This window comes from Hordeum vulgare, chromosome 6H (genome assembly GCF_904849725.1).
Source record: "Hordeum vulgare subsp. vulgare chromosome 6H, MorexV3_pseudomolecules_assembly, whole genome shotgun sequence".
Lineage (NCBI taxonomy): Eukaryota > Viridiplantae > Streptophyta > Magnoliopsida > Poales > Poaceae > Hordeum > Hordeum vulgare.
Genome location: NC_058523.1, coordinates 58,678,447 through 58,750,535, shown reverse-complemented (window position 1 = coordinate 58,750,535; position 72,089 = coordinate 58,678,447). Strand labels below are relative to the sequence as shown.

Below are 72,089 nucleotides of genomic sequence, written 5' to 3'. Positions count from 1 at the left end.
TTCACCAGAAATGATGAGGTAAAATACTCAAATAATTCTGAAATTTTTACCACTGATGAATAAGATAACTAGTGATCAGTAGCAAAAAGAATTAATTCAAAATCTATTTTTAAACTCCTAGAATAAGCAAAACAAGATTTAACTAAATCTTATCTAATTCAAATTTGAAAATTTCAAACATAGACAAATTATATGTTTTTAAAAACTACAGAAAAATTTTGATCTACTGGAAAAATAATCAACCCCATTGGATCCCTAGATCAAAAGTTATGATCAAAACAAGATTGGAACTTTCTCTGTTTTGGAATTAAAACTAAAATTAGAGAAATCTAGTTTGTGAACAGGGGGTCCACGTGGCGCGTTGGGGTTGGCTCTGGGGTGTGAGCTGCGTAGCTAATCCAACAAACGGCCGCAATGTAACTAAATCGCTTCGGCTAAAACTTAAGTGAAAGAAAAACCGATCGGTTTTATCTAAAAGACCGAAGGGGTAACTTAGATCTAATCTAGCGCGTTGAAAGCAGATCGGATGGCTTAGGAGAGATGGGGTGGACTCACAGAGGGTGGCGGTGCTCCGGCGAGCTTCTCCGGCGAACCGAGGCGGAGGGTGGTTGGGGACGCGGCTCCGGTGACCTCCGGCGGCGGCTGAGAGGTCGGGGAGATGGCGGCGGGGCTCCCGAGTTCGGTGGTGTCGGCGGCGAGGCGAAACGGGGGCCGGGGAGGCAACAATGGCAGCGGCGAGCTTTGGCTGGAGCTCCTGCTCCGGCGAGCCCGGGCAGGCGGCGAGGCGGAGCTTGGGCAGGGCGGCGACGGGGTGGAACGGGGCGAGGAGGGGGCGAGGGCCTCGGGTTTTATAGGGGAGAGGAGGGCGCCGAGGAGGGAAGGAGATCGGGGAGGTCCGGCAAACTAGGAAGGGCTCGGGCCAGAGAAAGGAAAGAAGGGAGAGAAGAAGGAAGGAGGAAGAAGAAAGGGGGGGCGCGCGGGTGGGGCGGAGCTGCGGATGGGGCCGGCGCGGGCGGGGCCCACGGGTCAGTGGGTGAGGATAGGGGCGCCGTGGGTGCGATTGGGCACAGGGAAAATCCCGGGCCAGCGGGATTGGTGGGCCGGCTAAGATGCGCTCGGGTGGGTTTCCCCTTTTAAAAAAAACCTTTCCCGTTTTTAGATTTTTAATAAAACAGAAACTAAAACGAATAAAACGGAAACAAAATAAAATAATAAATATAGAGTATTATATACCAAAAATTTCAGAAAAAAAAATCTCTACACGTTTAACATTTTTCCAAGGCCAAAATAAAAACTTTTAAAAAATGTTTTTTTTCAGAAAAACCCTAAAAGCTTCATTTTCTGTTTGCAATTATTTTCTCAAAAAAAATATGGTTTTCTTGGCTCAAAATATTTCAAAAATGCCCCTGATTTTGGGAGGGTCATTTTCCTCCGCTCTTTCTTGCTTGCAAGAATTTATTGTTGGGGTATTTTCTCGGAGAAGAAAAATAGAAATGGAGAAGCAAAATTTGAAAGAATTCAAATGCAAACTCCATTCAAATTCTTTATAGTTGAAGAAATCATGTCATCTTCCCTCGTTGCTTTTTTTTAAATGGATGAATTTGAATTTACCGGAGAAGGGGAAAGTCATTTTATTCCCTCTCATTCAAAAGTTTTGAAAAGTTTCAAATTTCACTCAAGTTTCAATCACTCAAACAAACAATCAATCTAATAATTTTACTAACATTCCAAAATTTGGGATGTTAGAACAACAATGAACCTACGAGCTATGGAGAAGCAATGGTGGGCCCGGATTTCGACAAATGGCTGGAGGCCATGAAATCCGAGAGAGGATCCATGTATAAAACAAAGTGTAGACTTTGGAAGTGGTAGTAAGACTATTAAGTAAAGATGGATCTTTAAAAGGAAGACACACGATGATGGTGATAAGTCACTATTAAGAAAAGCTCGACTTGTCGCAAAGATGTTTTCGACAAGATCAAAGAGTTGACTATGATGTGACTTTCTCACTTGTAGCGATGCTAAAAGTCTGTTGGAATTATGTTAGTAGTTGCTGCATTATTTGTGAAATATTGCACATAGGAAGTCAAAACGTTGTTTCCTCGACGGTATCCTTGAGGAAAGATTGTATGTGATACAATCAGAAGGTTTTGTCGATCCTAAAGATACTAACAAGTATGCAAGCTCCATCGATCCTTTTATGGACTGGTGCAAGCATCTCGGAGTTAGAATATACACTTTGATGTGTTGATCAAAGCTTTTGGGTTTGTGCAAGGTTTATGAGAAACTTGTATTTCCAAATAAGTGAGTGGGAGCACTATAGAATTTCTCATAAGTATATGTGGTTGACATATTGTTGATCAGAAGTAATGTAGAATTTCTGTGAAGCATAAAAGGTTGTTTGAAAGGAGTTTTTCAAAGGAAGACCTGGATAGAGCTATTTGAACATTGAGCATCAAGATCTATAGAGATAGATCAATACGCTTAATAGAACTTTCAAATTAAATGCTTGCCTTGACAAGTTTTTGAAGGAGTTCAAAATAGATCGGCAAAGAAGGAGTTCTTGGTTGTATTGTAAGGTGTGAATTTGAGTAAGACTCAAAAGCCCGACCATGGCAGAAGAAAGAGAAAGGACGAAGGTCGTCCCCTATGCCTTAGCCATAGACTCCAAAGTATGCCAAGCTGTGTACCGCACGTGATGTGTGCCTTGCCGCTTGTAGCGACCCGACTCAAGACGAGTCAAGCCTCTGTGTTTCTGTGCCATCCCTGGATCAGTATGCTGGCACACACAGTACATCAATGTATATATCAAAGTGCAATCACATGTAAATAGCGTAAAACTGATATATACCTTAATTATTTCAGCGGAAGCGGTCAAGGGAGTGGAGTCCCAATAAACACCAACGGCAAGTTGAGTGTAGACCGTAACCCTGAATCGTACTCTTACTCGTCGAAGAAAAATATCTGCAACATAAGACGTTGCAGCCGTGTAGGTCAGCATATTGAATATGCCGGCAAGCCACATAAGAGAGGGGTGAAAAGTAATCATCTATACTATATGCATATATGGCAGGTGGTGTTGTAAGTTTTTAGCATAAAGCAAATTTTCTCCTACAGCAAGAGGGGCTAAAAGCGAAATATTACTACAAGGTTGGTTGTTAACGAGATGGTTCCGCCAACCAGTTCTCGTACCCGAGTTGTCAATAATTACCCTCATCAAATATATATTTAATGGTGTTGAGAAATCCAGATAACTTCAGTTCCTTTGGCTCAAGTTGTCCATGACCGTGGACACGGCTAATCGATTAGGTTTGAGTACTCTGCAGAGTTTTGCACACGTTCCCCACAAGATTTGATCGCCTCCGAGTATGTCCTCGCACTTCAGGGTGTTTGAAGACCGGGTGATCAAAACATGGTCTTTCAACGGGTCCCTCTGAATCCCTGTCGGTGCCCATCCATTCCTACCGTTCTTCTACATCTGCTAGCACCGCCTGTCCAGAGTCGCCGCGTTGTCCAACCAAGCCAGAGCCCATAATGACTTGTGGCTGTGCAGGTAAGCCTTGGGTCTTGAAAATATTCGTCCGTCTCTTTGAGCCTGGGTGAAGCTTTCCGCAGGATGTCATGGCCGTCCCCAGCATCCCGGGTCATCCACTGGGTTCTCCAGGGAGCCGATCAACCGTCCTTCACCCAGAGTTGCATTGCGTCCGAGGTCTTGAAAATCTTATCTTAACCGGTCTTGATTATTTAATCAACCTCGCATCACTCGTGTTATGCACTCAACCGAAATCCCGTCTACTCAAGCATAGCAATATGAAATTTGTCATCCCGGGGCCAAGTATCGGGGTTGTTGTGTGCCTACCACATGATACTACAATCTATACTAAAATTTCCAAGTACCTAAGCAGCATGCAATTGGGCATAGGATGGTAGAACTACGATGCATAAAACATAGGTGATGGTATGATCAAAGTGACTTGCCTGGTGATGTTGGCGAAGAAGAATTTTCGTTCTCGGGAAATACGTGATAGAACTATTCATCACTCTCCGATGGAATCTATATAATCAAACATAGTATTCACATAAGCACTCACACTAGCAATCCTTCTAGCAATCAATTAACAAACAGCAATAAAAGTTGATGCAATCAAAAATCAATAAGAGAGAGCGGATAAAAATCCAAAGGAAACTTCAAAGAAGCTAGGAAGCCTTCTACTACATCAAACACTATATAGTTTTTGTTCTAACTGAAAATAAAACACTAAAATAGAAAAAATAACAGAAAACAAAATATAAAATAACTAAGATAACAGAAGTAAAATTTACAAAACAATATTTTTATAAGTATTTTCAAAATAGGAAATCAAACTAGCAATGCAATCAATTCGCAAGTTAGTATAGAACTAGAATTGATTCCATGCAAAAAATAAGAATAAATAAAATAAAATTATGTTGTTGTTGAAAAGTTACTAGTAAATATCAAAAAACAAAATATAACTTGTCACAATTACAAAAAAACAAATTAAGAACAATTAATACAAAAGAAATAGCAAGAAAACAAAAAAGGCTAAAACAGAATCTGTTTTGCTTAAAACCCTAAGTAAAAATATTTAAAAAAAATTGAAACTTAAACTACTGAATGATATGATCAATACGAAGCAGCAGCAAAAAATCAAATTAAAAGCTATTTTTAAACACCCGGAATAAGCAAAACAGGCTTTAATTCAAATCTGATCTAACTCAATTTTGTTAAATCCAAACATAGACAAATTATATATCTGCAGAAACTACATAAAATTTTTGATCCAACACAAAAAGAGTCACCTAATTCGGAGTTATAGACTAATAGATATGAATTTTCTAAGATTGCAATTTTCTGAAAAAACTGCAATACGGGATTTCGTGAATCTCACCATGGGTGACAGAGAGGAAGAACTCTGGCGAGGTAGCTGCTCCGGCGAGGTGGGGAGGTCGCTGGCGGGGTGGGGAATCGGCGGAGGAGGGGTGGGGCGCTGGAGAGGCTCGGCAGGGGTGATGGGGAAGCGCCACGAGACCTACTGTACTCCGTTCTTGACAGGAAGATGAGGATGGTGGCGCCGTGGCTACGAGCATGGGAACAGGGCGTTTCTCGAGGGGAATGGAACGAGGAGGACGAGGGGATCCTTTATAGGTGGCGAGGAGGTGCTGCGAGGAAGGAGATTCGCGAATTCCGGAAGGGGAGGATCTCTTGGTTCCTGCCATGGAAGTTCATGGTAACGTGAATGACTAGAAGAAGGAGAAGATACTAAACGGGCCAGATTTGGAAACTCCTTAATGGGCCAGCTCTTTATTTCCTATTAAACGCGATTTCTTTCCTTTTTTCAAAATTAGGAAACTAAAACAATAAAAGGGAAATCAAATCAATTCGTAATATAGAGTTTCTATACACTAAAATTTTCAGAAAAATAAAATCTAAATGATGGGCATTTTTCCATGGCCAAAATAAAAACTTAAAAAAAATGTTTTTCCAAAAAAATCCCTAAAAGCATTATTTCTTTTTGCAATTATTTTCTCAAATTAAATTTTGGTTTTTTTCTTGGCTCAAAATATTTCAATGAATGCCCCTGGTTTTTGGAGGGTCATTTTCCTCCGCTCTTTCTTGCGTGCAAGAATTTTGTCGGGGCATTTTCTCGGGGAAGAAAAATATAGAAGCAAGGGCAAATATTTTGAAAGGATTCAAATGCAAACTCCATTCAAATTCTTTATAGTTGAAGAAGTCATGTCATCTTCTCTCTTTGCTTTTAAAAGGTTGAATTTGAATTCATCGGAGATGGGGAAAGTCATTTTATTCCCTCTCATTCAAAAGTTTTGAAAAGTTTCAAATTTCACACAAGTTTCAATCACTCAAGCAAACAAACAAACAATCTAATACTTATTTTAACATTCCAAAATTTGGGATGTTACACCGCTAGTCTGTTAAGGGGTACAAAGAGTGATCCAGGATTGAATCACTGAAACAGCGGTCAAAGTTATCCTTAGTAACTAGTGGACTAAGGAATTTTTCTCGATTATAGAGGTGGTTAAAGATTTCATCGTAAAGGGTTACGTTGATGCAAGCTTTGACACTAATCCGAATAACTATGAGTAGTGAAACGGATTCGTATGGTAGAGTAGATATTTGGAGTATTTCCGAATAGCACGTAGTAGCAACATCTATAAGATGACATAAAGATTTGTAAAGCACACACGGATCTGAAAGTTTCAGAAATGTTGACTAAAACCTCTCTCACGAGCAAGACGTGATCAGACCCCAGAACTATATGGGTGTTGGATTCGTTGAAATCACATGGTGATGTGAACTAGATTATTGACTCTAGTGCAAGTGGGAGACTATTGAAAATATGCCCTAGAGGCAATAATAAATTAGTTATTATTATATTTCCTTGTTCATAATAATCGTTTATTATCCATGCTAGAATTTTATTGATTGGAAACTCAAATACATGTGTGGATACATAGACAACACACTGTCCCTACTGAGCCTCTAGTTGACTAGTTCGTTGATCAAAGATGGTCATGGTTTCCTGGCCATAGGCAAGTGTTGTCACTTGATAACGGGATCACATCATTAGGAGAATCATGTGATGGACAAGACCCAAATTATATACGTAGCATATTGATCGTGTCATTTTATTGCTATTATTTTATGCGTGTCAAGTATTTGTTCCTATGACCATGAGACCATATAACTCACTGGCACCCGAGGAATACCTTGTGTGTATCAAACGTCACAACGTAACTGGGTGAGTATAAAGGTGCTCTACAGGTATCTCCGAAGGTGTTGGTTGAGTTAGTATGGATCAAGACTGGGATTTGTCACTCCATGTGACGGAGAGGTATCTCGGGGCCCTCTCGGTAATACAACATCACACACAAGCCTTGCAAGCAATGTGACTAAGTGTATGTTGGAAATATGCCCTAGAGGCAATAATAAATTAGTTATTATTATATTTTTTAGTTCATGATAATCGTTTATTATCCATGCTATAATTGTATTGATTGGAAACACAATACTTGTGTGGATACATAGACAAAACACTGTCCCTAGTAAGCCTCTAGTTGACTAGCTCATTGATCAAAGATGGTCAAGGTTTCCTGGCCATAGGCAAGTGTTGTCACTTGATAACGGGATCACATCATTAGGAGAATCATGTGATGGACTAGACCCAAACTAATAGACGTAGCATGTTGATCGTGTCATTTTGTTGCTACTGTTTTCTGCGTGTCAAGTATTTATTCCTATGACCATGAGATCATATAACTCACTGACACCGGAGGAATGCTTTGTGTGTATCAAACGTCGCAACGTAACTGGGTGACTATAAAGATGCTCTACAGGTATCTCCGAAGGTGTTAGTTGAGTTAGTATGGATCAAGACTGGGATTTGTCACTCCGTGTGACGGAGAGGTATCTCGGGGCCCACTCGGTAATACAACATCACACACAAGCCTTGCAAGCAATGTAACTTAGTGTAAGTTGCGGGATCTTGTATTACGGAACGAGTAAAGAGACTTGCCGGTAAACGAGATTGAAATAGGTATGCGGATACTGACGATCGAATCTCGGGCAAGTAACATACCGAAGGACAAAGGGAATGACATACGGGATTATACGAATCCTTGGCACTGAGGTTCAAACGATAAGATCTTCGTAGAATATGTAGGATCCAATATGGGCATCCAGGTCCCGCTATTGGATATTGACCGAGGAGTCTCTCGGGTCATGTCTACATGGTTCTCGAACCCGCAGGGTCTGCACACGTAAGGTTCGACGTTGTTTTATGCGTATTTGAGTTATATGGTTGGTTACCGAATGTTGTTTGGAGTCCCGGATGAGATCACGGACGTCACGAGGGTTTCCGGAATGGTCCGGAAACGAAGATTGATATATAGGATGACCTCATTTGATTACCAGAAGGTTTTCGGAGTTACCGGGAATGTACCGGGAATGACGAATGGGTTCCGGGAGTTCACCGGGGGGGCAACCCACCCCGGGGAAGCCCATAGTCTTTGGGGAGACACACCAGCCCTTAGTGGGCTGGTGGGACAGCCCCAAAGGGGCCTATGCGCCAAAAAAATAAAATCAAAGGAAAAGAAAAAAAAAAGAGGGAGGAAGTGGGAACGGAGGGGGACTCCTCCCACCAAACCAAGTCCAACTCGGTTTGGGGGGGAGTCCTCCCCCCCTTGGCTCGGCCGACCCCTTGAGGGTCCCTTGGACCCCAAGGCAAGGTCCCCCTCCCTCCTCCTATATATACGGAGGTTTTAGGGCAGATTTGAGACGACTTTCTCACGGCTGCCCGACCACATACCTCCACGGTTTTTCCTCTAGATCGCGTTTCTGCGGAGCTCGGGCGGAGCCCTGCTGAGACGAGATCATCACCAACCTCCGGAGCGCCGTCACGCTGCCGGAGAACTCTTCTACCTCTCCGTCTCTCTTGCTGGATCAAGAAGGCCGAGATCATCGTCGAGCTGTACGTGTGCTGAACGCGGAGGTGCCGTCCGTTCGGTACTAGATCGTGGGACTGATCGCGGGATTGTTCGCGGGGTGGATCGAGGGACGTGAGGACGTTCCACTACATCAACCGCGTTCTCTAACGCTTCTGCTGTACGATCTACAAGGGTATGTAGATCACTCATCCCCTCTCGTAGATGGACATCACCATGATAGGTCTTCGTGCGCGTAGGAAAATTTTTGTTTCCCATGCGACGTTCCCCAACAGTGGTATCAGAGCTAGGTTCATGCGTAGATGTCTTCTCGAGTAGAACACAAAAGGTTTTGTGGGTGGTGATGTGCGTTTTGCTGCCCTCCTTAGTCTTTTCTTGATTCCGCGGTATTGATGGATTGAAGCGGCTTGGACCGACATTACTCGTACGCTTACGAGAGACTGGTTTCATCGTTACGAGTAACCCCCTTTGCTCAAAGATGACTGGCAAGTGACAGTTTCTCCAACTTTAGTTGAATCGGATTTGACCGAGGAGGTCCTTGGATGAGGTTAAATAGCAACTCATATATCTCCGTTGTGGTGTTTGCGTAAGTAAGATGCGATCCTACTAGATACCCTTGGTCACCACGTAAAACATGCAACAACAAAATTAGAGGACGTCTAACTTGTTTTTGCAGGGTATGATTGTGATGTGATATGGCCAACGATGTGATGTGATATATTGGATGTATGAGATGATCATGTTGTAATAGAAATATCGACTTGCACGTCGATGGTACGGCAACCGGCAGGAGCCATAGGGTTGTCTTTATACTAACGTTTGTGCTTGCAGATGCGTTTACTATTTTGCTAGGATGTAGCTTTAGTAGTAATAGCATAAGTAGCACGACAACCCCGATGGCAACACGTTGATGGATGATCATGGTGTGGCGCCGGTGACAAGAAGATCGTGCCGGTGTTTTGGTGATGGAGATCAAGAAGCACGTGATGATGGCCATATCATATCACTTATGAATTGCATGTGATGTTAATCCTTTTATGCACCTTATTTTGCTTAGAACGACGGTAGCATTATGAGGTGATCTCTCACTAAAATTTCAAGACGAAATTGTGTTCTCCCCGACTGTGCACCGTTGCTACAGTTCGTCGTTTCGAGACACCACGTGATGATCGGGTGTGATAGACTCCACGTTCACATACAACGGGTGCAAAACAGTTGCGCCCGCGGAACACTCGGGTTAAGCTTGACGAGCCTAGCATGTGCAAACGTGGCCTCGGAACACATGAGACCGAAAGGTCGATCATGAATCATATAGTTGATATGATTAGCATAGGGATGCTTACCACTGAAACTATACTCAACTCACGTGATGATCGGACTTGAGCTAGTGTAAGTGGATCATGAACCACTCAAATGACTAGAGAGATGTACTTTTTGAGTGGGAGTTTAGCATATAATTTGATTAAGTTGAACTCTAATTATCTTGAACATAGTCTAAGTCCACTTTGAATATATTTGTGTTGTAGATCATGGCTCACGCGACAGTCATGCTGAATTTTAATACATTCCTAGAGAAAGCTAAGTTGAAAGATGATGGAAGCAACTTTGTAGACTGGGCTCGTAATCTTAAGCTAATCTTACAAGCTGGGAAGAAGGATTATGTCCTTAATGCTGCGCTAGGAGATGAACCACCCGCTACGGCTGATCAGGATGTTAAGAACGCTTGGTTAGCACGTAAGGAGGACTACTCAATAGTTCAATGTGCAGTCTTGTATGGCTTAGAACCGGGACTTCAACGTCGCTTTGAGCGTCATGGAGCATTTGAGATGTTCCAGGAGTTGGAGTTTATCTTTCAGAAGAACGCCCGGATCGAGAGGTATGAGACCTCCGATAAATTCTATGCTTGCAAGATGGAGGAAAACTCGTCTGTCAGTGAACATGTGCTCAAAATGTCTGGGTACTCAAACCGTCTAGCTGAGCTGGGGATTGAACTCCCGCAAGAAGCTATCACTGACAGAATCCTTCAATCACTGCCGCCAAGCTATAAAGGCTTTGTGTTGAACTACAACATGCAAGGGATGAACAAGTCTCCCGGCGAGTTGTTTGCGATGCTGAAAGTCGCAGAGTCTGAACTCCATAAAGAGCATCAAGTGTTGATGGTGAGCAAGACCACTAGTTTCAAGAGAAACGGCAAAGGCAAGAAGGGCAATTCAAAGAAGAGTGGCAAGCCTGTTGCCAATCCGCCGAAGAAACCCAAGGCTGGACCTAAGCCTGAAACAGAGTGCTTCTATTGCAAGGGTATGGGTCACTGGAAGCGCAATTGCCCCAAGTATCTGGCAGATAAGAAGGCGGGCAAAGAAAAATCAGGTATATTTGATATACATGTTATTGATGTGTACTTAACCGGCTCTCGTAGTAGTGCCTGGGTATTCGATACCGGTTCTGTTGCTCATATTTGCAACTCGAAGCAGGAACTGCGGAATAGACGAAGGCTGGCGAAAGACGAAGTGACGATGGGCGTAGGAAACGGTTCCAAGGTTGATGCAATCGCCGTCGGCACAGTGTCACTTCAGCCACCATCGGGATTAGTGATGAACTTAAATCATTGTTATTTAGTGCCTGCGTTGAGCATGAACATTATATCTGGATCTTGTTTATTGCAGACGGTTACTCTTTTAAGTCAGAGAATAATGGTTGTTCTATTTCTATGAGTAACATCTTTTATGGTCATGCACCCAATGTGAGAGGATTGTTCATATTGAATCTTGATAGCGATACACACATACATAACATTGAGACCAAAAGAGTTAGAGTTAACAATGATAGCGCCATATTTTTGTGGCACTGCCGCTTAGGTCATATTGGTGTAAAGCGCATGAAGAAACTCCATGCTGATGGACTTTTGGAGTCACTTGACTTTGATTCACTTGACACGTGCGAACCATGCCTCATGGGCAAGATGACTAAGACTCCGTTCTCCGGAACAATGGAGCGTGCAAGTGACTTATTGGAAATCATACATACCGATGTGTGTGGTCCAATGAGCGTGGAGGCATGCGGCGGATATCATTATTTTCTCACCTTCACTGACGATTTGAGTAGGTATGGTTATGTCTACTTGATGAAGCACAAGTCTGAAACATTTGAAAAGTTCAAGCAATTTCAGAGTGAAGTGGAAAATCATCGTAACAAGAAGATCAAGTTCCTACGGTCTGATCGTGGGGGTGAATATCTGAGTTTCGAGTTTGGTGATCACTTAAGAAAATGTGGAATTGTTTCACAGTTGACACCGCCTGGAACTCCACAGCGTAATGGTGTGTCCGAACGTCGTAATCGTACTTTGTTAGAGATGGTGCGATCTATGATGTCTCTTACTGATTTGCCGTTATCATTTTGGGGTTATGCATTAGAAACAGCTGCATTCACTTTAAATAGGGCACCATCAAAATCCGTTGAGACGACACCATACGAACTGTGGTATGGCAAAAGGCCAAAGTTGTCGTTTCTTAAAGTTTGGGGATGTGATGCTTATGTCAAAAAGCTTCAGCCTGAAAAGCTGGAACCCAAAGCGGAAAAATGCGTCTTCATAGGTTACCCAAAAGAGACAGTTGGGTACACCTTCTATCTCAAATCCGAGGGCAAAGTGTTTGTTGCTAAGAATGGAACTTTTCTCGAGAAGGAGTTTCTCTCGAGAGAATTGAGTGGGAGGAAGATAGAACTTGACGAGGTTGTCGAACCTCTCATCCCTCTGGATGGTGGCGCAGGGCAAGGGGAAACCTCTGTCGTTGCGACGCCGGTTGAGGAGGAAGTTAATGATGATGATCATGAAACTCCAGTTCAAGTTTCTGTTGAACCACGCAGGTCGACGAGATCACGCGCTGCTCCAGAGTGGTACGGTAATCCGTCTTATCAATCATGTTGTTAGACAACAATGAACCTGCAAATTATGAAGAAGCAATGGTGGGCCCAGATTCCAACAAATGGCTAGAAGCCATGAAATCCGAGATAGGATCCATGTATGAGAACAAAGTGTGGACTTTGGAGATACTACCTGAGGGCCGCAAGGCTATTCAGAACAAATGGATCTTTAAGAAGAAGACGGACGCTGACGGTAATGTGACCGTTTATAAAGCTCGACTTGTGGCAAAGGGTTTTTCACAAGTTCCAGGAGTTGACTACGATGAGACTTTCTCACCCGTAGCGATGCTTAAGTCCGTCAGAATCATGTTAGCAATAGCTGCATTTTTCGATTATGAAATCTGGCAGATGGATGTCAAAACGGCGTTCCTTAACGGTTTTCTTAAGGAAGAGTTGTATATGATGCAACCCGAAGGTTTTGTCGATCCTAAAAATGCTGACAAGGTGTGCAAGCTCCAGCGATCCATTTATGGACTGGTGCAAGCATCTCGGAGTTGGAACAAACGCTTTGATGAGGTGATCAAAGAATTTGGGTTTATACAAGTGGTTGGAGAATCCTGTATTTACAAGAAAGTGAGTGGGAGCTCTGTGGCATTTCTAATATTATATGTGGATGACATATTACTGATTGGAAACGACGTAGAGCTTTTGGAGAGCATAAAAGGTTACTTGAATAAAAGTTTCTCTATGAAGGACCTAGGAGAAGCTGCTTACATTCTAGGCATTAAGATCTATAGGGATAGATCAAAACGCCTTATAGGACTTTCACAAAGCACATACCTTGATAAAGTTTTGAAGAGGTTCAAAATGGAACAGTCCAAGAAAGGGTTCTTGCTAGTTTTACAAGGTACGAGATTGAGTAAGACTCAGTGCCCAGCAACTGATGAAGATAAGAGAGCATATGCGCTCCGTCCCCTATGCTTCAGCCATAGGTTCTATCATGTATGCGATGTTGTGCACTAGACCGGATGTTAGCCTGGCCATAAGTATGGCAGGTAGGTTCCAGAGTAATCCAGGAGTGGATCACTGGACAGCGGTCAAGAATATCCTGAAGTACCTGAAAAGGACTAAGGAGATGTTTCTCGTATATGGAGGTGACGAAGAGCTCGCCGTAAAAGGTTACGTCGATGCAAGCTTTGACACAGATCCGGACGACTCTAAGTCGCAGACCGGATACGTATTTATTCTTAATGGGGGTGCAGTAAGCTGGTGCAGTTCCAAGCAAAGCGTCGTAGCAGATTCTACATGTGAAGCAGAGTACATGGCTGCCTCGGAGGCGGCTAAGCAGTTCATGATGGATCTTGGAGTGGTGCCAAGCGCACTGAATCCAATAACCTCGTTCTATGACAACACTGGTGCCATTGCCTTAGCAAAGGAACCACGGTTTCACAAGAAGACCAGACACATCAAACGACGCTTCAACCTCATCCGCGACTACGTCGAGGAAGAGGACGTAAATATATGCAAAGTGCACACGGATCTGAATGTACCAGACCCGCTGACTAAACCTCTTCCACGGCCAAAACATGATCGACACCAGAACTGTATGGGTGTTAGATTTATTACAATGTAATTCACATGGTGATGTGAGAGCTGGATTATTGACTCTAGTGCAAGTGGGAGACTGTTGGAATTATGCCCTAGAGGCAATAATAAATATAGTTATTATTATAATTCCTGTATCAAGATAATAGTTTATTATCCATGCTATAATTGTATTGAATGAAGACTCATTTACATGTGTGGATACATAGACAAAACACCGTCCCTAGCATGCCTCTAGTTGGCTAGCCAGTTGATCAATGATAGTCGGTGTCTTCTGATTATGAACAAGGTGTTGTTGCTTGATAACTGGATCACGTCATTGGGAGAATCACGTGATGGACTAGACCCAAACTAATAGACGTAGCATGTTAATCGTGTCATTTTGTTGCTACTGTTTTCTGCGTGTCAAGTATTTATCCTATGACCATGAGATCATATAACTCACTGACACCGGAAGAATGCTTTGTGTGTATCAAACGTCGCAACGTAACTGGGTGACTATAAAGATGCTCTACAAGTATCTCCGGAGGTGTTGGTTGAGTTAGTATGGATCAAGACTGGGATTTGTCACTCCGTGTGACGGAGAGGTATCTCGGGGCCCACTCGGTAATACAACATCACACACAAGCCTTGCAAGCAATGTAACTTAGTGTAAGTTGCGGGATCTTGTATAACGGAACGAGTAAAGAGACTTGCCGGTAAACGAGATTGAAATAGGTATGCGGATACTGACGATCGAATCTCGGGCAAGTAACATACCGAAGGACAAAGGGAATGACATACGGGATTATACGAATCCTTGGCACTGAGGTTCAAACGATAAGATCTTCGTAGAATACGTAGGATCCAATATTGGCATCCAGGTCCCGCTATTGGATATTGACCGAGGAGTCTCTCGGGTCATGTCTACATAGTTCTCGAACCCGCAGGGTCTGCACACTTAAGGTTCGACGTTGTTTTATGTGTATTTGAGTTATATGGTTGGTTACCGAATGTTGTTCGGAGTCCCGGATGAGATCACGGACGTCACGAGGGTTTCCAGAATGGTCAGGAAACGAAGATTGATATATAGGATGACCTCATTTGATTACCGGAAGGTTTTCGGAGTTACCGGGAATGTACCGGGAATGACGAATGGGTTCCGGGAGTTCACCGGGGGGGCAACCCACCCCGGGGAAGCCCATATGCCTTGGGGGAGACACACCAGCCCTTAGTGGGCTGGTGGGACAGCCCACAAGTGGTCTATGCGCCAAGAGAAGAAAAATCAAGAGGAAAAGAAAAAAAAAAGGGAGGAGGTGGGAAGGGAGGAGGACTCCCTCCCACCAAACCTAGTCCAACTCGGTTTGGGGGGGGAGAGTCCTCCCCCTTGGCTCGGCCGACCCCCTTGAGGGTCCTTGGACCCCAAGGCAAGGCCCCCTCCCTCCCACCTATATATACGGAGGTTTTAGGGCTGATTTGAGACGACTTTTCCACAGCAGCCCGACCACATACCTCCACGGTTTTTCCTCTAGATCGCGTTTCTGCGGAGCTCGGGCGGAGCCCTGCTGAGACAAGGTCATCACCAACCTCCGGAGCACCGTCACGCTGCCGGAGAACTGTTCTACCTCTCTGTCTCTCTTGCTGGATCAAGAAGGCCGAGATCATCGTTGAGCTGTACGTGTGCTGAACGCGGAGGTGCCGTCCGTTCGGTACTAGATCGTGGGACTGATCGCGGGATTGTTCGTGGGGCGGATCGAGGGACGTGAGGACATTACACTACATCAACCGCGTTCTCTAACGCTTCTGCTGTACGGTCTACAAGGGTATGTAGATCACTCATCCCCTCTCGTAGATGGACATCACCATGATAGGTCTTCGTGCGCGTAGGAAAATTTTTGTTTCCCATGCGACGTTCCCCAACAAGAACATCATTGATCCTTCCCATGGGCTTCTTAACAGTAGAATCCGCAAGATGCAACTTAAGAGAGCACTCATCAATCTCATTAAAGCCTAGAACATCACATAAAGACTTTGGAATCGCGGAAACACTAGCACCCAAATCACACAAAGCATTGCATTCATAGTTTTTTATCTTGATTTTGATAGTAGGTTCCCACTCATCATGAAGTTTTCTAGGAATAGAAACTTCCAATTCAAGTTTCTCTTCAAGAGATTTTATCATAGCATCGACAATATGATCGGTAAAGGCCTTGTTTTGGCTATAAGCATGTGGAGAGTTTAGCATGGATTGCATCAAGGAAATACATTCAATCAAAGAGAAACTATCATAATTGAATTCCTTGAAATCCAAAGTAGTAGTTTCATTACTACTCAAAGTTTTGATATCCTCTTCTCCACTTTCAATGCTTTTAGCATCAAGATAGATAGACTCCGAATCATTGGGGTGTTTTTCAACCAAGGTGGATTCATATCCAACCCCATCATCATTAGGTTTGACACTAGAAAACAAGGATTCAATGGGAGTCACACCAAGCACTTTAATATCTTCATGATTCTCATCACGAGAACACGCCTTTTTAAGCCATTCATGTCTAGCACGAATTTGGGCGGTTATTTCTTTGCTCTCATTCATGGAAACACGCATAGATTTCACAGTTTCATCCATATTGATCTTGGGAGGAGCAAATCTAACTTTCAAAGCATCAATATCAATAGACATTCTATCAACGCTCCTAGCCAAATCATCAATTTTGAGTAGTTTTTCTCTTATGCACGCATTGAAAATCTTTTGCGAGTTGATAAAGTCTTTAATATTACTCTCTAGATCAGAGGGTAATTTATTGTAATTTTCATGAGCATTGTTGTAGGAGTTACCAAAGTTATTAGAGGGATTACTAGGAAAAGGCCTAGGAATATAGTTTCCTTTAAAAGCATTGTTGTTGCCAAAATTATTCCTACCAACAAAATTAACGTCCAAGCTCTCATTGCTACTCTCAATCAAGGAAGACAAGGGCATATCATTTGGATCTAAAGGAGCACCTTTACTAGCAAACAATTTCATTAACTCATCCATCTTAGCACTCAACGAGTTAATTTCTTCTATAGCGTGTACCTTTTTACTAGTAGGCGACCTTTCAGTGTTCCACTGAGAATATTTTTTCATGATATTGTCTAGGAGTTTTGTGGCTTCTCCTAATGTGATTTCCATGAAGGTTCCACCAGAGGCGGAGTCCAAGATATTTCTAGAAGCAAAGCGTAGAAGATTTGTATAATCATCCAAAGACTCAAGCCATGAGTGTGACAATTTCTAATCATCAATTTCATTCTCTCCCAAGATTGTGCAACATGTTCATGATCAAGTTGCTTAAAATTCATGATATCATTACGGAGAGAGATAATCTTAGCCAGCGGAAAATACTTGGATATATAAGCATCTTTGCACTTGTTCCAAGAATCAATACTATTTTTGGGCAAAGATGAAAACCAAGTTTTTGCTCGATCTCGCAATGAGAACGGAAATAGCTTCATTTTAATCACATAATTATCCACATCTTTCTTATTTTGCATATCACAAAGCTCAATGAATGTATTAAGATGGGATGCGGCATCTTCACTAGGAAGGCCGGAGAATTGCTCTTTCATAACAAGATTCAGCAAAGCAGCTTTGATTTCATATGATTCCGCACTAGTGGCGGGAGCAATCGGAGTACTAATAAAATCATTATTATTAGTATTCGAGAAATCACAAAGTTTGGTGTTTTCAGTCATGGTAACTTCAGCAAGCAGACAAGCACACAAGCGAACAGAAAGCAAGCGAAAGAAAAGGGCAAACGAAAAAGGCAAATATTTTTGTAAATTTTTGTTTTTCAGAAGTGGGGGAGAGGAAAATGAGAGGTAAAACAATAAATGCAAGAGATGAGTTTGCGACACTTACTTGGATAAGCTTCAGTTAGAATAATCCCCGGTGCCAGAAATTGACACGTTGATGGGAGACTATTCTTGACTTGATCCTCCCCCGCAATGGCGCCAGAAATTCTTCTTGCTACCTCTTGAGCTTGCGTTGGTTTTTCCCTTGAAGAGGAAAGGGTGATGCAGCATAGTAGCAATAAGTATTTCCCTCAGTTTTGAGAACCAAGGTATGAATCCAGTAGGAGTATCAAGACAAGTTTCCAAAGTACCTGCGCAAAAACAACAAACTTGAACCCAACACTACAAAGGGGTTGTCAATCCCTTCACGATTAATTGCAAGGTGAGATCTGAAGGCGGAAAGTGCAACGAAGTAAAAGTGTAAGGCGGAAAATATGATGTGAAGTAGACCCGGGGGCCATAGTGTTCACTAGAGGCTTCTCTCAAAATAGCAAATATTACGGTGGGTGAACGAATTACTGTCGGGCAATTGATAGAACCGCACAAAGTCATGACGATATCTAAGGCAATGATCATACATATAGGCATCACGTCCGAGACAAGTAGATCGATACTGTCTGCATCTACTACTATTACTCCACACATCAACCGCTATCCAGCATGCATCTAGTGTATTGAGTTCATGACGAACAGAGTAACGCCTTAAGCAAGATGACATGATGTAGAGGGATAAATTCATGCAATAGATATAAACCCCATCTTTTTACCCTTGATGGCAACAACACGATGCGTGCCTCGCTACCCCTTCTGTCACTGGGTGAGGTCGTCGCACAGTATGAACCCAAAACCAAGCACTTCTCCCATTGCAAGAATCATAGATCAAGTTGGCCAAACAAAACCCACAACTCGAAGAGAATTACAAGGATATGAAATCATGCATATAAGAGATCAGAAGAAACTCAAATAAGATTCACAGATAATATGATCATAAATCCACAATTCATCAGATTCGACAAACACACCGGAAAAGAAGATTACATCGATAGATCTCCATGAAGATCATGGAGAACTTTGTATTGAAGATCCAAGAGAGAGAAGAAGCCATCTATCTACTAGCTATGGACCCAAAGGTCTATGGTGAACTACTCACGCATCATCAGAGAGGCAATGGTGTTGATGAGGAAGACCTACGTATCCGAATCCCCCCTCCAGCAGGGCACCAGAATGTGCTCCAGATGGGATCTTGCGGAGACAGAAGCTTGCGGCGGCGGAAAAGTATTTTCGTGGATCTCTCTCGTGGTTTTGGATTTTTCGGGGATTTATAGGCGGAAGAGGTAGGGCAGACAAGCCACAGGGGTCCCACAAGCCTGCTAGGCGCCCCCCTGGCCGCGCCTAGGGGGCTTGTGGCCTCCCCTGGTAGCCTCTGCCTTGGTTCTCACGCCCCCTGTGTATCTTCTGTTCCGGAAAAAATCTTTTCGGAGGTTTTATTCCGTTTGGACTCCGTTTAATATTCTCCTCTGAAAAGGGTCAAAAACACGGAAAAATAGGAACTGGCACTTGGCACTGAGTTAATAAGTTAGTCCCAAAAAAGATATAAAAGGCATACAAAACATCCAAAGTTTGACAAGATAATAGGATGGAACCATAAAAAATTATAGATATGTTGGAGACGTATCATTCATCCCTTGCATGTTATAGTTCAACACAAATCTCTTGTAGCTTGGTGGCAGTGATTGAAGAATTACGTCAGTGATAGCCTCTTGCGGGAGTTCAATCCCCAGCTCAGCTAGACGGTTTGAGTACCCAGACATTTTGAGCACATGTTCACTGACAGATGAATTCTCCTCCATCTTGCAAGCATAGAATTTATCAGAGGTCTCATACCTCTCGATCCGGGCGTTCTTCTGAAAGATAAACTTCAACTCCTGGAACATCTCAAATGCTCCATGACGCTCAAAGCGACGTTGAAGTCCCGGCTCTAAGCCATACAAGAATGCACATTGAACTACTTAGTAGTCCTCCTTACGTGTTAACCAAGCGTTCTTAACATCTTGGTCAGATATAGCGGGTGGTTCATCTCCTAGCGCAACATTAAGAACATAATCCTTCTTCCCAGCTTGCAGGAGCAACTTAAGATTACGAGCCAAGTCTACAAAGTTGCTTCCATCATCGTTCAACTTAGATTTCTCTAGGAACGTATTAAAATTCAGGGTGACTCTCGCGTGAGCCATTTATCTACAACACAAATATTTAAAAGTGGACTTACACTATGTTCAAGATAATTAGACTTTAACTTAATCAAATTACTTGCTAAAGTCCCACTCAAAAAGTACCTCTCTCTAGTCATTTGAGTGGTACATGATCCAAATTCATTAACTCAAGTCCGATCATCACATGAGTTGAGAATAGTTTCAGTGGTAAGCATCTCTATGCTAATCATACCAACTATACGGTTCATGCACGACCTTTCGGTCTCATGTGTTCCGACGCCATGTCTGCACATGCTAGGCTCGTCAAGCTTAACCCCGAGTGTTCCGCGTGTGCAACTGTTTTGCACCCGTTGTATGTGAACGTTGAGTCTATCACACCCGATCATCACGTGGTGTCTCGAAATGACGAACTGTAGCAACGGTGCACAGTCGGGGATAACACAATTTCGTCTTGAAATTTTAGTGAGAGATCACCTGATAATGCTACCGTTGTTCTAACCAAAATAAGGTGCATAAAAGGATTAACATCACATGCAATTCATAAGTGACATGATATGGCCATCATCTTGTGCTTCTTGATCTCCATCACCAAAGCACCAGCACGATCTTCTTGTCACCGACGCCACACCATGATCTCCATGATCAGGATCTCCATCAACGTGTCGCCATCGGGGTTGTCGTGCTACTTATGCTATTACTACTAAAGCTATGACCTAGCAATATAGTAAAACCATCTGCAAACACAAACGTTAGTTTAAAGACAACCCTATGGCTCCTGCCGGTTGCCGTACCATCGACGTGCAATTCGATATTAACTATTACAACATGATCATTTCATACATCCAATATATCACATCACGTCATTGTCCATATCATATCACAAGCATACCCTGCAAAAACAAGTTAGACGTCCTCCAATTTGTTGTTGCATGTTTTACGTGGCTGCTATGGGTATCTAGTATGATCGCATCTTACTTACGCAAAAACTACAACGGAGATGTGCAAATTGCTACTTAACCTCTCCAAGGACCGCCTCGGTCAAAACCAATTCAACTAAAGTTGGAAAAACTGACGCCCGCCAGTTATCTTTATGCAACGAGGTTGCATGTCAATCGATGAAACCAGTCTTTCGTAAGCGTACGAATAATGTCGGTCCGGGCCGCTTCAATCCAACAATACCGTTGAATCGAGAAAGGACTAAGGAGGGCAGAAAATCGAACATCACCGTCCACAAAACCCTTTGTGTTCTACTCGAGATAACATCTACGCATGAACCTTGCTCATGATGCCACTGTTGGGGAACGCTGCATGGGAACCAAAAAAAAATCCTACGCACACGAAGACCTATCATGGTGATGTCCATCTATGAGAGGAGATTTGGATCTACATACCCCTGTAGATCGCACAGCAGGAAGCATTAAAAACGTGGTTGATGTAGTGGAACGTCCTCGCATCCCTCGATCCGCCCCACGAACCGTCCCACGAACCGTCCCGCGATCCGTCCCACGATCTGTTCCGATCTAGTGCCGAACGGACGGCACCTCCGCGTTCAGCACACGTACAGCTCGACGATGATCTCGGCCTTCTTGATCCAGCAAGCAAAACAGAGAAGTAGATGAGTCTCCGGCAGCGCGATGGCGCTCCGGTGGTGGTGACGATCTACTCCTGCAGGGCTCCGCCCGAGCTTCGTAGAAATACGATCTAGAGGAAGAACTATGGTGTCTATATCTGAGTTGCACGTGGCAAAAGGTGTCTCAAATCAGCCCTAAATCACCACAATATATAGGAGGGAGGGGAGGAGGCTTGTCTTGAGGGCCAAGCCCTCAAGGGTGCGCCGGCTGATACGTCTCCGTCGTATCTACTTTTCCAAACTCTTTTGCCCTTGTTTTGGACTCTAATTTGCATGATTTGAATGGAACTAACCTGGACTAACGCTGTTTTCAGCAGCATTGCCATGGTGTTGTTTTTGCGCAGAAATAAAAGTTCTCGGAATGACCTGAAAATTGACAAAGAATTTTTGTGGAATATATGAAAAATACTGGCGCAAGAATCAACGGAGGAAGTGGAGCATGGAGCCCACAAGCCCACCAGGCACGCCCCCGCCCCCTGGCCGCGCCTGGCAGGCTTGTGGGGCCCACATTGCTCCACCGCCTCCAATCTCAGCTCTATTTAGTCCCTTTCGTCCGAAAAAAATCAAGGAGAAGAGTTCATCGCGTTTTACGATACGGAGGCGCCGCCACCTCCTGTTCTTCCTCTGGAGGGCAGATCTGGAGTCCGTTCTGGACTCCGGAGAGGGGGATCGTCGCCATCGTCATCACCAACCTTCCTTCATCGCCAATTCCATGATGCTCTTCACCGTTCGTGAGTAATATCATCGTAGGCTTGTTGGACGGTGATGGGTTGGATGAGATCTATCATGTAATGGAGTTAGTTTTGACGGGGATTGATCCCTAGTATCCACTATGTTCTGAGATTAATGTTGCTACTACTTTGCCATGCTTAATGCTTGTCACTAGGGCTCGAGTGCCATGATTTCAGATCTGAACCTATTATGTTGTTGCCAGTATATGTGTGTTCTTGATCCTATCTTGCAAGTTGTAGTCACCTACTATGTCTTATGACCCGGCAACCCCGGAGTGACAATAGTCGGAACCACTCCCGGAGATGACCATAGTATGAGGAGTTCATGTATTCACCAAGTGTTAATGCGTTGGTTTGGTTCTTTATTAAAAGGAGAACCTTAATATCCCGTAGTTTCCATTAGGACCCCGTTTCCACGGGAAGGATGGACAACAGATGTCATGCAAGTTATTTTCCCTAAGCACGTATGACTACATACGGAATCCATGCCTACATTACATTGACGAGCTGGAGCTAGTTACATATCTCTTCGTGTTATAACTATTGCATGATGAATAGCATCCGGCATAATCATCCATCACTGATCCAACGCCTACGAGTCTTTTCCTATTGGTCCTTGCTATGTTACTTTGTTGCTACTGTTGTCACTTCTGCTACTGTTACTCTGTTGTTACTCCTGTTACTTTGTTGCTACTGCGGTTACTTTGCTGCTACTGGTTACTGTTGCTACTGCTGCCATCATACTACCTTGCTATTGATACTTTGCTGCAGATACTAAATCTGTCAGGTGTGTTTGAATTGACAACTCAACTTCTAATACTTGAGAATATTCTTTGGCTTCCCCTTGAGTCGAATCAATAAATTTGGGTTGAATACTCTACCCTCGAAAACTGTTGCAATCCCCTATACTTGTGGGTTATCAAGACTATTTTCTGGCATCGTTGTAGGGGAGGCATAGCAATATTCTCTGAGTCACTTGGGATTTACGTCTACTGGTCACTATGAGGAATCTGAAAGATCCAAGAACTAAAGTCTTGCCCTCAACTACGAGGACAGGTAAGGAACTGCCATCTAGCTCTGCACTTGACTCACCTTCAGTTATGAGTAAGTTTGCGACACCATCTCCTGCTAGAAACCTTGATATGTCGCATGTGCTTGATGATGCTACTTCTGCTGCCCATGATGCTTATGATGATGCTATGCTTGATACTGCTTTGCCACTAGGTGCATTCCTTGATGCACAAATTGCTAGAGTTGCTGCTAGATGTGATGATACTTCTGAAACTGCTGATACCATTGAAGTAGAATCTGCTATTTTGCCTGTTAGAACTAGCTCTCCTAGATATGAATTGCCTGTTACGCCTGAGGGTTATGTTATGGAGGGAGAGATAGCTGAGGACTTTCTTGCTTGTGAGGATAGCTATGATGTTGAGAAATTACTGCTCAAGTGGAAAGAAAAGTCTCTGAACGCTAGGATGAAATACGACCCGAAGTTTGCTACTTTGCCTATCTTTGTGACCGATAGGGATTATGAATTCTCTGTCGACTCTGAGTTAATCACTCTGGTCGAATCTAGTCCTTTTCACGGTTATGAGTCTGAAACGGTTGTAGCCCATCTTACCGAACTGCACGATATAGCCACCCTATTCACTAGTGAGCAAAAGATCCGTCACTACTATATCCCCAAGTTGTTTCCTTTCTCGCTATAGGATGATGCTAAGACTTGGTTCACTTCTCTTGCTCCTGGTTGTGTGCATAGCCCCGAGGATATGATCTACTACTTCTCTGAGAAATATTTCCCTGCCCATAAGAAGCAAGCTGCCTTGCAGGAAATATACAACTTTACGTAAGTTGAAGAAGAGAGTCTCCCACAAGCTTGGGGGAAGCTCGTCCAGCTACTGAATGCTTTGCCTGATCACCCTCTTGAGAAGAATGGAATACTTGATATCTTCTATAATGGACTTACCGATGCTTCTAGAGACCACCTAGATAGTTGTGCTGGTTGTGTTTTTAGGGAACTAACTTTAGAACAAGTTGAGATCCTATTGAATAATATCTTGTGCAATGAGAATGCTTGGACTATTCCCGAACCACCTCCGAAGCCAACTCCTAAGAAAAGAGGTATTCTATTCCTCAGTCCTGAAGATATGCAAGAAGCTAAGAAATGTATGAAAGAGAAAGGCATTAAATCTGAAGATGTCAAAAATCTACCACCTATCGAAGAGATCCATGGTCTTGATAACCCGGTACAGGTAGTAGAAGTAAATTCTGTGCGTAGGTTTGATGAGAGTGATATTCCTTTTGATAAACCTGCTAGCTTATGCCTGGATGAATTTGATAACTTTGTTGCCAAACAACAAAGTTTCAATGATTATGTTAGCAGACAATTGGAACAGAATGCTCGTATGCTTAGTCATTTAAGTGCTTGTGTGGACAGAAATGTCAATGATCTTAAGCTTTTGAGTAAACATGCCTCTATGGTTACTACTCAAGTAGAACAAGTACTTAAGGCTGAAAATGACTTGCTCAATGAGTTGAATGACAATTCTGTCAGAGTCGTCACTAGAGGCGGTAGAATGACCCAGGAACCTTTGTATCCTGAGGGTCATCCTAAGAGAATTGAACAAGATTCTCAAGGAGTTAGCACTGATGCACCTAGTCATCCTAGGAAGAAGAAGAAAGATGATAGGGATTTGCACGCTAGCAACCCTGTTGCTGATACACCTGAGAGTCCAAAAGATGTCTCTGCCTCTGATGCCGAAACACAATCTGGTGATGAACATGAACCTAATGATAATATGAATAGTGATGTTCATGAAGATGCTCAACCTAGCAATGATAAGGATGTGGAGATTGAACCTGTTGATCTTGATAACCCACAGCCTAAGACTAGGAGATACGATAAGAACGACTTTGCTGCTAGGAAGCATGGTAAAGAAAGGGAACCATGGGTTCAGAAACCTATGCCCTTTCCTCCCAAACCATCCAAGAAAAAGGATGGTGAGGATTTTGAGCGATTTGTTGAAATGATTAGACCTCTCTTTCTGCAAATGCGTATGACAGATATACTCAAAATGTCTCTGTATGCTAAGTACATGAAGGATATTGTAACTAATAAAAGGAGGATACCTGAGGTTGAGATTTCCACCATGCTCGCTAATTATACCTTCGTGGGTGGAACTCCTAAGAAACTAGGTGATCCCGGAGTGTCCACTATACCTTGCTCCATTAAAGACAACTACGTTAGAACTGCTTTATGCGACCTTGGAGCCAGTGTTAGTGTTATGCCTCTCTCTCTTTATCATAGACTTGAACTGGATAAGTTGACACCACTAAAATATCTCTGTAAATGGCCGACAAATCAACTGCTTTCCCTATCGGCATTTGTGAGGATGTGCCTGTTCTGGTTGCCAACGTTACTATCTTAACGGACTTTGTTATCCTGGATATTCCCGAGGACGATGCCATGGCGGTCATCCTTGGAAGACCCTTTCTAAACACTGCAGGGGCTATTAGATTGCAACAAAGGCAATGTCACTTTCCATGTCAACGGTAATGAGCATACGGTGCACTTTCCGAAGAAACAATATCAAGTACATTGCATCAATGCTATTGAAAAGACTTCATCGATTCTTATTGGGAGCTTTGAATGCCCTATACCTCCTGTCAAGATGAAGTATGATTTGCTTTTTAGGGATATTCACATCCCCATTGAGGTAACCTAGTGACTGTTCAAAAATTCTCCGTTCTATTTTGCGATTCGAAAAGGCTTGTCAAGGAGACTTGATCAACCTCATTGATGGATTTCTTTCGATGACCATGAGATGGATGAATCGAGGAGTCACAAAACTATGTTCCAAGCTTTCACCTTTGGTTTCTTAGAAGAAAAATGATAGGTTTAGTTTAGTTGTCCCTGTTTTCTATTTTAGCGTCCCGTAGAAAAGTACCCCGAAAATAAAAGTTCTCCGAATGCCGTGAAAATCAAGTATGATTTTTTCTGGAATTTTTGAAAAATACTGAGACGAAGAGCTAGTCTGGGGGCTGCACCAGTGGGCCACAAGCCCTGGAGGCGCGGGCACCCCCCTGGCCGCGCCACCCAGGCTTGTGGGGCCCACGTGCACCCCCTGCACTCATTCTAGCTCCCATCTGCTTCTCCTACCTCCAGAAAAAATCGTTTCGCAGCTCAAACCTGTGTTCCCGCTCTTCTTGCTGGGATTTTCAATCTCCTTGTGCAAAGCACCATTTATCGAAATGTTTGGGGGAAATTACTCCTTCGTAAGTGACTCCTCCATTAGTCCAATTAGTTTTTGCTCTAGTGCCTTATACATCGCGTATTTTTGCTGCCTTGGTGACCATGTTCTTGAGCTTTGCATGCTAATTTTAGCTGGTCCCAAGTAGCCATGACCCCAAGGATGATGGAAGTGAGAAGAAGAAACCCAAGTATCCGGTCCCTCGAGTTGCAGAAGTTTGAGCGTGTGGCCAAGCAATGTGTTCTTACGCGCCGCCGGACTTTATGAGGACTTTTATTACTTGGTGGAGAACGCAGGCCTTACCGCCTTCGTTGAAGATAAGTGTTTGCAATACCTCCTCCTCACTAATATCTTCGTGCAAAGCTTTAACTTCTATCTAAGGAAGAATCCTCATATGGTTGAGTTCAAATTATATAATATCCCCCAACGCATGTCACTCCAGGATTTTTGCAATGTTTGCAAATTACCTTATGTTGGGGATATTCATGAACCTCGTCCACGGGACTTGGAGGCTTTCATAGATACTATTGTTGTAGGAGAGGAGAGAGGAGTGTCTTGCGCTAGAGCTGCTAGCACACATTTTCCCGTGCTTCGGCACTTCTCATTATTCGTGGGAAAATGTTTGATTGGCCATGGGAAAGTTGGGTCCCTTAGCTCTCCAGATCTTGCAGTCTTGCGCGAAGCCCTTTATAATGATAAAACTTATAGCTTGGGCGCTATAGTAGCTCAACGGTTGAACACGAACCGTTCTAAAGGCATTGTCTATGGAGGTATCTATGCTACTCGTCTTGCTAGACATTTTGAGATACCTATTAGACTGGACGAGGAAGAAGAGATTCTTCTTCCCTAGGTATCTATGCTACTCGTCTTGCTAGCTCCCATCTGCTTCTCCTACCTCCAAAAAAAATCGTTTCGCAGCTCAAACCCGTGTTCCTGCTCTTCTTGCTGGGATTTTCGATCTCCTTGTGCAAAGCACCATTTATCGAACTATTTAGGAGAAATTACTCCTTGGTAAGTGACTCCTCCATTGGTCTAATTAGTTTTTGCTCTAGTGCCTTATATATTACGTATTTTTGCTGCCTTGGTGACCATGTTCTTGAGCTTTGCATGCTAATTTTAGCTGGTCCCAAGTAGTTTTGATGCGTAATTTGGCCTCTAGGAACTTGTTGGAGTAGTTGCTACGAGTTTCGTTGGGCCTTATTCACTTTTCCTTAGAGTCACTAAAATTTCAGGAATTTTCAAAGATAGAAAAGGGAAAAGATGAGGAGGTTCTTAAGAGGCTCTTCAAGCCGTGACCCCAAGGATGATGGAAGTGAGAAGAAGAAACCCAAGTATCCGGTCCCTCGAGTTGCAGAAGTTCGAGCGTGCGAGTGGCCAAGCGATGTGTTCTTATGCGCCGCCGGACTTTATGATGACTTTTATTACTTGGTGGAGAATGCGGGCCTTACCGCCTTCATTGAAGATAAGTGTTCGCAATACCTCCTCCTCACTAATATCTTCGTGCAAAGCTTTAACTTCTATCCAAGGAAGAATCCTCATATGGTTGAGTTCAAATTATATGATATCCCCCGGCGCATGTCACTCCAGGATTTTTGCAATGTTTGCAAATTACCTTATGTTGGGGATATTCATGAACCTCGTCCACGGGACTTGGACGCTTTCATAGATACTATTGTTGCAGGAGAGGAGAGAGGAGTGTCTTGCGCTAGAGCTGCTAGCACACATTTTCCCGTGCTTCGGCACTTCTCATTATTCGTGGGAAAATGTTTGATTGGCATGGGAAAGCTGGGTCCCTTAGCTCTCCAGATCTTGCGGTCTTGTGCGAAGCCCTTTATAATGATAAAACTTATAGCTTGGGCGCTATAGTAGCTCAACGGTTGAACACGAACCGTTCTAAAGGCGTTGTCTATGGAGGTATCTATGCTACTCGTCTTGCTAGACATTTTGAGATACCTATTAGACTGGACGAGGAAGAAGAGATTCTTCTTCCCTAGGTATCTATGCTACTCGTCTTGCTAGCTCCCATCTTCTTCTCCTACCTCCAGAAAAAATCGTTTCGGAGCTCAAACCCGTGTTCCTGCTCTTCTTGCTGGGATTTTCGATCTCCTTGTGCAAAGCACCATTTATCGAACTATTTAGGAGAAATAACTCCTTGGTAAGTGACTCCTCCATTGGTCCAATTAGTTTTTGCTCTAGTGCCTTATACATCGCGTATTTTTGCTGCCTTGGTGACCATGTTCTTGAGCTTTGCATGCTAATTTTAGCTGGTCCCAAATAGTTTTGATGCGTAATTTGGCCTCTAGGAACTTGTTGGAGTAGTTGCTACGAGTTTCGTTGGGCCTTATTCACTTTTCCTCAGAGTCACTAAAATTTCAGAAATTTTCAGAGATAGAAAAGGGAAAAGATGAGGAGGTTCTTAAGAGGCTCTTCAAGCCGTGACCCCAAGGATGATGGAAGTGAGAAGAAGAAACCCAAGTATACGGTCCCTCGAGTTGCAGAAGTTCAAGCATGCGAGTGGCCAAGCGATGTGTTCTTACGCGCCGCTGGACTTTATGATGACTTCTATTGCTTGGTGGAGAACGCAAGCCTTACCGCCTTTGTTGAAGATAAGTGTCCGCAATACCTCCTCCTCACTAATATCTTCGTGCAAAGCTTTAACTTCTATCCAAGGAAGAATCCTCCTATGGTTGATTTCAAATTATATGATATCCCCCAACGCATGTCACTCCAGGATTTTTGCAATGTTTGCAAATTACCTTATGTTGGGGATATTCATGAACCTCGTCCGCGGGACTTGGAGGCTTTCATAGATACTATTGTTGTAGGAGAGGAGAGAGGAGTGTCTTGCACTAGAGCTGCTAGCACACATTTTCCCGTGCTTCGGCACTTCTCATTATTCGTGGGAAAATGTTTGATTGGCCATGGGAAAGCTGGGTTCGTTAGTTCTCCAGATCTTGCGGTCTTGCACGAAGCCCTTTATAATGATAAAACTTATAGCTTGGGCGCTATAATGATAAAAAGGCGTTGTCTATGGAGGTATCTATGCTACTCGTCTTGCTAGACATTTTGAGATACCTATTAGACTGGACGAGGAAGAAGAGATTCTTCTTCCCTAGAGATATCTAGATTATGATAGCATGGTTCGCCATGACTTTCTTGATAAAGATATAAATAGAAGGATGATTTATAACCTGGTATTTAGTCAGGGTACTCGTGAGACTGTTACTTTGCCTGCTCTTTATTTGTTCAATCTTCATACAGGCAGGTACATTATTATGCCCTCGTACATCTACGCATATTGGGGCATAGACCAACCACAGGTGCCCGTGCCCGAGCTACCAGTCGAGTACCAGACGCCAGTTTATCAGTGGGAGCCAGAGGAGCTCTGATACGTCTCCAACGTATCTATAATTTTTGATGGTTTCATGCTATTATCTTGTCAAACTTTGGATGTTTTGTATGCCTTTTATATCTTTTTTGGGACTAACTTATTAACTCAGTGCCAAGTGCCAGTTCCTGTTTTTTCCGTGTTTTTGACCCTTTTCAGAGGAGGATTTTAAACGGAGTCCAAACGGAACGAAACTTCCAAAAAGATTTTTTCCGAAACAGAAGAAGATCAGGGAACTTGAGAACCAAGGCAGGGGGCCACCAGGGACCCCACAAGCCCCCTAGCCGCGGCTAGGGGGCGCACCTCCCAGGCTTGTGGGCTCCCTGGGCCACCTCTGCCCTAGGTCTTTCGCCTATATATTCCCAAAAATTCCAGAAAAAATCAAGAGATCATCGAAAGTACTTTTCCGCCGCCGCAAGCTTCTGTCTCTGCAAGATCCCATCTAGGGCATGTTCTGGTGCCCTGCCGGAGGGGGGAATGGATACAGAGGGCTTCTTCATCAACACCATGACCTCTCCGATGATGCGTGAGTAGTTCACCATAGACCTACGGGTCCATAGCTAGTAGCTAGATGGCTTCTTCTCTCTCTCTTGGATCTTCAATACAAAGTTCTCCATGATCTTCATGGAGATCTATCCGATGTAATCTTCTTTTGCGGTGTGTTTGTCAAGATCCGATGAATTGTGGATTTATGATGAGATTATCTATGAATCTTATTTGAGTTTCTTCTGATCTCTTATATGCATGATTTCATATCCTTGTAATTCTCTTCGAGTTGTGGGTTTTGTTTGGCCAACTTGATCTATGATTCTTGCAATGGGAGAAGTACTTGGTTTTGGGTTCATACCGTGCGGTGACCTCACCCAGTGACAGAAGGGGTAGCGAGTCACGCATCGTGTTGTTGCCATCAAGGGTAAAAAGATGGGATTTTCATCATTGGTTTGAGTTTATCCCTCTACATCATGTCATCTTGCTTAAGGCGTTACTCTGTTCGTCATGAACTCAATACACTAGATGCATGCTGGATAGCGGTCGATGTGTGGAGTAATAGTAGTAGATGCAGAAAGTATCGGTCTACTTGTCTCGGACGTGATGCCTATATGTATGATCATTGCCTTAGATATCGTCATGACTTTGCGCGGTTCTATCAATTGCTCGACAGTAATTTGTTCTCCCACCGTAATATTTGCTATTTTGAGAGAAGCCTCTAGTGAACACCATGGCCCCCAGGTCTACTTCACACCATATTTTCAACCTTACTCTTTTACTTCGTTGCACTTTCCGCCTTCAGATCTCACTTTGCAATCAATCTTGAAGGGATTGACAACCCCTTTATAGCGTTGGGTGCAAGCTCTTTTGTGTTTGCGCAGGTACTCTGGACTTGACGGGATTCTCCTACTGGATTGATACCTTGGTTCTCAAACTGAGGGAAATACTTACTGCTCCTGTGCTGCATCACCCTTTCCTCTTCAAGGGAAAAACCAACGCAAAGCCCAGTCTCCGTCAACGTGCCAATCTCTGGCGCTGTTGTCTGTTGCCGTAGCAAGCTCAGACGCCAGTGGCACCCTCGGTACACTCCAGAGTACCCCGGAGCTGGTTATTTCCCTCCTTGGGAGTAGACCAACTTAGGCCAAAAGCCTAAGCTTGGGGGAGTACGTGTTTCTCACCGACTTTATATTCTTGCTTATGCTTTCACTTTGTTTGTCGGTGTTCACACTTTGCCACTGTATCATCCATGCTAGTTTATTTCTTTTTCTTGTTTTCTTCTCATGTGTTTGTCTAGTTTGAGAAAACCCAAAAATATTTTATTTTTCTTCTTTTGCTTGTTGGATGCTTTCCCGTGTAATTAGTTTTCCTTTTCTTTGGGTCAAGGTAGAAGACCATGGTTACAATGTTTAGTGGCTCTCGCATGCATATCTGTTTATCTGTTAAAGAGCCATATTACTTTGTCTTCTCCTTTGTGTTTGCTTGCAGATTCCAACTTAGTCCAATGCACGAGCACTCTTATTATTGTTCACATCATTCGGTCGTGCAAGTGAAAGGCAATAATGACGATATATGATGAAGTGACTGAGCCTGGAAAAGGTGGTATGAACTCGATCTATTTTGTTTTTGTAAATATGGCTAGCTCATCGTTCCTGATTCAGCTTTGTTGTGAGAGAAACATGTTTGCAATGACAACTTAGAGATCATAGTTTCTGATGCCATGCTTAATTAGCTAGGAGCTTATAATGGTTTGTCTTGGATGCCGACATGAATTTAGAGATGACTATGATGTAGTATGATAGGATGGTATCCTCCTTTGAATGATTCAAGTGGCTTGACTTGGCGCATGTTAACGCATGTAGTTGAAAAAAAATCAACATAGCCTCTCTGATGTTCATGTTCATGGTGATTTATGTCCTACTCATGCTTGCACTCAATGTTGGTTAATCTCAATGCATTTTGATGACTGTTGTCCCTCTCTAGTTGGTCCCTTCCCAGTATTTTGCTAGCCTTGACTTGTACTAAGCGGGAATACTGCTTGTGCATCCACTTCCATAAACCTAAAGTTGTTCCATATGATTCCACCATACCTACCTATATGCGGTATTTACCTGCCGTTCCAAGTAAATTTGCATGTGCCACTCTTTAAATCTTCAAGAAATAATCTATTTTGCTTGCCCGAACCGTTCATGTGGTGACAGGGGGCTATCAGTATCTTCCATGCTAGGCGTGTTATCCTCGATATGTGTTTATTCACTATCATTCACGAGAAAGGGGCCGGTAATTGGAATGCCCAGTTCCATGCTCAAATCGAAAAGATAATTGCAAACAAAACTCCCCCTGGATTGATGTTAGTATGGACGGCACCCGAGTATTCGGCTAGTCATGGAGTGTGATTAATCGGTGGTGGGGGAGTCAAAACTTTACTTTTCTGTTTGGGAACCGCCTATAGCATGTGTAGCGTGGAAGATGGTGAGAACTCTTGGTCACTGCGTTGACAATGAAAGCATGCCACCCAAAATTATTATCTCTGTTTTCAAAGCTTGAGCTCTGGCACCTCTGCAAATCAATGCTTTCCTCTGCGAAGGGCCTGTCTATTTATGTTCCTGTTGAGTCATCCTCTTCTTATAAAAGCACCAATTAGAGAGCACCTCTGTCATTTTTATGATTTGATTTTAACTGTGATTGAGTATGACTATGACTGGATCTTCTTTACCATGAATTACAATGTTTAGTCAGCCCTTGGTCTTTGAAGGTGTTCTGCATTTATGTTTTGCGGTCTCAGAAAGAGCTAGCGAGATACCATCTGTTTGTACTGCTTCATGATTGTTTTGATTGAAGTGTTGACGTTTGAGACTTATTTTGCTCGCTAGTTGATTATGCCATTGATATGAGTTTACCGTGAGACCTAGATGTCATTTGCTTATGTGGTTTGCTTGTGATCTTGCTCAAATTCTGGTTATGAGTTAGACATAGCTGCAATAACAAGATCAAACAGAGTTCGTAAAAGTTTTTCTTTTGTCTCTTTCAGTTTGTCAACTGAATTGCTTGAGGACAAGCAAGGTTTTAAGCTTGGGGGAGTTGATACGTCTCCGTCGTATCTACTTTTCCAAACTCTTTTGCCCTTGTTTTGGACTCTAATTTGCATGATTTGAATGGAACTAACTCGGACTAACGTTGTTTTCAGCAGAATTGCCATGGTGTTGTTTTTGCGCAGAAATAGAAGTTCTCGGAATGACTTGAAAATTTACGGAGAATTTTTGTGGAATATATGAAAAATACTGGCGCAAGAATCAACGGAGGACGTGGAGCGTGGAGCCCACAAGCCCACCAGGCGCGCCCCCCCCCCCCCACCCCGGCCGCGCCTGGCAGGCTTGTGGGGCCCACGTTACTCCACCACCTCCAATCTCAGCTCTATTTAGTCCCTTTCGTCCGAAAAAAATCAAGGAGAAGAGCTCATCGCGTTTTACAATACGGAGGCGCCGCCACCTCCTGTTCTTCCTCTCGAGGGCAGATCTGGAGTCCGTTCTGGGCTCCGGAGAGGGGGGGTCATCGCCATCGTCATCACCAACCTTCCTTCATCACCAATTCCATGACGCTCTTCACCGTTCGTGAGTAATCTCATCGTAGGCTTGCTGGACGATGATGGGTTGGATGAGATCTATCATGTAGTCGAGTTAGTTTTGACGGGGATTGATCCCTAGTATCCACTATGTTCTGAGATTGATGTTGCTACTACTTTGCCATGCTTAATGCTTGCCACTAGGGCCCGAGTGCCATGATTTCAGATCTGAACCTATTATGTTGTCGCCAATATATGTGTGTTCTTGATCCTATCTTGCAAGTTGTAGTCACCTACTATGTGTTATGAACCGGCAACCCCGGAGTGACAATAGCCGGAACCACTCTCGGAGATGACCATAGTATGAGGAGTGCATGTATTCACCAAGTGTTAATGCGTTGGTCCGGTTCTCTATTAAAAGGAGAACCTTAATATCCTGTAGTTTCCATTAGGACCCCGCTGCCACGGGAGGGATGGACAATAGATGTCATGCAAGTTCTTTTCCCTAAGCACGTATGACTACATACGGAATACATGCCTACATTACATTGACAAACCGGAGCTAGTTACATATCTCTTCATGTTATAACTGTTGCATGATGAATAGCATCCGACAAAATCATCCATCACCGATCCAATGCCTACGAGTCTTTTCCTACTGGTCCTTGCTACGTTACTTTGCTGCTACTGTTGTCACTGCTGCTACTGTTACTCTGTTGCTACTGTTGTCACTTTGTTGCTACTCGTTACTGTTGCTACTGCTGCTATCATACTACCTTGCTACTGATACTTTGCTGCAGATACTAAATCTTTCAGGTGTGGTTGAATTGACAACTCAACTGCTAATACTTGAGAATATTCTTTGGCTTCCCCTTGAGTCGAATCAATAAATTTGGGTTGAATACTCTACCCTCGAAAACTGTTGTGATCCCCTATACTTGTGGGTTATCACCGGCTAGGAGGAGAGGAGGATTCCTACTCCAATTGGGATTGGAAAGTGGAGTCCTTCTCTTCCTTCCCACCTCCCTTTTTTTTCTTTCTTTGGTTTTCTTCTCTTGGCGCATAGGCCCTCTTGGGCTATCCCACCAGCCCACTAAGGGCTAGTGCACCACCCCTAAGGCCATTGGGCTTCCCCCGGGTGGGTTGCCCCCCTCCCGGTGATCTTCCGGAACCCATTCGTCACTCCCGGTACAATGCCGGTAATGCCCGAAAACCTTCCGGTAGCCAAATGAAACCATCCTATATATCAATCTTCGTTTCTGGACCATTGCGGAAACCCTCGTGACGTATGTCATCTCATCCGGGACTCCAAACAACATTCGGTAACCACACATATAACTCAGCTATACTAAAACATCGTCGAACCTTAAGTGTGCAGACCCTGCGGGTTCGAGAACTATGCAGACATGACCCGAGGCACTCCTCGGTCAATATCCAATAGCGGGACCTAGATGCCCATATTGGATCCTACATATTCTCCGAAGATCTTATCGGTTGAACCTTAGTGTCAAGGATTCATAGAATCCCGTATGTCATTCCCTTTGTCCTTCGGTATGTTACTTGCCCAAGATTTGATCGTCCGTATCCGCATACCTATTTCAATCTCGTTACCGGCAAGTCTCTTTGCTCGTTCCGTAATACAAGATCCTGTGACTTACACTTAGTCACATTGCTTGCAAGTCTTGTGTGTGATGTTGTATTACCGAGTGGGCCCCGAGATACCTCTCCGTCACACGGAGTGACAAATCCCAGTCTTGATCCATACTAACTCAACGGACACCTTTGGAGATACCTGTAGAGCACCTTTATAGTCACCCAGTTACGGTGTGACGTTTGACGCACACAAGGTATTCCTCCGGTGCCAGTGAGTTATATGATCTCATGGTCATAGGAACAAATACTTGACACGCATAAAACAATAGCAATAAAACGACATGATCAATATGCTACGTTCATAGTTTGGGTCTAGTCCATCACATGATTCTCCTAATGATGTGATCCAGTTATCAAGCAACAACACTTTGCACATAGTCAGAAAACCTTGACTATCCTTAATCAACTGGCTAGCCAACTAGAGGCTTGCTAGGGACATTGTTTTGTCTATGTATCTATGTTTTCATTCAATACAATTATAGCATGGATAATAAACGATTATCTTTAAACAGGAAATATAATAATAACTATTTATCATTGCCTCTAGGGCATATTTCCAACAATAGTCAGCTCATAGTTTTCAATCCAAGCCGCCGGCTCAAGATCTGCCATCTAATTTGGTACCTTACAAGGTCTCTTAAAATCCTTAGGCATGCACTCGTTACGTAGAGCCGACACCAAACACGGAACTCCGATCGTTCTGGTACTTGACCCGCCAACCACCAAAGGTGAAGGGCCCACTATGGGTGGCTGATAAGCCCCTTGGTTTGCTACCTCTGCTTCTTGATGGGCCCTTGCCTCGTCCACAATTGCTTGAGCATCATTGGGCGGAATAATCTGGGGCGGGTTGCGACATCACTCACTGCTAGAGACGGCTGACGACTCTACATGTCGGCTATAGCTATGACTTGGCAGAGGGGTTGAATGCATGAGCTGTCAAGTATATATATGAATATTGAGCTTGCTAGGCCATCGCTGTTTGCAACAGTTCAATGGCGTTCCGGGCTTCCACCACGATCGATGAATCACCAGCAATAGGGAGCACAGTAAGCCGGGGAGCGGCTGCCACCATATTCCCCACCAGGTTGGAGAAATGCCCTGGCGGTGTCAAGAAGCGTTGCAGCATCGTCCGGATGGGGGGTGGGTCTAAGACCGACTCTTCTCTCTAAGCCGGCTCTGGCTGGTTAGGTTGAGCTGCCGCCTTGCCCCCAGGAATCTCACGAATTAATTGGGGGCATAGACGCTGCTCCTAGAGTACTTGGGCCTGCTCCTGGATAATTGAACAAGCGCGTCGGCTCATAGATCAGAGGTAAACGACTCTGGTGCCTCCTCCGAATAATTGCATTGGATGCGGTTTTATCAAGGCTGAGCCGCCACGCCTCCGCCTTTAGACGCTCTGCTTCCACGTTCACTTGGGCTTGCAACGCAGCTGTCCGGGTGCTCTCAGCGTTAATGTATTCCCGGGCTTTGGTCATCTGTGCATGTATCCATGTAATCTCCGCATTGCGCTCTGCTTGATTTTCCAAAGTGATCTCGGTCCCCAGTAAGGTTGTCAGGGTGGTCATTAGCTCATGAGTCGGCGGCTTGACCGAACCAGACGTCCCAAGAGCCAAAGTCGAAAGGTCAGCCATTGTTGTTGCTCCATCCACCAGAGAATTGAGAGACAATGCCATACCGGCCATGAATATGGCGGCTTGGCATGACGGCTCATAAGGGTACAAAATACCGTTGCCATTGGAATAGCCCCATTTTTGAACTGATAAACTGAATCTGTCTCTTCAATCGAGGACTCGTCATATGAACAAATGAGAGTCTCTCCTTCATACCTGGAGTTTTCCTTTAGTGCTGCCCCTTGCACAAAACCAACAAAAACATGCTTCAGGCCGGCTTGATTTCGGGCGGGTTGCGCGCGCCGAGACGACTCGACGAGGTCGGTGCAGATGTCCGGCTAGGCCGTGACTCGCTGATTTTGCCGATGAAGACATGAATTTAGCCGAAGGGAACCCGGTACCCGTACTTGAACGAGTCGGTCTCATGACCCTAGCTGGCGTCGTCGATGTAGATTTTTCCGCGGCGACTTTTCGTCATCCTGCCAATGACGTATCCCTTGAGCCCTGGGAAAGAGCCATTCAAGAACTCGAAACCACTGTGTGCTCGCCCCATGGTGGATGTCAACTGTCGTGGTTTCATCACACAGATGCCCTAGTGCGAGGACTTAGTCGTGAGGCCATCGCAATTGGGTGATTAGCTTGTCGGGGTTGATCCGAATCGAGAGACACATTTTACCCACGTTCGACCCCTCTATATCGGAGGTAAAAGGCTACGTCATGTTTTGTGTGTATTGCTTGAAGATCAATTACAAGGGAGCGAATTCGCTCGACCTAGCTATTGATCGATTGTAACTTAAGTCTATTGGCGTCAGGGGCTTGCCTTTATATATAGGTCGAGGCCCTGGGCTTACAAGGGTCCGAGTCGTGTTACGATTCGTGACCGAGTATGCCTCTACCTCTCCTTGCCTTTTGAGCAAGGAATTTCTGGACGACCTTCCACCTCTTGGGCCTTAAGTCGTCGTCTTCGGGTATTGGACCACCAGACGGCTTAATTGATAAGCTGCCTTGTCAGTCTTGTTCCTTTGCGTCTCGTCCACCTAACGTAGTGCTTATGAGTCGCTATGAGTATGACCCGGTCCAACAAGGCGGGTTATATCCCGACATTATGTGTCCTTATTATATGGTAAACGCTTGTGATCGACGCGCTGGCCGAACAGTTCGGCCGGTCGTGCGCGGCCCGCGCTGGCTTGTCAGTCCATGCAACATTTTTTGTCCAAATTTGCTACAACCGCGGTAAAATTTGCTACAAGTGTTTCCTTTTTTGTTACAATTTGTTCATTACAAAAACTACATCGTTTGGTTGTAACTCGAGTTCGTTGGATTTTTTTTGCTACAACCGTGTTAATTTTTACTACAACCGGCATCATTTTTTGCTGCAACCATTCACTAAAAAAGTTGCATACACGTTCACGAGAGTTGCAACCCGAGTTCACCGGATTGTTTTGCTACAACCCTTATTTTATTTTGCTACCACGCATCATCAACTTCGTTTTTTTGCTACGATCACGTTTTTTTTTTGCTACAACTTTATTTTTGTTGCAACCATTGACGAAAATTGCTGCATCGTGGACGAAATTTGTTGCATCGAGAAAAAATTGCCGCATAAATGAATCTAACGATATGCCCTGCAGATCTGACGGTCACACTGCGGCCTGCGCGCCCAGTACCAACCTATTATATTTGTTTTGATGGGATGTTGTTATTCTAATCCTTGCGTATTTGAAAAAGTAAAATCGCTATACGTGTCCGAGTAGTATACTTAGCCACCGTGTCGGTTTCGGTACGTGCTGGCTTGCTAATAAGCCCTCGAGATTCCAGCGTCTCCAAACTTACTCCACAGTCCAATCCCCAATCCCTAATCCACCGCTCGCCCTCGCGGATCTCTCCGGCCGCCAACCACCGCCGCCGCCGCTCGCCGACCGTCCCAAACTCCGCGCCCCTCGCAACCCCCCTCCCTTCTCCCCACGCGCTCCCGTCGGCGCAGGCGGCGCGATGGGGAAGGGCGACTTCCTGACGCCCAAGGCGATCGCGAACCGGATCAAGGCCAAGGGGCTGCAGAAGCTCCGGTGGTACTGCCAGATGTGCCAGAAGCAGTGCCGCGACGAGAACGGCTTCAAGTGCCACTGCATGTCGGAGTCGCACCAGCGGCAGATGGCCATCTTCGGCCAGGCCCCTGACCGCGTCGTCGAGGGCTTCTCCGACGAGTTCCTCGAGGAGTTCCTCACCCTGCTCCGCCGCGCCCACCGCAGCTCCCGCGTCGCCGCCACCGTCATCTACAACGAGTTCATCGCCGACCGCCACCACGTGCACATGAACTCCACCCGCTGGGCCACGCTCACCGAGTTCGTCAAGTTCCTCGGCCGCGAGGGCCACGCCAAGGTCGAGGACACCCCCAAGGGATGGTTCATCACCTACATCGACAGGGACTCGGAGCAGGCCATCAAGGCCAGGCTCAAGCGCAAGAGGGTCAAGTCCGACCTAGCTGAGGACGAGCGCCAGGAGCTCATGATTGCCCGGCAGATCGAGCGCGCCCAGAAAGCCCAGGCTAATGGCGAAGACGACGACAATGATGCTAATTCTGATGATGACGTTGGTAGCGATGACGACAACGAGTATTCGGGATCAGACGAGGACGATGATCAGGAAGAACACCAGGAGGATGGGAAAGAGGCCAGCAAGGCACCTGCGAAGATTGCAATTGCACTCCAGCGGGCTGCACCGCCGCCTAAGATTAATCCTTTTGATGATAAGCCAAAGATGAAGTTTGGCTTCGAGGAGGAAGAGGAGGAGGTGCCCAACAAGAAGGCGAAAGTTGCAGGGAAAGCAACGGACACCAGGAGGTCGGCAATCGATGATCTGATGAAGGAGGAGGAGAAGGCCAAGGAGCGGAGCAACCGGAAGGACTACTGGCTGTGCCCTGGTATCGTTGTCAAGGTGATGAGCAAGTCGCTGGCCGAGAAGGGGTACTACAAGCAGAAGGGATTAGTGAAGAGGGTGATAGATAAGTATGTCGGGGAGATTGAGATGCTGGAGAGCAAGCATGTTCTCAGGGTCGACCAAGATGAGCTTGAGACTGTCCTCCCGCAGATTGGCGGGCTGGTGCGGATTGTTAACGGGGCTTACCGGGGCTCAAATGCTAGGTTGCTCTCAGTGGACACGGAGAGATTCTCTGCCAAACTGCAGGTTGAGAAAGGCCTCTATGATGGGAAAGTTCTCAAGGCCATTGAGTATGAAGACATTTGCAAGGTTGCTCAGTGAGATAGGATGGAGTCTTATTTCAATTCCAGAAGCAATTCCAGCAGCATTTGCAAGGTTGCTTAGTGAAATGGAGTTATGGACCCAATGTACTAGCTCTGTCTGTCTTCCTGACAGTGTATGTGCAACTATGCTTGTGCTAGAATGTTGTCTATCTAAGAAGTTTGAGGTGTCAATGTTTCTAGTTCATTCTTGCTGCTGAAAGTACACTGCAAAAAGATTATCTGATATTTGTTCGTCTTCTGTTTGGTGGCTAGAAAAATATGAATATTTAGTAACACTTGTTCAACTTCTTCGTATTTGTTTACAGTCAATCTTGTTACTACCAGTTTTTATCGTTGTTGCTAGTTTGTTGCATTATTTACCATTCCATCAGGATAGCCAAAAATGGAGTAAAAAAAACCCGACAAATTTCACTTTGGGTTATGTAGTATAGTATCTAGCAAGATTCTTATGCTTGTTGTATGGTATTGGTAGTCTGAGACTCTGAGGCATTCTGGACTGGAAATATCATTGCGGCGCTTCTTGCTTTGGACAATTATAACAATTGTGCATCCTCTGCATTTACCGTCTGATTTTGTCATCATCCATGTACTGGAGTAATTGATTAAGTTTACTGCATAATTTTTGTGAATCATCTGGAAATATCATTCTTCATCTACCGTAAGAAAGCTGAAAAAAAGGCACTCCACTTAATTGATTAAGTTTTGAGTTTTTGTGCATCCCCTGGAAATATCATTCTGCACCTACCGTAAAAAGCTGAAAAAAGGGCACTCCATGTAATTGATTAAGTTTGCTGCATATTTTTTGTGTCTGGCTTTGTCATCTTACAATAAGTATTCCTCAGAAAAAAAAGAATACATGTGGAAATGCTAATCACACTGGAGAGCTCTATCATGATTCTTCAGGCAGCCGCACCTGAATTGTTTGTACCTTTAAATCTCTTACCAATAATATACTGTTCTGTTTTCAATGGCACTGAGACACTTTTACCTTGTCCATCTTCCCAGCCTAAAGAAACTCATCCAAGTTAATTTTGTTACTGTACCTTACTTCTGTCCACCTTAATTCTTCTTCAGCTTCCTTTATAACATTTTTTTTTCTGTGTGAAGAAGCATATGGAATGTAACCGGATATCCAAGAAGCTGCTTTTGACATAGATTGCTTCCCTTGGACTGCTGTATGTGCTTTTTATCTGATAATTCAGTTGAAACTGGACACATGGCAAATCCAACTTCCTAAACAACACTGTCTTGGGGAGTCTCCTGTGAGACTATACAGAATCCTCAATTTTATGATATTCATCCAAGATATTTCCTCATGAGTCTTGAATATCTTCAATTCATCCGAGTTTAATGTTTTACCCATAGCTCATACTATGCCATTTATCTTGTTTTTAATGGCAGTGAGACACTTTTGCCCTGTCGATCTTCCCAGCTTAACGAAACTCATCCTATTTAGTTATATTCTTTAGCTTCATTAACCGCATTTGAATATTTTTTCTGCGTCAGGAAATAAGCATATGGATATAGCAGGATATCCAAGTAGCTGCTATTGACATAGTTGCTTCCGCTGAACTTCTCTATATGTGCTTTTATCTGATAGTTGAGACATGACACATGGCAAATCCAACACTGCCCTGAGTTGTCTCATGTGACTGCATTGAATTGTTTGCAGTCTCCTGAATGTTATGGTATTCAATCGAAGATACTTCCTCATGAATACAACCCTTTGAGGATTATGCTGTATCACTATCCGTAAGACACTTCGATTCCTCCGAGTTAATGTTGCAACCCGTAGCTCATACTTCATCATTTATCTTGTTATAAGGTGCCTGTACAGCACTGTAGCTATATCTTGACACATGATTTTTTTTATGTTATTGGAAGGACTATAGAGTACAGGCACAGCTGTCTAACTGGAACTATTGTATCTTAAGCCACACAGAAAGAAAAAACTATCTGCATGGATGAAGCTAAATCAAAACTGTCCTCTTTCATGGTAATCATTGTGCGTGTGCTTGTTTCGGACCATAAAGTTTCCTGATTGGTTGGTTGCATAGATTTGGTAGGTCTGAATGCAGAAAGTGACCATGTATATGGTTTAAAATTTCATTTACTTATTTCGGTTTAACAATGCATGGTCCCTTTTTATCCTCTTACTATATCATCATATTAGTGATATTCTTTTAGTAAAAACTAATTCCATAGTTACTGCAGTGAAATTGATTATGCCAAGTGATTGTTATCATCTGCTGTAGACATTTGTGCTATCTGCTTTCTGCTGTGACTCGGTTTCTTCCTGAATAAAGCATCCCTCATACTATAACCACTTTTGTAGGTAGAAGAATTTGAATTACCACTGTTCATCTTCCAAGCTATTAGTGATTATCTCTGAAAATATGGAGTGATCTCCATGCATGTGGCCAGCCGCCAGTGCTACCGTCCATGCCAACTTGCCAAGCAAGGAACTCTGTGCGGGATCTGGGGCATTTGTGTCAGCTATGTGACCAATGGCATGTGCAGCCATATGCAGCTTGATCTCTGGTACCTTCCTCTGCTCAGATGCCATGTTTTCAGTTGCCATGTGCAGGACACGTTATCTTCAGAAAGAACGGAGCAACAGTTACTTCAGTTATGCATCTGGTGCAACAATTTCTGTGCCGCAGGGGCAGACTTTTCTTGCTTATCTTAAGATGTGAACCTGGTTCTGACAGCAATCTCAGTTGAGATATGTGGACAGAACGAAAGAATTGCTCAAGTTCAGATGCAGGTATTGCAGTTGATGTCCTGTGCTGCGCCTGGTGACCGGAAAGAAGTTCTGACTTTGTGGTATACAGGCCAAAATAGAGAGCCATCTGATTCATATATATCTCTAGTTAAAGGTACGCGATGTATGTAATCAGAGGTTTAAGAGTGATCTGCCTCAGTTCTTGGTTGCTAGTTAAATGGAAATCTTTTGATTGTACCGCAGTAATTCGCTGTACTGATGTGTGTATTTTGGTTAATTTGTTGCCTGGCAGAGAATTCATGTTATTAGTTTACTTCTAGAAACATGATATCATCGCTCATGTCCTCTCCTTTTCTCCCTCTCCTTTTCAGGTGAACATGGATGCTGCGGAACTGTGCCTTCAGGAGCTAACTGAACATGGTAATTACAGAATATCGTGAAGCTTGAGACTGACATCGACGGAATAACCCCCAAATCCGTGAATGATTACCAGAAAGAAAACAGAGGAGTAAACAAATCCAAACCCGCTAATATATTATTCCGCAAGCACCTTTTCGTTTCAGAGTCAAACACTAAAACCCGCAAGAGTAGACAGGCAGTTCGCGCTGCCACCTAAAGCTAGGACTGGAGCAGTCCTTTTCCAATACATGAACTGTTATTTGGCTTTGCAGCAATGATGAGATCGACACAAATCATGGTGGTGGTTGCTCAGATAAGCGGAGCAGAGCTGGTGCTGATTGCTCATCATTAGCAGGGGAGGAGAGAATCTTCCATCAGTTGGATCACACTTTGAGAGGTCAGGTTTCTGACATGATATTGAAAGAACAACCTCTTCACAAATATAGAATAAAATCCAGTGTCCGTGTCCGAAACGTCAGGAATCTTTCATCGGTTTCGCACTGAACATTCCTTGCCTTTACCTAGACCAAATGCAGTTGATCAGATGACATAAGGATGCCCTAGTTCCTAGTAGTTGCTACTTGTTTTACTTTCTTCAGCAAGCCAGTAGCCAAATAATGATGATATGCTTATCTTTGTAACCTTTTCCTTCTCCTTTTTTAGGGCAGCATGGTGCTAACTAAGCTTACCTTCTCCCATGCAAACACATGTCAAGCTAATGAAGAGGAAGAAAAGCAAGTGCTTCTGGTTTCACTGCAACAGGGAGCAGAGTCCTTCAGGGTTTGCAATACATCTGCTAACTATGGTAGTTACAGGTAATGTGATGAAGAAAGAAAGAACTCCGGAACTAGTCGTGCCGGCCCATTGTTTCGCTTTGCATTAGTTTAGTGTCATCCTAAGAGCAGGGCATATAAAACTGAGCTCCGGGACTTAAACAAAGCCTCGTATCAAGCCATTGATTAGAACATGAGAGCTAACCCGTTGAACACGCTAATCCGCGACTCAACACTCGTCCAACCCCCTATATATTGTCATTCCCTTTACAAGTCTTTGCACCAGGCTAAGGAGGCAGCAACAGCAGCCTGAGACAAGAGACCCACCTACACACACACCGGCAATGGGGGAGCAAGGCAGGGCGAGCAACAAGATCAGGGACATCGTGAGGCTGCAGCAGCTCCTCAGGAAGTGGAAGCGGCTCGCGCTCGCGCCCAAGGCCGGCAGCAGGCACGGTGGTGGCGCCGACGTCCCGCGGGGCTTCTTCGCGGTGTGCGTCGGGGAGGAGATGAGGAGGTTCGTCATCCCCACGGAGTACCTTGGGCACTGGGCGTTCGAGGAGCTGCTCAGGGAGGCGGAGGAGGAGTTCGGGTTCCGGCACGAGGGCGCCCTGAGGATCCCCTGCGACGTGGAGGTGTTCGAGGGCATCCTGAGGCTGGTTGGCGGGAAGAAGGAGGCCGTGTGCTACTGCTCGTCGGAGCATGGGATCTTGTGCACATGATGGTGGTGGCCACTTGGTTTTCGTTGTCCATTTGTTACCATTCTTGGTTCTTGGTTCTTCTCAGGGGAAGAGGAGGAAGGGTTCGTCGGATATGAGCATTATTTGTTCCATTCTTGGTTCTTGATTCTTCAAAGGAGAAGAGGAGGAAGAGTTGGAGAGAGCATCAATGAGCTTCACGGTTTGTACAAGAAGATGAAACGAAGGAGTCACATTCTTTTTAATGAATTTTTTCCTTGAAGGATTCGAAACAAGTATCTTAGGTAAAAACTGCTGCATCAATAATAATTCACTTATTCTTTGCTGTTCTTCTGTTCCACGTGGAAGGATTAGTAAGTTTGACCTCTGTAATCTGTTTACGCTTCTCTTGTTTTCTTGCTCAGCACTCGTAATCATGAATTGTCAACTCCATGTGTCTCAGTTGATGTTCAAACTTGTGATCGTACGGCACTCCTCTGTTTCTAAATGCAAGATGTTTTGGCGGTTCAGTTTACAAACAGAGGGTGTAGCATGTAGTCACTATCCAGTTGTCCAGTCCCTGGTTCACCTGAGCAACCGTTCCACATATATACCGCAGACCTCTTGTTAGAGCAATTCCAACAGGCGCGGGGGGGCAATTTCACCTTTTTTTTTTGCACGCGCGATCGGTTGGCGCGCTTCAACAAGTGCGGAAAAGTTTGACGCGCTAAAAAAACAGCACACTCTGAAAAAGCGACAGCGCACACTTAGTTTTGACACGCGGCATTCAACACGCTCTATAAATCCCGCGAGCGGGCGCCCGCCAACCGCCATCTCCGTCACCTCTCTCTTCGTCTCTGCCAGTGCCCCGCCGCCGCCGCGTCCTTCTTCCTTGCCTTCGTCGCCTCTCTCTTCGCCCCCATCGCTTTCTCCCATGCCCTCGCGTCCCCGGAGCAGCTCGGGCTACCGTGGCGTCCGTCCCGTCCCTCCGTCATGTTCTACCCGAGATCCGCTCCGGCGACATGCACCTCGGGCTTGGCACGTTCGAGACCGTCCATGAGGCCGCTCGCGCGTACGACGCGGTGGCTTGGCGCCTCCAGCGTCCTCGGGCACAGATGAATTTTCATGACGTTTTCACGTGCCAGCAAGCACATGATGGTGCGCCTCCCCCAACGCAATTGGGAGCGTCGCCTTTTGATCGCCGAGAGGGACGAGGCCGCCATGGCGGAGTGGCGCGCGCCACCGGTCCGGAGGACGTCATCACCGAGAACGCGTTCTGGACAAGCAGGAGGGAGGAGCGAATCGCGCAATGCCAAGAAAAGCGTAGGCGCAACGCACATGCGATTTTTCAGATGGGGAACCTGGACACGACCTGGGACTCGAGCGATGAACGATGGAAGGACGCGATGCTGTCATCAACGGACTACAACAACAAGGAGTAATAGTAGTAGTCTAGATGTACTAGTTGAATTTGAATTTGCTTGTAGTTTGTATCTGAATTTTAATGTTTGCCGATGAACTAGTTGAATTTTTAGTATTTTTTTTAATGTTTGAACGTGCATGATGTATTGATCATGAAGATATGTCATTTATGTTGAACGTGCGCTGTAAATTTAACTCTATAGCATCGTGCCGTATTTTACAGCGCTGCTCTAGCAGCGCTCTCCCGCGTTAAAAAAAACTATTTTGATGTTGTATATGTTTTTTTAGTGCACCGTGCTAGCGCAGGCCTGTTGGAGTTGCTTTTAAGTTGTTTCTTGAGATCTTTGGATGCTTTAAACTAGCGTTCTTCTACATGTGCTACGATCCGTTGATGCGCATACAGAAAGATACTATTGTTTTGTACGGTGTCACACCCTTCCTTTTAGGGCTTAAATAAAATAATATAATTAAAATAAGGGAACTAGGGAAAAAGAAATTATTCAGTATGTTTAGCTGCTTGTCCTCTTGGAAGTTTCTCCCTTCTGGCTGGTGATGGGATCACGGCCGTCGTCGCTGCTGTTCCATGCATCTTCCCTGCACTCCACCTCTCCGGTTCACACGCCACAGCTCCGGTGGCGGGACGCGGTCATTTGGAGAACGTGCTTTGCCGGCCGGCGGCAGAAAGGGGACGGTGCACGCGGACAATGTGCGTGGCCTTGGCCTGCTCGACCCTGACCTGTTGGTGAGGAGGGGATGGACGGCTTCACCAGGTCAGCCGTCTGCCCTCACTTCTCCTCAGAGATGGCGTCTCGTGCCACTTTTAATGCATTGATGTTAAAATAAAATACTAAGCACATTAAATAGTTTAGTAATTAAAGCCTTCAATGCATTGTTGTTGTTTTACTTACGTAATTCTTTTGCAACTAAAGTTGTGCATGCATTGATGCATTTTTTTCATTTAATTCTTTTACCTAGGTTCATGCGCTTAGCATTGTTCCTTTCTAAGATCACCACACTCATCTCTCACCTATTAATTAGCTTGCCACGTTATATTTTTTACCTATGTGACAGCCTTAGCACCTGTACAAGGTGAAGCATTGGGAGTAGCCTTAAAATCTCTCTCCACTCTCAAGTGTCTCTTCTCGTTGTGTTGTGGAACCTTCTCAATGATTGACACAAACCTAAAAAGCACTCCTCCAGCGACTAGGCGGTCTGGCAGGTATTGTATTGTACTGCTCGAAAATCCAAGTGTGCTCCTGGGCTCATCTATTTCCGGTTAGAAAAAAAATCAAAATAAGTAATTCAAAAATTCAAAAAAAATCCAATTTTTTTTGTGGTAGATATTTTGATCCACGAGGTCCGTTCCAAATTTTAATTTATTTGAACATCTGAGCAGCTCTCGGCAAAAAGGACAAATCGGGTCAGAACAGTTCGTGAACAACTAACCTTTTTTACACACTTTGATTTATCCTTTTTTACGGAGAGCTTCTCAGATGTCCAAATAAATTAAAATTTAAAGTGAATTTCACGCATTAAATTATCTTCTACTATTTTTTTAATTTTTTTGTCGATGTCGGTGCAGTTGAGCTCGGAAGCCAAATCGCCGCTTCATGTACTACCGATCTAAACTTTTTTTTACAGAGAGCGTACTATATTGTAAATACGTCATTTGGAACATTTCGGACGGACCACAACGGGAGAATTTTCAAAGGCAAGCGGGAAGCGTCTCACCTTCAGCGACACCATGATGAGCCTTGTCCTCGATAGCATCCGCGAAAGAAGAGGAGGAGAGGGACGAGGAGGGGGGGGGGGGGGGCATTCGTTGTAGATCGACAGTGGCGAGCACTTCATATGCGGTTTTTTATAGGAAAAACATGTGGTTCTTATGTGACGTGTTTAGTACGCTACATGAGGGCTATGCAGGTTTTGAGCAACCAAATCTGTCATGTTTGGATGTCTATTTTTATTCTTCGGCTCGTATGGCACTGAAAACCTATTTGACGCTCTTCGCGTCAAATAGTCGGGCAAACACACAGGGGCGAGATCAACTGGGCCGGCCCATCTCCCGGAAGTTTCGTTTTTCGCTTTTTTTGTCCCTTTTTCGGGTTCGTTTTTTTTCTTTTTTGGTTTTTCTCTTTCTGTTTCTTTTCTTTTGTCTATGTTTCTTTTTTAAACTAAGCTCGTCTTTGAAAATCGTTTTTAAAATTCAGAAAATATTGTTGCTTTTATAAAAATGCTCTAAATTTCAACTAAATACCGTTTTTCAAAAACATTCATAACTTTAATAAATGTTCGAAATTTTCAAAATATGTTTGCGTTTTTAGAAAAATGTTTTTTTTCAAAATTTCTAATTTTCCTTTTCCTTTTTTTCATTGCTTTAATTCGTAACAAGTATTCCCTTTTTCCAAAATGTGTTTATTTTTAGAAAATGTTCGTTTTTCAAAAATTGTTCTCGTATTATAAAAACTGCAGGTATTTCTGAAAAATGTTTATTTCATAAATTGGTCTGATTTTTCAAAAAATGTTCTTGCTTTTATAAAAATCTTCCTGTTTTACAATTTTTTTTCGTTTATAATTGCAGTTCACAAATTGATTTTGTTTTTCAAATTTGGTTTCACCAATTGTAAAAATGTTCATGATTTGAAAATGTTCATGAAATTTGAAAAATGTTCCTCATTTTCTAAATATTTTTTCCTTTTCAAAAAATGTATGTAAGTTCAAAAAATGTATGTAAGTTCAAAGAATGTTTGGGATTCAAAATGTGTACATAAGTTGAATATTTGTTCCCACTTTAAAGTTTCATTACAAATTTCAGAAAATGTTCCTTTTTCACAAATTGGCCACAATTTTAAAAAAATGTTCTTGTTTCCACTTTTTTATACAAAACATAACTGTTTTATGAAAATGTCTCTTTTTTAAAATTAGTTAAAAAATTGAAAACTTGTTCCAATTTTGTTCACCAATTCTCAAAATCTTTATTGTTTGAAAATGTTTGCGAATTTTAAATTTCTTCTTCTTTTTCTAAAAAATGGTTGCCTTTTCAAAAAGTGTACATCAATTCAAAAAATGCCCGTGTTTCAAAAAGTGTACATAAGTTGAAAAAATGATCCTACTTCAAAAATTGTTTACAAATTTCAAAAAATGTTCTTTTTTCATAAATTGGTTGATATTTTAAGAAATGTTCTTGATTTCACACTTTTATGAAAAATATTCCTGTTTTACGTAAAATGTTTCTCTTTTTTAGAATTTTGTTCACCAATTAAAATGTTGTTCATATTTTGTTCTCCAATTCTAAAAATATTCAGGATTTTTCAAAAATGTTCTTTATTTTCTGAAATATATTTACCTTTTCAAAAATGTACGTAAGTTCAAAAAAGGTTCATGTTTCAAAATGCGTACATAAGTTATAAAAATGTTCCCGCTTCAAATATTGGTCACAAATTTTAAAAATGTTCCTTTTTTATAAATTTGTCATAATATTCAAAACATGTTCTTGTTTTCACATTTGTATAAAAAAATGTTACTCTTATACGAAAAATGTCTCTTTTTAAAAATTTGTTCACAAATTGAGAACTTGTAACAAATTTTTCACCAATTCTGAAAATGTTTATGATTTCAAAATGTTTGGGAACTTTAAAAATTGTTCATCTTTTCTAAAGAATGTTTGCCTTTTCAAAAAGTGTACGTCAGTTCAAAAAATGTCTGTGTTTCAGAAAGTGTACATTAGTTGAAAAAATGTTCCCGCTTCAAACATTGTTACATATTTCAAAAAATGTTATTTTTTTCATAAATTTGTCGATTTGTTTTAGAAAAATCTTGTTTTCACACTTTTATAAAAATGTTCTTGTTTTAAGTCAAATGTTTCTCTTTTTTAAATTTTGTTCACCAATTGAAAAGTTGTTGAAATTTTGTTCACCAATTCTAATAATATTTAGAATTTTATAAAATGTTCTTCATTTTCTAAAATATGTTTACCTTTTCAAAAAATGTATGTAAGTTTGAAAAATGGTCATGTTTCAAAAAGTATACATAAGTTAAAAAATGTTCCCGGTTCAAATTTGGTTTACAAATATTTATAAATTTACTTTTAGAAAAATGTTCTATGCTTTAAAATGCTCCTGTTTTCAAATTTGTTGTGTTTTGGGAGAATCTTCGGATATTAAAAAAAATCCATTTATAATTTTTTTCTGTAAATACAACAGCTGATTAAGTTTCGGAAATTCAAAAAATTTCAAAACATTAAACCTTGTAGGAAAAAGAGAAGGAGAAACACAAAAGAGAAAAAAGAATAAAAAGCGAAAAAAAGACAAGCTGGTTACCTGGGCCAGCTTAGTCACCTTGCTAACTACAGCGGCCCAGTGGCTTGCCTTTGCGAAAGTACACTATTGGACGCGAGTGCATCAAATAGGTGGTCCCGTATGGCACCGCACTAGATGCATTGTTGGGCTTGACTCTGAAGGAACCGTCGAATCATCCTTTTCCAGCGAGGCATGCCCAAGCAATACAAGTGATCGCATCCTAGTTGGCGTTTCAGACCCCAACTAAGGGAGCTGGCGCTCACAACCGCCAAATCATGGGCCGACCCATGAGGCAAGCACCCAACTCGTGATCGCTCGCTCGCTCGCCCAAATGCTGTTTTGTATGGTCGCCGTTGACTGGTCAACCGCTGATTTTGAACAAGATTAATCATTCTTTATAAAGTGAATCGAATTTTTAAAAAAAGATCAAGGAATTTAACAAAAAGTTGATCCATTTGAAAAAAGTTCATTGATTTGGAAAAAAATCACCGATTGTTTTTAAAGAATCATCCATTTTTAAAAAGTTCAACAAATTTTAAAAACGTTCGTCGATCCTGTAGAAAATTTCATCAAATTAGGAAAAAAACATTGATTTTGTAAAATTTCATTGAATTCGAATTTTTTTACCAAAACATGAAAAAGTTCATGTGATCCGTATTTTTTACCAAATTTTAAAAAGTTCATGTAACCCAAAAAAAGTTCATGAAATTTTAAAAAGTTCACCGAATGTGAAAAGAGTTCATCTGAAAAAATAGTTCACAAACTTTTACAAAGTTCTTGTATTTTTAGAAATAGTTCAATTTGTTTTAAAAGTTCATTGATTTAAAAAAACTTTCATCCTATTTCGATAAAAGTTCATCAAACTTGAAAGAATAGTTCATCGATTTGGAAAAATGGTCATCGAATTCGTAATAAGTTCACGAATTAAAAAATTGCTCATCAATTTAGAAAAAATAGCCAAATTGGAAAGTACGTGCATTCATCAATTATAATTTTTTTAAGAAAATAAAGAAAATAAAACGAAAAACTGAACAAAATCATTCGAGAAAACAGTAAGTAAATCAACGATAAAGAAGGAAATAAGTCACGTTTGGAGAAAGTGGCTTGGTGGTTATCGCGGTATACTTGAAACAAACCGATCAATGGTTTGAATTCCTAGACCTTCTATGACTGTTTTTGGTGGGAGCAACTAGTTAGGGAGCGCTTCCTCGCGAGCCTTTGAGGGATCACTTTCGCGCGTCGTCACTTGGCACGTTATCAGCCGGCGTCACATGTCGCGCTTTGAGCGTTCCCTTCGGATTTTGTTTTTTCATTTTTTCACACGCGTTTTCGGTTTTTTGAGTGTTTTTTTTGAATTTTTTTGTGTTATGGTTTTTCACCGGTTTTTCGTAACTTTTGGAAGAATTTTTTTTATTTTTTTTTCCAGAAAAAACGTGTTTTTTACGCGAATTTTCTGTTTTTTTATGAGAGGCATGGTTTTGCTTCAGCAAAAGGCACGGTTTTGCCTTCGCGAAAGGCACAACCGTGTCTCTCGAAAAAGGAAAAAAAGCGTTTTTATTTTTTTTGCGAGAGGCACGATTTTGTTTTCACGAAAGGCACGGTTTTTGCCTTCGTGAAAGACACGCCCATGCCTTTCAAAAAGGAAAAAAACATGTTTTCATTTTTTTACGAGAGGCATGGTTTTGCTTTTGCGAAAGGCACGGTTTTTGCCTTCACGAGAGGCACGTTCGTGCCTCTCCCGAAAGGAAAAAAAAACGTATTTTCTGTTTTTTTTAAGAGGCAAGGTTTTGCTTCCGCAAAAGGCACAGTTTTGCCTTTCCGAAAAGAAAAAAAAACGCGTTTTTTTCTTTTTTTTCCGCGAGAGGCACGATATTCCTTCCGCGAGAGGCACGGTTTTGTTTTCGCGAGAGGCACGGTTTTGCCTTCGCGAGAGGCACGATCCGTACCTCTCGGAAAGGAAAAAAAACGCGTTTTCTGTTTTCTTCTATCGCGTGAGGCAAGGTTTTTTCGTTCGGTTTTTTCTTCCGGTTTTTTTCATAAAAAAGTTCGTCAATACCTATGAACATAGAATCTAGTTTTAAAGATCTCGACGCGAGAAAATCAACGGTGAAAACGGTTCGAGATTTGAGCGCACGGTTTAGGAGATAAAACTTTTTGAAAATACAGATCTACGAAAAAAGGGAAAAAAACCCGGTTGCGACAAGTGACACGCATGCAGTGCGCCATTTTTCACACCCTATAATAATTAAAGTAATCGTTGAAAGGTGTATTCTCTAACTAGTGATTTCGCACATTAACCAGCGTCTGCAGTATAAAATAGGATTTGCCGATCGCATATGGCAGCAGGAGCAGCCGGACTCCCTAAATACTGCTTGATGCGTCTAGAACGCAGCGGGACCCACTAGCGACCTTACCATTCATAATATAGCAGTGCGTGCATTGTACTGTGGTACTGCAACAAAGTTGTATGTTTTGAATTATTTGAAGTTTTTTCAAAAAATAAAATCTGAAGTTCTGATTATTTTTTTAAAAACACAAATAAAATTTTAAACTCTGAACAAATTTTGACATTCTTTTTGGAATTATTTTTTTTGGAAATGTGAGATTATTTTTCAAATTCTAAACACTTTTCAAATTTCTGAGAAAAATCTAAAGTTTTTTTCTTTCAGAAAAGTGTTTCTGAATCACAAACATTTTTCTTGTAAAATTTGAACATAAGTAGTGAAGTTACAAAGATTTTTTGGAACTTTGGAAAAAATGAACATTTCTTAAATTGAAGAAAACAATGAAATTCGGAACATTTTTTAAAAATACGAACACTTTTTGAAAACATATTTACTTTGGAAATCACAAAGATCTCTTTGTAAAAGATGAACATTTTTTATTCTAAACAAAAAATCAAAGATTTTGAACATTCGTTAGGATTGTGAATTTATAGAAGAAAATAAAATTAACAAAAAAACTAAAAAAAAACATTACAAAAAACCAGAAGATAAAGGAAAACCTGGTAAAAGAAACCATAAAAAACCTAGTGCATGAACCTTCTAGAATGTTCCTAGAACCGAAAGAAATCCATAGAAAAACACTCACGTCAAATCTAGTAATGGGCCAGCCGAGTACGTCTTTTGCTCAGTCATATGTGCGTATTTGATCGACTCTTGACACAGATAGCCGAAGGAGGAATACAAATTAGTGCTCACCTAATACCGGGGCTCCAAGAGGCCACCCTTCGCCTCGAGGATTTAAAGACGAATGCAACCGAGATTGACCGTCGACCAGTACAATCCTAATCTAATCAGTCCCAAAAAATGTTTCTTCCTATTTTTAACTAAGGCTGGGGGGCATGGCCCCTGCAGCAGTGCACGTAGCTCCGTCACTGCAACGGGTGCCGTTGCTTCTTACTATGTTTGAGGTGCTTTGTACTTGCGACTAACCTAATAATGGATTTGGGGCATTTTAGCAAAAAGAAAATCGGTGTTGGTGACAGTTGCACTCGCTCTTAGTCCTTTGTTAGTTACACGGATCCTTGAGCCCTCACGTGCGCCCCTACCCCTGAGACCGCCGCAGGCGAGGGAGAATATCCGACATCTCCGAGGTGAACGTGTGTGTTGGGAGGGGTGTGTGTGTGTTGGAGTTCATGCCTTCATAATTGGAAGGCGGTGTTTCTAGTTTCGTCACACCAAAAGAAACGATAGAAGGAGGTGAAATCCTCTCTACCAAGGAATTCGAAATCACTAATTAGCGAGTACACCTTTCAACGATTACTCCCACATCCACAGGTTGCGATAAATGGCGCACTGCATGCGTGTCACTTATCGCAACCTGAAAGTTTTCTCTTTTTTGTAGATCCATTTTTTCAAAACGTTTTATCTCCTAAACCGTGCGTCCAAATCTCGAACCGTTTTCACCGTTGGCTTTCTCGCGTCGAGATCTTCAAACTAGATCCCATGTTAATAGATTTTTCCCGAACTTTTTTTTTCATGAAAAAAAGAAAGAAAAAACCGGACGAAAAAACCGTGCCTCATGCGATAGAAAAAAACAAACAGAAAACACGTTTTTTCCCTTTCCGAGAGGCACGGGTCGTGCCTCTCGCGAGGGCAAAATCGTGCATCTCGCGGAAGCAAAACCGTGCCTCTTGCGAAAAAAAGAGAGCAAAAAACGCGTTTTTTTACCTTTTCGGGAGAGGTACAGGCGTGCCTCTCGCAAAGGCATAACCGTGCCTTTCGCAGAAGCAAAACCGTGCCTCTCGCAAAAAACAAAACAAAAAAAAACACGCTTTTTTCCTTTTGGGAGAGGCATGGGGTGCCCCTCGCAAAGGAAAAATCATGCTTTTACCGGAAGCAAAATCGTGTTTCTCGTAAAAAAACAGAAAACACGTTTTCTTCCTTTCCAAAAGGCACGGGCGTGCCTCTCGCGAAGGCAAAACTGTGCCTTTCGTGAAAGCAAAACCGTGCCTCTCGCAAAAAAAGAAAACGCGTCTTTTTTTTCATTTCCGAGAGGCACGGCCGTGCCTCTCGCGAAGGCAAACCCGTGCCTCTTGCTGAAGCAAAACCGTGCCTCTCGCAAAAAAAAAACTAGTTTTTTTGTGATATTTTTTTATTTTTTTATCCAAAAGTTACGGAAGACCGGTGAAAAACCATAACTCCAAAAAAATCAGAAAAAAACCACTAAAAAAGACGAAGACGCGTGCGAAAAAATTAAAAAACAAAATTCGAAGGAAACGCTCAGAGCGCGACACGTGGCGGCGGCTGGAAACGCGTCAAGTGACGGCGCGCGGGAGCGATCGCTGGAAGGCTCGCGAGTGAGCGCTCGCTAGGGCTGGGCGTTCGGTTTATATGGTTAATACGGTTCCGTTTATTCGGTTCTATATAATTTCGATTTTGAAGGAATAGAAACTGAAATAATCATTCAAAATTTAGAAATCGAACCATATTAACTATAATATATGGGTTCGGTTAACCGAAAAACCAAAGTTTATGCACTTGTGAGTATAAGTGTAGAGACTCGTGTCATTGATTTGGATTGTGTAATATGCAAAAAGATAGTCACAAGTTATAGCAACCTTAATATCATTCTACGGTTTATTCGGTCAAGCAAACTAGTAACCATAATTAAGTAGAAAAACCACACGAAACGTGAAATGTATTATGTGCGGAGAAATGTGAGATGCCTCCATACTGTTGCACTTTCGGAAACAAGGTATTACATGGGGTAACCCACATATCGGTTTGTTCGGTCTATTCGGTTTCTGGGACCCAAAAACCGAACAAAAACAATTCACCGAACAACCTTAAAATTTCCCACCGAATCAAAAATCAAACCACCAAATAAACCGACAAATCGGTTAATACAGTTCGGTTCGGTTTGGTTTTTCGGTTTTGGTTTTATAGTGCCCACCCCTAGCGCTCGCTAACTAGTTGCTCCCAAGGAATTGGAGCAGGAATTGTGACACCGGTTTCAGTTGTCCCAGCTGCAAGTATCTTTTCACATACTCGTAAGTACATATTAATAAAACATGGTAGGTACAGGTCAATCATAGCAAATTTGTGGAACATTCTGAACAGATAACCAAAATATATGTGAGTCCAGCTTGCAGAATGCCAGCGGGAGGTTCACAGGCTGTTCATAGTTTAGCGAAGAGACGTAAATAAGAGGTCGCTCTTTCCAATTGTATAAAGGAAAAACATATTTTTCTAGAGAACAATATCTGGCTCATATCTTGTGATCAGCTGGAGGAACATGATGATGCATGCATGCACGTATCAGAATCAAAATCATCTTTCAATTGTCAGTTAATTCAGAGCCCTTACAAGATCGATGCTGCTCGAAAACAAAGGGAGGAGCCCTTACAAGATCATCATCAATATCAATTATTCCAGACTCGAGCCTCGTGAGAGGCTATCTATCTACCGGCAAACCGATGGTGAATTGGTGACTCGGAAATCGGACGGATCATCGGCGACGTACGGCCATGCCTGCGCTACGCAAGGACACGGCGTCCATCCACATGACCTGCACAAAAAACTCTTCTTCTACGTCGTGGCCATGCACGAGCATGATCATCAATCACCACGGTGTGGCGTTGCTCCTGCTCTTCCTGCCGGCGGCGCTCCGCCTGCGCTGGCGCGACTCGGCCGTGGCCTCGAGCGCGGCGACGATGGCGACGAAGTCCTCCTCGCGGCACGGGATGCGGAGCCCGCCGGCCTGGCCGAAGCCGAACTCCTCGGCCGCGAGCTCCATGAGCGCCCGGAAGGCCGGCTGGTGGAGGTAGCCCATGGGCACCACAAACCGCCGCGCATCCGCGCCCACGTACACCGCGAAGTACCCCTTGGGCACCGCCGCCGCCTCGCCGCCGCTGCCGCCGTCGACGAGCAGCCCCGCCCGCAGGCTCTGGTCCCTCTCCACCGCCGCCGACTTCCTCGGCGCCCAGAAGTACCCCATCATCATCTCGGCGACCGTCGGTGTGGTGTGGTGCCAAAGAAACGGCGGTTGATCGATGACCTTGCGATGATCGGCTCCAAGAAGTACGGGAGAGAACGGGCTGCGGCGGAGGAGGTTAAGAGGAGGAGGAGGAGGAGGAAGGGGGAGGGATCAAAGCATGTGAGGTCTGTGGGTTCTTGCGAGGGCGGGCGTATATTATGGGCGGGGTGGGGTGGGTTGGTTGGGGTAGGAGACAAAGGGCGGCTCTTGTTCTTGGAGCCTCCTGCCTTTGGCATAGCTGGAGCAGCCTTGCACCAAGGCTCATATCTTATTGTACACAACACATGGAATATATATATTATTATTGTACACATATCAGCTATAGGAGTATTATTTCTCTTCTTTACCTAAAAAAAGCTACTGTATTATTTCTCTTGGATGGGCGTGGTTTCTTGATTATTGTAGAAAATGTTGCGCTGGCTGTCACTGGCAGTGTAATGAAAGCGTATGTGGAGCAGGTCAATGGAAATGCGTGTGTTCATATGTGTTTTTTCTTCAGTTGTTTTGGTTATGGACTTGGATCCAGGTAGGGTACGGTGATATGGTTACACGTCTTATCTTCATTTATTTGTTATGTGGAATGAACGAGTCAATTAGCTGTAGCTGTACTAGCTGTTCTTCCGGCACTTGTTTGAGTGGTAGACCGGTTTCTTCAGAAGAACAAATCATTATTCAGATAGGGAGAACACATGTATCTGTTTTAAATTCACCGGCTAACGCTAGCTAGTTAATTCCAGTATAACTAACCTCGGATCTGTAGAGTTAAGGAGTGTTTCCAAGTTCTCCCATCGTGCAAGCAATGCACAAAAGCGCTCTTGTATCATATAAAGTTCACTTTCGAATTCAAAGCATCTTTTGTTTGTGGAGTTGTTTCCGAACCCCATGCATGCATGGGAGCAGAACTGATCCCTGTGAATTTCCTGCCAACAACAACAACAACGAAGAGACCCTTCAACATCTCGCATGGACCATACCGAAGAATTAATCCACACAAAAAAATTAAGATGACAAGGGACTCATGCCTATCCTGTCCTCCAGGCTCATGCATTGGCCGCAAGAGAAGAGAGCGCGTGGAAATCATCGATCTCGATCGTGAGCTGGCGGCGACGCCCATGACAGGGTGGGTGTGGTGGCCGGGAGCGGACGAAACTGCGTACGATCAAAATGATGAGAAGGTACGGTCGAAACGAACGGCGAGAGGTACGGACGGCACTAGGATTAGGTTGCCGCCCACCACGGACTCTGTTTTTAAACAAGTACAGTATATACGACCTGAGTGATTCTTTGATATCTTTCCAGCTCTTGCTCGATCTCTGCTGGCCGTCCAGTTTTCCGCCAGCGTTGAGAAATACTCCATCCGTAAACTAATATAAAAACGTTTAAAATATTAAAATAATATTGTAAATTCTTTTATATTAATTTACGAATGGAGTACATAAATATATGATGAAATATAGAGGGTGTTTGTTTTCACGGACTTATTGGTTTAGGGACTTAAAAAGTCCTTATAAGTCTCACCTAAACCAAACACAAGAGACTTATTGGGACTTATTGTGGTGATTTGGGACTTATCAAATAAGACTCTCAGGGAGGAGCTTATTGGGACTTATCCCGGGCCGGACCTACCCCGCGTCGCTCCAGACTCGTTCCACGCATGCCGCCCCGCCTCTCGCTCCAATCGCCGCAGCCGCCCCGCCTCTCGCCCCGTCGCCGCCCCGCCTCTCACTCCGGTCGCCGCCCCGCCTCGGTTCGTTCTGCCTCGATTCGCCGCCCCGCCTCGGTTCGTTCTGCCTCGATTCGCCGCCCCGCCTCGGTTCGTTCTGCCTCGGTTCGTTGCAGCGGTGCCTCCAATCGCCGGACAGGCCCTCTCTCGAGCCTCGTTGCAGCGGTGCTTATCCTGTGTGCCGTACGCGTTGGCTGATGACGATCCATATGAACAAGTATATTATTAGGTGCAACATGGACTTATAAGTTCCTGTAAACAAACATGTAGGGACTCGGGACTTATAAGTCCCTGTAAACAAACAGGTATGGACTTATGACTTATAAGTTGGGACTTAAAAAAAATCCTATGACTTATGAAACAAACAGAACCTCGTGTGGCCGATTTGATGGGCTTGATTTTTTTATTTTTTATTTAGCTAGAAGGCTCTTGCTTGGTTTTAAAAATGAGGCCTTACACAGGAGGACAAGAACGAAAGATCCGAGACGCAACGAAAAGAGAGGAAAATGGTAAGAAAAAATACAACCCAAATCTAGGTGCGTGAAGATTGGACAGAGGATATTAAAACAAAAAAAATAATCAATGTCAATGATGAAACTCCTTTAGTTTCGTTGGTCATTTATTCCTAGGTAACAACATGCAAATCTTGTTTAATACGCCAATTAGGTTCTTTTTGAAACCACAATAGTTTATGTTATATGAATTACGAAGACAAATTATATAATCAGCTTTATAAAAATAATCTAGGTGAGTTTGTTTGGAGATCAGATTATATAAACTGTAATCTAGATTTTTTTTACATTGCATATTGACATGTCTGTCACGTGCACGCGTCCAGGAGAAAAAAAGGAGGAAGGTGATGGTGGCAGAAATTAGTAATTACCTCCAACCTTATAAGGATAATGAGTCATTAGCCATTCATAATCTTGTTTTATCTAGGGTAGAATAGATTATGAGTTTTTAATAATCTGTTCATCTAATTTTTATAATTTGTCTTGTTTGAAGACAATATGAATTATAAAAACTGAATAATTATAATTTGAGTGGTTTCAAACATGACCTTAATCGAAAGAGCAGCGTAAAAATCTAAAATTAATAATCATGGGTAATGAGGAGCTTCTTTCACGCATGTCGTCCTATACATATGGAGTATGTGATTTTGATTAGACGACGTATGCACCTGAACGTAGAGAGTACCCTCTTTTAAAAAAAAGAAAATTGGAGACATTACTTTACCCATTAATTAATTTAAACAAATAATGCTCACATGCGTGGTAGATTTGTACTTCTGCTATACGTGTCTATCAACATGAATTTGTTTTGCACGAATCTTTAAAATTTTTATTGGAATTTCAGTGCCATGTACGCATCATTGTGTGTGTGGGCGTTGGAGAGTTCACCCACACGATCCTGAACGCGTGGTTGTCAGCTGTGCCGTGTGGATGAACCAGTTTCTGCCCACACAGTCACCACCTAGTCCACACGCATGTGAGCGAACTACTCCTCGTCCACACAACACTCGTACGTTGCTAGATGTTAACTACAGTTGGACGTATGTGGCAACTACGTAAACACATATGACAACTATGACCCATTGCTAGATGGCAACTGATGTTGCGCGTTCGTGTCAACCAGCTAAACACACATGGCAACTACGATAAACCATACATGGTTGGACCATACGTGTTAACTAGGTAAACGCACATGGCAACTATCCCCGGGTAACTAAAATGTCATCCCGCGGTTAACTATAGTTAACCAAAACAGAGAGAGTTGCCATGCTTTTACAAGTACATTTGCCATCCCGGATAACTAGAGTTGTCATCCTCGAGGGTAACTAAAGTATCATCTCGCAGTTAACTAAGTAGTTGCGTCAGGACGTGTGGGCGAATTTGCTTCGTGCCACACTATAACACCCAAGATGTGATCCTATCCTTATTTTGGCACGAGGCCTCGACAGGGATAGAAGCGCATCTCGTCGTTTCGCAAGAACGGATATCGTTACAAATACACGTACAGAGGAGATGAGTATATGAAATTGGCTTACACTCGTCAACTCGCCACAAGCTACAACATGAACAACACAATACAATAATATATTCAATCACCAAGTAGAAGAGCAGGGTCGACTACGGGCGGAATCAAACAATAAAAGAATAATGTCCATCCTTGCTATCCCAGGCCACCGGTCTAGAACCCATCCTAGATCGATGATGAAGAAGAAGAAACTTCAAATAGAACAATCATCGCGCTCCCTTCAAAGTATCGCTTTACATGTACCTGCAACTTTTGTTGTAGTAATCTGTGAGCCACACGGACCCAACAATATCATTTCCAACGGTATCAAGACTAGCAAAGCTTAATGGGTGAGGTATGGTTAAGTAGTAAGGCTGCAGCAAGCAACTAAGCATTTATTTGATGGCTAACTTACGAGTATAAGAATAAGAGGGGGGGGTGATCTACCCGTAATGTACTTAATGTACTATTGGGGAATGTCGCATGAGAAACAAAAAATTTACTACGTGCAAACACGATCTATCCATGGTGATGACCATCTACGAGAGGACAGATTGGATCTACATACCTTTGTAGATCGCTAAGCGCAAGCGTTCAAGAACGCGGTTGATGTAGAGGTACATCTTCGTGATCCAATCACGAACCATCCCGCGAACTCCCGATCAAGTGTCGAAAGGATGGCAACTCCGCGTTCAACACATGTACAACTTGGTGACGCCTTCACCTCCTCGATCCAGCGAGCGATGGTGAAGTAGCAGCCCGAGTCCTCCGACAACACGACGGCGTGGTGAGCTGTTGGTGGTGACATGTCACGCCCAAGATGCGACCCTATCCTCAGTTTGGCACGAGGGCCTCGTCAGGGATAGAAGTGCATCTCGTCGTGTCGCAAGAATGGATATCATCACAAGTACATGTAGTGAAAAGAAGAGATATATAATAGAATTGACTTACACTCGCCACAAGCTACATCAGAGTCACATCAGTACTTACACTCGCCACAAGCTACATCAGAGTCACATCAGTACAATACATCACATCATGAAGAAGAACAGGGTCCGACTACGGATGAAAAACAAATGAGAAAAGAAGAACGATGTCCATCCTTGCTATCCCAGGCTGCCGGCCTGGAACCCATCCTAGATCGATGAAGAAGAAGAAGAAGAAGCAACTCCAAATGAACAATCAACGCGCTCGCGTCAAATAACCTTTACCTGTACCTGCAACTGGTGTTGTAGTAATCTGTGAGCCACAGGGGACTCAACAATCTCATTTCCAAAGGTATAAAGACTAGCAAAGCTTAGTTGGGTGAGGCATGGTTAAGTGGTGAGGTTGCAGCTGCGGCTAAGCATATATTTGGTGGCTAAACTTACGAGTACAAGATAAAGAGGGGGATGATCTACGTATATCGGACGTGAACTACTGATGATCAAATGAATGATCCTGAACACCTAACTACGTCAGACATAACCCACCGTGTCCTCGATCAGAGAAGGAACTAACGAAAGAGACAGTCATGGTTACACACACAGTTGGCATATTTTAATTAAGTTAACTTCAAGTTATCTAGAACCAGTGTTAAACAAAGTTTCCACGTTGCCACATAACCACGGGCACGACTTTCCGAAAAGATTTAACCCTGCAGGGGTGCTCCAACTAGTCCATCACAAATTACCACAAGCCGCATAGAAATCCTCAATCACGAAGCTCGCGATCTCATTGGATTCCCTAGTGGAAAACCTCAACTCTGAGATTACCCAAAGCATCACCAGAATCCCGATGCACAAGATATCTCGTCAAAGGTAAAACTAATCCAGCAAGGCCGCCCGACGTGTCGACGATCCCGATAAGAGCCGCGTATCTCGTTCTCAGGACACGACGGATGAGCTAGACGTCGGGATCGCTAAACCTCCGGGTGACCAGAGGGGCGCCGCACATCGCTCAGGTGGGCCAACACTCATGAGGAGCACTAGCCCGGGGGTTGATTAAATTTCCTCGGGTTAATTACTCCTTATGTAGTTCATTAGTTATTAGGCAAATGTAGTACTAAAGTTGGGCCTTGCCAGACCAGCTTTAATCTAAAACGAATTATCAAGGGGGTCGCATAACAACCTCGATCATGTTAGGAACGCTCGTTTATGGAACATAACACCGGTAGACGAAAACTAAGGGGACAAAGGTGGAACAAAACACCAGGCTGGAAAGGCCGAGCCTTCCACCTTTTACCAAGTATTGGGTGCATTAAATTAAATAGCATTTAAATATGGTGATATGACAAGGAACCCATGTTATCACATGGAAGCAACTGCACCTGCAACTAGCAACGCTAACAACAAGGTTAATCAAGCGGTAACATAGCCAATCAGTGGTTTGCTAGGTCGAACAGGTTGAAGGTAATCATGGCATTGTTGAGAGGCTGATATTTAATATGTGGTAGGAAACGAGACATAATCGATAGAAGTGATAAAACTACCATGGCAATGATAGTAATGGTATCTGGGGAAATGGTCATCTTGCCTGAGATCCCGCTTGTAAGAAGAATGCCTCCATGAAGCAGACGAACCGACGTAGTCGAACGGGTCCTCACTTTCCGACACGCTTGCGGAACTCTATCGAGATGGAGGAAACCGGAAACACAAATCAACACACGATATTCAACACATGATGCATAACACATATGATGCATGAGCAGCTGAAAACATGCAAGACACGACATGCAAGTTCAATATGCAACGAGTTGCATATTGACGAAACTCCACGTTTAATTATTTATTTCTATACCGATTAGATACACGACAATATTAAATGTGGTTAAACATGGCAAGAGGTGAAGCGCAATTAATCTACCTATCTAGGCATTTTAAATGAGGTCGGAAATGTCATATAGCACCTCCAAAACGACCTCACATGTTAATTTACAATTTTGTCCAGATCTGAACTAACACATTTTATTAGTTGTTAAACAGCAAAACAAATAGGTTCACGTGATTCTACGCGTCGTTACAAGCAATTGACACATAGAGAACATCTTCAACGGAGCTACGATTCAAAAGATACAAGCACCGCAAGATATGATGGCATGGATGCAATATGTGTGCAACGACAGTCATGAGCACTTCAAAACATACAACCAGCAAGAGAAAATGAAACTACACGAGATTCTAAGCAAGTTTCATATATGACACGACCAAAACGGAGCTACGGATCAAAAACTACGAGCTAAACAAGAAATCACTACAAAATGCCAAAATCAGCCACATAGCATTTCCTACACCTCACAACTACGAGCTACTCGACTGCAATAAACTCAACCAAGGCATGCCACGATAGAGAGCAAGAAGCACTACAACAAACAACTAACAACAACTAGCCTGGCATCATGGATCACTAGGAAAAGAAGTCACAAAATGGCATCTCACACACTATTTCAGACTTAGTGAAAATAGCAGTTTATGAAGCTGCAGTTTTCGATCTGAAGGCATATTGATAGCAGCAAAACCATAAGCTACATGACTCCAAATGGCATGAAAATTCGCAGCATGCTAGAGAATCACAAGGTCTACAATTAACTCCATTGCACCAACCTCAAAAGAGCTACAGATTAAAAGATAGAAGCAAAACAATACAGCAACAAAATATAACATATCTCAGACTTAGAAATATTTCAACACCTTCAAATCAGCACTATTTCTAGCAACTGGAGAGCAAGCAAACCACACCTAAACATGCATTTCTATTGCAACCAAAAGTACCAGGGGCTAGACCAAACACCAAAGAACAACTCCCTAGTTGACAACTTAAGCAAACGAAGCACGTAATAAATCCTAGGAAATACACAAGAGGGCAACATAGCAAAATATCGCGCGAACTAACTTGCTCAAAAGCTAAAACTAATTGCACAGAAAAATCCTATGGATTTTTCTACCCCGGAAACATATAAAATATGTGGGGTTGCACAACAAAAATAATGCCACACGTAAATGCGAGATAAAGACCTAAACACGAAAAATAAACTAGCGGCAAATCCCTACACGCAAAAATACGAATGACCGCTCTAAAACACATGGCAAGAGGGTTCCTAAATCATGGACATTTCTACTATGACATTCGAGCTATCCGGTACTGTGCGAAAAATAAATACGGACGTCTATCCTATTGGAACAACACGTTAATCTATGCATTTGGCACGGCAAACCACGTCAAAAATATGCAACTTTTATAATCAGATTCTACGCGCAAAACTACACCAAAACCATATATTACACGTCTCGATCCGACTAACAGATTAAAAGTTACGGGGGTTTTATTATACGTCTAATTTCTGGAATTTATATTAATTCCAAAATTTCTAAATTACTAACGGGCCGGACAAGGGGCGCAACCTAACTAAAATGTGCTCAGGCGGTGCATAGAGGCAGGGGGAAGAAAAAAAAAGGAGTGCTCACCTTGGGCCGGATTGGACCGGCCTGGTGAGGAGGTGGCGAGGCGGCCTGTAGCTGGCGGCAGGAGGGGCGCCCTGGCCTGGACCGAGGCTGCGCGAGCTGGGCCGACGAAGCCCATGCGTGAGTCAACGGGGGGGGGGGGGGGGGGGGGGCGAGCCAGGCCAGCCCCGATCGGATCTGGGCGCGGGAGGCGGAGCTGGCCTCCGCGACGAACGCCGGCGGTTGCTGCACCCGCGACAGCGCCGACGGGGACCCGAAACCGGCGGGGACGAGGGATTGGCAGGGGCTCGCTGGGCGGGGCCGAATCTGGCAACGCAACTCTGGTGGGGCGGCGGGGCGACCACGACGGTTGGAGGCAGAGGACGCGCGACCTCCGGCGAGCTACTCCGGTCCAGCGGCGCGGGGTGAACTCCAGTGACCGGCGAGGGCCTGCTCGGGCAGGGAGAACGTGCTGCCTCGGGCAGGGGTGCCATGGGGAGGGACCTCGGGTCCCTGGCGTGGATGGCTGCGGGGCGATGCAGGCAGAACGGGGCGGTGGCGGCTCGGGCCCGGCGCGCCCCGGATGGGCTCGTGTGGGCCGGCCGCTGGGGGGGAGGAGGTGCTGCGGGGAGAGAGAGAGTGGGTGGCTGTGTGGGGCACGAAAAATGAGGCGGCTAGGGTTGGCTGTCCAAAAATAATAGAGGAAGGCCTATTTATAGAGAAAAGGGGGCTAGGTTAACCGGAATTTCATTCCGGATCCAACCGTGCGGTCGGATTCAAACAATTCTGAACGCGGGACGGACGAGTGGCTGTGTAGAGAATGTATCCGGAGACGAGAGGAAAAGCGGGCGGCACGACAACAATTTTTAAAACACCGACAAACGTCCGATGAATAACCGAAGACGGTGCCGCTACAGTCGACCGTTCGGGTACCAGGCGGACTCCGATCGCGACGAAATTCGACAGGCGGCCTACCTATAACTAATCACGACCGCATGCCAAGTTTCACCCCGATCAGAGAAAGTTTTCAACACACTTTTAAAAACAAGATTCGAACGATGCCGCGGGTGCGTGCATGTGCGGTCGGGCTCAGAACGGACAAGGACGAGAACCAGCAACTACCAACGGATGCAAGTTTGAAAACTGGCGGCAACGGAGATGCCGATGCTATGCAGATGATGTGCATGATGCGATGATGATGCGACAAAAGAAAATAGACACACGGAAACGGAATAGAAGGGGAATCTTGTGGAACATCGGCATCGGGCTGTCACAACTCTCCTACACTACAAGAGGATCTCGCCCCGAGATCCAAGAATGAAAGGGGGGAGAGGATGAGAAAGCAAGAGGTAAAACTTAGTCGCTTCTTTGACAAACAAGTGACACCAACAATCCTTGAAGGTTGCAAAGATGTGAGGAACGATATGAGAGACAAGCAAGAATTGATGGAAAATTTCGACATCACTTCGGTAGGAAAATGGGACAAAAAATTCGATAAGATGGAAGAAATAGATAATATTCATATCAAACAACTAAATAGAACAAGGGAACACCATGAATTAATGGAGACACATGAGAATGAAGAGATCATAAGCCACTTGAGAGAAAACTAGAGCAAGGCACCAGATAAACGAGAGACGAACGAAGAGACAACAATTGAGAAGAATTGAGGATGAAAGCTGAAAGCTGAGAATGAAGAATCTTCTAAAATGATGGGCTTCGGAGGATCGAGAATGAAAACAACTCAGGGAAGCACCGGATAGCACGAAAGGGATCACTCATGATTGGAACAAATAAGATGATGACACCAAGCTGAAATGACGAATCTCCAAGAGAATGGACAAAGATTCGAGAGAAACACTCCTTCGGATTGCAAGCTGAGAATGAATAGGAGAACACCACCAAGAATAATGAGACACTCCGGAATAAAGAAGAATAAAAGGTTGAGCCAAAAACGAGAAATAACTCCAATAGATCTTGAAGAAGTAATATGACTGATGGAAATCATAATTACGTCATGGTTGAAAAGATTTAATGATCTCCGGGAAAAGATTAAAAGCGCCAGGAAAGATCCTGGGAAAGAACCTCTGGGTTATGGGCCCACTCAAAGAAACCACCATTAAAAAGATTACTTAGAAGAGAGATATTGCACCGGTATAAGGAATACTAGATGAGGTTGAGAACCTCGAAATAATTAAAGATCTGAAACAAGAAACAATGATATATCTTCAACACACCGGATAAAAAAAACATGAATGAATAACAAGAAGACTGATAAGAATTTCCAACATAGGAAAGAATTACAAGGATGAATGGATAAAATGACACGGATAACTTGAACTAAATTCACCGGAAAAGATGACAAGAATGAATAAAGGTGAACACGAAGCTCCTGAGAATCTTCACAATGAATCACCGGGTAAGAGAGAAAAGAACAGACAACGGAAGCACATAAAAAGAAAACTCTTGGATGAAAATTGAATCACTGAGAAAAAGGGTGGGAGGGCGGGGAAAAACAAAGACAACTAGAGACAGATGAGATGAACTCCGGAAAGAATTGAGAGAATGATCTGCAAAAACTGGAGAAGATTGAATTCAATAGTGTAGAATCAAACCGGATGAATGGAATTGATACGATGACTCCGGTTGACAAGAATTGATAAGAAATTTAATGAACAAAAGAATTTGCATTCTCACATAAAATATGAGAACACAGATTAGGAAAGATCTGAAATCACCACCTGACATCGAAGCAACTTGAATTACCATATTGAGCAAAACAAAGGGTGAGGCTTATGAAACAAGCCAGTACAAACTCATGAGAAAAATTTTGTCCAATATTTTCGTGGACAGGATCGCACGGGCTCGATCCGTACAGTAGACATCAAGTGCAAGGGAGTGCACCCGACATACGAAGCGTCCCCGAGTCGTAGCAAGCTACAAGAACTCTTTAAGACACAACGAGAACCGTTGTAAGTCGACCGTCAACAAACGGATCCACTAGATGTCGAACCCCAACCTAACATCATGCATTTGTTGGAAGATTGTCCTATAAGCAACTACTTGAATTCCCACCTATGAATTCCCGAAATATCTGGTCATGCAATCTGGTACACGGATACAAGGAGTAATAATCACACAACTCCTATACTAACCCGTCACCTGTATCACATCTGTCAACACACAACCAGAATCTCGGACCTTCATCTACTACAGACCCTCGTGATCACAACGATACAAAGTATGACAGTACTCCCGAACAATCTGCACCAGTACTGGGGACATCGGGGTTATCTCGCCACTACTAGTATTGAAGCAATTACGAACATCCTTCGTCATGAGATACTAAGAAATATGAATGATAACGATGTGCTCGAGAATCCCCTGGAGCTCAACTCCCCAGAAGAAAATCAAATCAGACAGGAGGCACCAAGACAGAACTCCGTCACATCGGCATCATATAGATCCAAAAATATCCGCGTGATCCTAAAAAAAAATTTGAGTGAGAAGAGGAGTAGAATAAATTATTACATCAAGATTCCTCACCAAAGCATAGAAGAGGAGAAAAAAGAAACCTACTCTCCGATAAATAACTAGACTCAAAGCAGTTTTTCACTAGACTCGACTCGTCCAAGTTCGATCAATCAAGGGGGCTCCTAAGTCAGCACTGCTCTGATACCAACTTATCATGCCCAAGATGCGACCCTATCCTCAATTTGGCACGAGGGCCTTGTCAGGGATAGAAGCGCATCTCATCGTGTCGCAAGAATGGATATCGTTACAAGTACATGTACAGAAAAGAAGAGATATATAATAGAATTGGCTTACACTCGCCACAAGCTACATCAGAGTCACATCGGTACAGTACATCACATCATGAAGAAGAGCAGGGTCCGACTACGGACGAAAAAGAAACGAGAAAAGAAGAACGACGTCCATCCTTGCTATCCCAGGCTGCCAGCCTGGAACCCATCCTAGATCGATGAAGAAGAAGAAGAAGAAGCAACTCCAAATGAACAATCAACGTGCTCGCGTCAAATAACCTTTACCTGTACCTGCAACTGCTGTTGTAGTAATCTGTGAGCCACAGGGGACTCAACAATCTCATTTCCAAAGGTATCAAGACTAGCAAAGCTTAGTTGGGTGAGGCATGGTTAAGTGGTAAGGTTGCAGCAGCGGCTAAGAATATATTTGGTGGCTAAACTTACGAGGACAAGATAAAGAGGGGGATGATCTACGCATATCGGAAGTGAACTACTGATGATCAAATGAATGATCCTGAACACCTACCTACGTCATACATAACCCCACATTGTCCTCAATCGGAGAAGGAACTCACGAAAGTGACAATAACGGTTACGCACACAGTTGGCATATTTTAATTTAGTTAACTTCAAGTTATCTAGAACCAGTGTTAAACAAAGTTTCCATGTTGCCACATAACAGCGGGCATGGCTTTCCGAAAAGATTTAACCCTGCAGGGGTGCTCCAACTAGTCCATCACAAATTACCACAAGCCGCATAGAAATCCTCAATCACGAAGCTCGCGATCTCGTCGGATTCCCTAGTGGAAAACCTCAACTCTGAGATTACCCAAAGCTTCATCGAAATCCCGATGCACAAGATATCTCGTCAAAGGTAAAACTAATCCAGCAAGGCCGCCCGACGTGTCGACGATCCCGATAGGAGACGCGTATCTCGTTCTCAGGACACGACGGATGAGCTAGACGTCGGGATCGCTAAACCTCCGGGTGACCAGAGGGACGCCGGACATCGCTCAGGTGGGACCAACACTCATGAGGCACTAGTGGGGATGGGGCCTTTAGCCCCGGCCCGTAAGGGGCTTTAGTCCCGGTTCACCAACCGGGACTAAAGGGGCGGGACTAAAGGCCTAACCTTTAGTCCCGACCCTGTTACAAGCCGTGACTAAAGGTGCTCCACGTGGGCGCCTCGTAGCGCCCAGGGGCAGGCCCTTTAGTCCCGGTTCGTTACACGGGCCGGGACTAAAGAGTTTCATATTTTGCTTATTTTTGGGTTTTTTTTTGAATGAAATTATTTTTGGGTTTTAGGGTTTTAGGGTTTAGGTGTTCGGGAGATTAACGTGATGCCTCGTTTGGTGTTCGGGAATTAGTTTTCATATAATTTAAATAGAAATAATTATGCATATATATATAAGATTAACTTATCTTACAAGCGAGCATATATATACAATTATATGGAGATCTGAATTATCGGGACTAGAGCCCGTCTATTCGATTACATGGACGAACATCAGTAATGGCCCCTAGCTACACTAAATCGTCCTTTGTCATCTATAGCTTCCGTCCTCAGAAAGGTCGCAAGCTCCTCTGCAACAGCAATCGCGCGTTGCTCTGGTAGGACCTTCGTCCTCATGGCCGTGTACTATATAAGAAGAGGAGATGCATATGATTATCAATCATGATAACAAAGAATGACGGGTAAAAATAGAGATGTGAATGTTCATTGCTTACGTCGAATCTGTGATCCACGTGCTCAGAGGTAAACGTGCGAATGGTCTCGCAAACATAGTATCCGCATAGATGCGTTCCCGGTGGCTGCTGGTCGCAATTTACGAGAATAGAATATATATAATCAAAATAATAATCTAGCATCATAAATGTATTGAAAATAGAGGTATATCATACTACTACTTACCTGAGCCGCTCTAAAGGTCAGCTTCTCACGAAAGTTACCGGGAGTCACGCACTTGAACCGCTTCCAAACCCTGTCCGACAAGGATAATGATTTGCTAAGTTTTTCATTAATTGATATATCAGAAAATCATCGAAAGAGACCGATAGAGCGCAAGAATGATTGAAATTACCCTTGGAGCATGTCCTGCAGGCTTTGGAACTGTTCCAAGGGTCTTGATAATGGGTCGAAGGCATCAACTCTTCCCTTATCAATTTGAATGTACAACAGAATCCAATGGAAGCTGCACATGTATATATATATATGTGTCAGTAACTTATCAATTACACTTATAAGTGAATGGACACAACAGAGTAAAGACCGTCACTTGAAGTTGTATGGAAACAGTATGTGGTCACAGGAATTTTGATCTGTTAGAAACCTTAGAAGGTTTTCCTCCGTCTCCTTGGGTTTATCAGTTAGCGTCACTATATGTATTTTATCTGGGTCAATAAACCCAATATTTAGGATGTTCTTACTTTTACAATCCAGAATCTTCATTCTGCATAATAGAGTACAAGTTATATATAGACAATGAATTGAAATAACTAAACAAGTTATATGTAGACAACGAATTGAAAAACTTACAGACAATAGCAACTCATAAGCGATTTGTCGAGGGCGTCACCATTGTACATCTGGAAGAGTTCATCAAAGTCGATATGGATTTCTTTGGGGCGGCCGTAGTACTCCCGTGGGACACTCACCACGATCATCGTTCTCCCATTCTTTGATTCACTTAAGTACCATGTATGCAAGTAACGCATATTTGTTGGGAGATCATCTTTGCTAACCAAAGGCTCTCCCATGACAAACTGTGGCTTAGGGGCTACCACAGCCTTGGGTAACCTATCGTCTTGGGAAGCCAGAACATCTTCAACCGAGACACCCCATTCAGCCGCCCACTTCTTTGCT

The 72,089-nt window shown here is 43.5% G+C and overlaps 3 protein-coding genes across 3 annotated transcripts; 2 read left to right on the top strand and 1 right to left on the bottom strand.

Moving 5' to 3' along the window:
• The first annotated feature begins 39,099 nt into the window (after positions 1–39,099).
• On the top strand, positions 39,100–40,815 carry LOC123401904 (KIN17-like protein). Its single transcript, XM_045095764.1, has one exon. It carries the CDS (start codon positions 39,264–39,266, stop codon positions 40,527–40,529), a length of 1,266 nt encoding a protein of 421 aa, XP_044951699.1. The 5' UTR covers positions 39,100–39,263; the 3' UTR covers positions 40,530–40,815.
• Positions 40,816–42,873: 2,058 nt separating this feature from the next.
• Positions 42,874–45,539, top strand: LOC123401903. Its single transcript, XM_045095763.1, has 5 exons — positions 42,874–43,410; positions 43,628–43,676; positions 43,928–44,052; positions 44,319–44,470; positions 44,715–45,539. The coding sequence occupies exons 4-5, from the start codon at positions 44,325–44,327 to the stop codon at positions 45,148–45,150; spliced, it is 582 nt and encodes a 193-aa protein (XP_044951698.1). The 5' UTR covers positions 42,874–43,410; positions 43,628–43,676; positions 43,928–44,052; positions 44,319–44,324; the 3' UTR covers positions 45,151–45,539.
• Positions 45,540–56,585: 11,046 nt separating this feature from the next.
• On the bottom strand, positions 56,586–57,495 carry LOC123403121 (auxin-induced protein 15A-like). Its single transcript, XM_045097085.1, has one exon. It carries the CDS (start codon positions 57,270–57,272, stop codon positions 56,892–56,894), a length of 381 nt encoding a protein of 126 aa, XP_044953020.1. The 5' UTR covers positions 57,273–57,495; the 3' UTR covers positions 56,586–56,891.
• Between the last annotated feature and the right edge of the window lie 14,594 nt (positions 57,496–72,089).

What these genes read in the sequence shown, in the direction of transcription:
- LOC123403121 (XM_045097085.1), bottom strand. Translation starts at nt 57,272, where the DNA reads ATGATGATGGGGTACTTCTGGGCGCCGAGGAAGTCGGCGGCGGTGGAG.
- LOC123401903 (XM_045095763.1), top strand. Translation starts at nt 44,325, where the DNA reads ATGGTGCTAACTAAGCTTACCTTCTCCCATGCAAACACATGTCAAGCT. An exon ending in GCTAACTATGGTAGTTACAG is followed by an intron (nt 44,471 to 44,714) that starts GTAATGTGATGA and finishes TCTTTGCACCAG; the next exon opens with GCTAAGGAGGCAGCAACAGC.
- LOC123401904 (XM_045095764.1), top strand. Translation starts at nt 39,264, where the DNA reads ATGGGGAAGGGCGACTTCCTGACGCCCAAGGCGATCGCGAACCGGATC.